Below are 72,089 nucleotides of genomic sequence, written 5' to 3'. Positions count from 1 at the left end.
GTTAAAAAAATGATTTTAATAAGTCTAAATTTCCTTACTGAAACTTGTGTAATGAGATATCCTGTGGAGCCTAGCAGGAAAAAAAATGCCAATTTCAGAGTCATAAGCATTTCCTACTATATAAAAAAAAGATTCAAATTTACTTTTTGGAGCTAATAGTTCTTTATATTGGGAAATCACTTTATAAAATCATTTAATCAGGCGAATTTAAAGGAAGTGCCCTCTACTGTCCTTGGGAAAGTTTGATTAGTTTGAACATAAACCAAATAAGGAATCTATAAATATGTTAAGTATTCAGTTTCAGAATGAAAAAAAAAAGTTGAAAATATATCATGTACTTAAAATGTTTCAAAATTATACAAAATATACATGCAGTGTTATTTTTGTTAATCTGGATTAAGTTGTTCTGTCCCTGAAAGTATTGTTTTAACTTTTGAGACATGTCAAGTGCTTACAGCAGATTGTGAGTGAATTGCTGCAGGTAGAGTACATCTTGCTGGCTTCTACTTCTAGAGGAGAAATAACTGTGAGGGACATCAAGCTGGGAATATCCTTGTGCACGTGATATGAAGTACACTGCATAATTTATAATCTTGGAAATTGTATTCTGTCACTGTGATAACTGTCCATGGTGGGTTAAGGAATCAGATATTTCTTTTTTGAGTAGAAAGAATGATTTATTCAGAAAAGAAACAATATGCTTTCTATCTAGCATTGGGCAGGGTGGGAGCAGGGTACACTGGAGGGAATAACAAAAACTTTTTCCTAAAAAAAAAAAAGAAAAAAAAACATTCCTCCTTTGGGACAATAGATTCAATATTCATAAAATTTAAGCATTGAAATTTTTCAGAATGACAGTTAATGGACCTAAGCATGCATCAGAATCATCAAAGAATAAAAATCTGTATATTCAGAAATTTTACAATATAAACAAGGCTTTGTTGTAAGGTCAAAATCATATCATTTTATACTAATATTTATCTTCTTATACTGCATTTTTAATTAGAAATAAAATATAATAGACTGTATATTTAATTTTAGAGTCCAAATTCAGTACCTAATACTTAATATGGGAAAATGTATATTCACTTTATCAAAACTACAAAATTATTAGTCTAGAATAATTCTCAACTATGATAAAACATGAGAAGATTGGTAAACTGTGGGTTTTAAACTATATGGAACTCAAATTCAATCCAAGTTTCCCTTGAAATCTTATTTCTAAATTATACAATTATAAAGACTCTGACAGTTCACACAGTAGTCATATGGTTCTTGGCTAATAGTGATGGTAAATGTGTCTCCAGAGTCACATTATTCTAGTATTGCTATTTTAGAGTATCCAAAATGATGATTAATACTGATGATAAAATCATCTGTATTAGATGGTCTTACACAGTTACTCTAAGAGACATAGAAAATTATTATTCAATAAAAGTCCAAAATGTCATGTCAATGCAATTCTTGATGAAGAAAGGGAGTAATTTTCACTTTATACCTTAATATATTGCTTCTGAATGAATGTCCGATTTTAGGAATAAATAGAGTGAAAGTTTGATATCAAGATACTTAATGAGGGATTAAAATGTAGCCAAATATAGTGATTTTTTTTCAAATGAATCCATCCCCGAAGAAGGCATTCTATGCACTAACAAGATGTGCTCTTGGATTTTGTTCTACACAGCACCATCTTTGGAGTAATAGATCATCTAAACACCTTTTTCTGATGATATTTTAGCCAGATGAATCATCAGCCAGATCAGGGTTCCTAACGATTTATAGTTTCACTAAATCATTAGAATGAGGCACAATGATGATATAATATTCAAAGATGGTTTCATATTGCCAAGAATATAGGAAAAATTTTAAAATTTGTATTCCAAAATCTAGCAATAACAGGAAAAGAACAGTACTCTATATATTAGTACCCTGAGATTTAAGGAAACACTATCTTTAACTGTTTATTTTTATATACACTATATACTGTCTCAGAATTGCAGCATTAGTTACTAATATTTTTTGTTTTCATAATTATTTTTCCAGTCAACATTTATTGGATAATACCTTGAGAAATGATTATTTGAAATGATTAATAATAAATTTGAATAATTATGGTATTTTGGAATTATAAATAAAAATAATAAAAACAGAACCCACAATTCCCACTGCTTATAGATCTAGAAAATATTAATTAGAAGTAGTATTGGAAATCAGAGGTAGTAAAGGCAAAATAGCTGAATTAGTTGATGATTGGCAAGTACTTGTTCATTTGTGTTTCATTGGTATTGCCAGTTTTCATTAAAGAATTCAAAACTGTGAAAGTGTCATTCTGAAATATACAACACAAAAAAAAAGAAAAAAGAAAACTGCAAATTGCAAAGTTTTCCAACTATCATGAGGCTCTGGTCTTGGGGCCACCAGTTAGACAAAAATCAGGAGACAAACAAGCATGTATAGGAATAAGCAGGATGTGAGCACTTGCCTACATGTGAAGCCTGGAGTAGGAGAATGGAACTAGAGTAATGGAAAAATTGGTTGAGACCAAATATGAAGTATGAGGAGACTAAGAAGTTCCTGGAAACTACAGATGCAAAAGTTGTCACATTATTGCATGGTTTTCCTCTCTGAAATCTTGAGGAAGTTATCAGTAAGACTGAGGAAAGTTCTAAGAAAACATCCCTTATAGGTCTAAGGGAGCTGAACAGCTGGAGCAGAAAAGCCATGAACCTCTATTCAGGCCTTTCTTTCCTCTCTCATTGAAAAAATGTGTTACTTTTTAGGTGAAAGGATCATAAAATTACCACAGGTAGAAAGCACTGGTGAAAAATCTGAGTTGGAGAAGGGGGAAATGAAGAAAAGAAAAGGAAAAAAATGAGGAAAAAAAAGATAAAATAGAAACAAAGCTTTGGTAAATAAAGAGGGGAAGAAGGATTGAAAGGAGTGGAGGGGAATGGGAAAAAATAAGAATTAAGATACGTAATGTACAAGTACTTCCATATGATGAATGTGATCATTATGTACATCTAAACTGTATCAATAAACTTAACTAAAAAAAAGGTATGAGTGGGGAACTAGAATGTATGGTGGGAGAGAAGTACTATAGTAGGCAGAAGTTTGTGAAAGTCCTATTCCTGCAAATTGGGGTAAAATTACCTGCCTAAAAGTTAATCAGAAAACAATATTTTCATCCAATCATATGGCTTATAAGCATCAACTATAACTAAGAGTATAATACCAATGAAAAGCTTTTAGACTTCTTCCCTGAGACACAGAAACACACACACAAAATAAAGTAGTAAATTTGAGTCTGGAGCAGATATTGACAAAGATTCTGCATACATTATCTTACCATAAACTCAAGCTATCATTAGTTAAATTTTATACTTACATTTAAATGAACATAATGATAAGAAATCTCTAAATCAAATTAAAACTTGAAATTAACAAAATTCCCAACTAAATGACCAGTAGGAAAAGTGTGCACAATCTACTTACACAAACTGTTTATATCAGTCTGTACAATCTTTCAACAAAAAAACCCACAAGAAATATGAAAAGACAAGGAAAGAAACAGAACACTACCATGAGGCAAAGCAGTTAATAAGATCACATGCAAATACTGTAAAGCATATATTTTTTTGGACATAGATATTAGACCCATATTATTTAAAATATCCTGATGGAAAACATACAATGTTAAATGGATAATTTCACCAAACATATGGAAACTGAAAAAGAATCAAATGAAAATGCTAGAAATAGAAAGCATAGCATCAAAAAGAATTTCTTTACAGATTCCTTGGTGGATTCAACATAACCAAGGAATGAATCAGTGAACTTAAAGACAATTAAATATAAGTTATACAAAACAAAATGAAAGAGAGAACAGAGTGAGAGAGGAAAAAATACTTGAGCATGTAAATTCTGAGACAATATGAAGCAGTCTATTGTATGCCAAACTGGAAATCTAGAAGAAGAAAAGAGAAGTGTATTAGAAGAAATATTACAAAAAATAATTCCTGAAACATTTATCAAAGTAATGGCAAACAACACATAATAGAGCTATAATTTTCGGAGATCACTAAGTATTATGAATTCTAAAACATACATAAGAATGAACAAATCCAAACACACACATATGTAGATAAATCACATATATTAACATTACTGGAAACAAGAGATAAAGAAAAATTCATAAAGTTAGTCAGAGAATGAAGAAAGATTATGTGGAGAGAAAGTAGCATAAGAAATGCTATATACTTCTCAGATACCATACAAATTAGAATGCAGTAGAATGGCATATATATAATTCTAAAACAACAACAACAGAAACAATTCTACACCAAGCAAAATGTCCTCCCAAAAAAAGAGAAATAAAAGCTTAACAGAAAAATAAAAACAATAAATTATTGCTAGCACTTTAAATCTATGACAAATGATAAATGGCTTCTTTAGATATAAAGAATATGTGATAAATATGTGAATACTATATGACTAAATCTGAAATGAATTTATAAATTTAAAAAAATGACTTGAAAAATCAATTGATGATTAATTTACAATATATTACAAGTTATTGATTTAATTTATAAGATATATGGGGCTGGAGATTTAGCTCAGTGGCACCTACTTCACAAGTTATATAGGATAGGAAAAGCTAAAGTTATAAGGAAAGAAAACAAATGCATGGTTCTCAATGATAAGTGGTAGAGACTGGGAGTAGTAGAATTGGACAAGATGACAAAATATTGAATGTGCGCAAATATTTATCATGTCTTGTTTGAAGAACATAAAATCCTATCAATGTATCAAAATTCCTAAATTGGTCATCCATAAACAGTGAATTTTATTGTAAAAGTTTAATAAAAACTAATCAAGATTCAAGGATGAAAACCAAGATCAAGTACATACTTAGTGAATGAGCTCAAGTGAAAAAAATATGTCAATGAATATCATAATCAACTTAAAGGAAAAAAAAGAAAACAACCTAATCTACCTTTGGGAAGCAGTATTTTGACTAAAGTTTATATCGCTATTTACAATATTAAAAGCACATCTATATATACATAAATTCTGTATTCTAGTGAATTTCCTTTTTACAGAAGTATGGGTCAGAAACTCTAAAATTAATGTATACTCATATGCATACCAGATTGAACATATAAGTGAGTATATCATATATAATAAAAATTAGATTTCTCTTTACTGGAGAAACAAGTTACAAATAAGAAAGAAGAGAAGACAAGCATGAACTCTATGTTCTTGGTTTGGAATTGGAAGAAGAAATAAGAATTCATTATTTTATTTTGAAATGCAGAAAAATATTCATTTCCAATTACTTCTAGAACAAACAGTTATAATTTCAATGTGTTAAAATGACACAGATTTAGGGCCGAGGATTTAGTTCAGTGATGCTGCCTCCTGCTTTGCAAGCACAAGATCCCAGGTTTGATCCCTAGTACCAAAAACCTAACACAAAACAGATTTATTACTCTACAGTTCTTAGAACTATTAGTTTAAAAAGGTTGAGTTACCATAAGTGTGTTGGCTGTATAGAGTCTACACAGGATGCTCTTGGAAAATAACTCTTTACTTTTCCAGCAATAGAGGCTTCAGCATTCCTTGGCTTGTGGCCTCTTTTCTCATTTTCAAAGCCAGCAGCAGAGTATTTTCAAATTTTTCTCTAATTTGGACATTTTTTATATCTTTCTCTTTCACTTATATGAGACCTTGTAATTATATTGGGTAAACTCAAATAATCTTCTCTTTCCATTATCCTTAATGTCATCAAATTTGTAAAATCCTGCTTGCCATATAAGGTAGAGTATTCACAGGAGAATGGGTGTTACCACATGGACATTTTAAGGAAACATATTTCCTTGCCTATTACACATAAATATTCAGAAGTAAATGTAAATGTTTCTGTATATGCATGGTTTTATACTCTGTCTATATGATATAATGGTTATATACAGTAGTGTGCACAGTAGCAGTAAAGGCCTCTTATTTCCAACAAAATTCTGTTTTGACTACCAATGTCCCAAGTCGATCTGGAAGACGCTGAATCAACCCGCTGCAGACAGGCAGATCTGCGGACACCCTACCAAGGTCTCGAGTGTCATGGAACATGCCAAATCACCCCGTGCCCCGGCAGCAATCCACTGGACACCCCCCGTCCCGTCCCCCCCCCACTCCTCTGGCCTCTTCTCTGTACAGCCACCTGGCTCCACACTGCAAAGACGCAGAGGACACCAGACCACCAGAACACTGTACTGGGTAAGTTGGAGTCATCTTCACATCCCATCAGGACTGGGTTTATCTTCAGGGGAAGGGCAGCTGGAATCTGCAATACAACTCTGCAGAGTTCAATCCTACAGGAGGACAGGGAGCTCAACTTGGGACTTCCAGCCAGAAATCTTCCTGAATCTCATGGGTCTGCGACTAGCTTGATGAGACTCATTGACTTACATCTCCACACTGCTACCCACATTGTCTATTGTGACAGCAGAGACATACCCTGAAAGAGGCCCTTCATCTTCATTGGTTTTTTTTATTCCCAAAATTAGTATTATTCTTTTGTTTTTTTCTCTTTTCTTTTCTTTTGCTCCTCTTGTCTTTAATTTTTTTTCCTACTCTTTGCAAATATTTATTTTTCTCGCCTTTTTTTTCTTTTCTTGTCTTCTTTCTTTTATCTTTCCTTTCTCTCTCTCTTACACTCAGTCTCTTGCTCTCCCACATTGTTCATCTTCCCTTTTTGTTCGTTTTGGTCCTCATTCAGAGTTCTTCTTTGTTTTACTATTATTCTCGTTTTCCTTCTCACCTGTGTACTCTGGCCACACTGCTAACCTTCCCCTATCCTTCTTCCCATCTGTCCCTCCCTCCCCAACCCCTTTGAACTCCCCATCCCAAAGGGTAAAGTTGTTATATTGAAGAGTTCATTCACTATATGTTGGGTTGGTCCTAGATCTTGATTTATGTCACACAGCTAAAGGTGATAGATTAATGACTACCACTAAATGTCATTTTCAAAGATGTACTTGATGCAATAGTGTTGCTGATTGTATAACTTGGGCCAAGGTGTTGTGATTGATCTAGTCAATGAACCTTCCTAGTATAAGGAAAATGAGATAGCCTTAGAGTCATTAGAGACTCAAAACCTAAAGACCAGCTATATGTGGAAGACATCTCTGAGAAGCAATCATTCCATAAGGGTTCTAATTACAAGCAACAAAGATACCTACAGTAAGCAATTTCAAACTATCCACCCTGGAGTTAAACCAAGGACAGTACCAAAAACAAAAATGAGAAGACACTTAAGCAAGGCACAAACTCAGACTTCCATCCCCCAAGGGTAAATCCTGGGGAAAATGAGATGGAAAAGTCCCATAATCAACCACCTGCATACCCTGAACTGATAGCACAGGAAGTAACAAAACAGATGAATGAGGCTCTAGAAAAATTCAAAGCAGAAATAACCTCCCACATATCTACAGAGATGGTGAGCAGAATGAAAGACATGATTAGAGAATCTAGAACAGAAAGAGATAAAAAAAAATAGATGAGCTCAGAAACATGCTGGAAACCATGAATACCCAGCATAAGAAAGAAATGCAAACAATGATTGCTCAACATAAGAAAGAAATGGAATCCATGAAACAGATTCAAATAGATATTCAGGAGATCAAAAACTCCATTGAAAGTATCCACAGCAGATTAAGGGAATCTGAAGATAGATATCAGATATAGAAGACAGGATCACGGTTAGAGACTATGAAAATAGAGATTTCTTAAAAATAGCAAGGGATCAGGAGAAATCAATCCAACAACTACTAGACAATGCAAAGAAGAATAACATAAGACTGATAGGAGTCCATGAAAAAACAGGAGAAAGCACAATTGACATAAAAAACTGTTCACAGAAGTAATAGTGGAAAACTTCCCAGACAGAGGTAGAGAATTAGACATACAGATAAGTGAGACATTTAGAACTCCAACTAGCCATGATCAAAAAAAATCTACATCTAGACATATAATAGTCAAGATCCCAGAAACCCAACAGAAAAACAAAATCCTACAAGCAGTTAGAGAAAAGAAACAAATCACCTACAAAGGAAAGCCCATCAGAATCACAGCAGACTTCTCAACACAAACCCTCAAATCATGGAGAGCCTGGAGTGAAGTATTTCAAGACCTAAAAGAAAATAACTTCCAACCTAGACTGTTGTATCCTGAAAAATCATCTTTCAAAATCGATGGGGAAATTAGGTATTTCCAAGACAAAGAACATCTGAGAAATTTCATGAACACCAAACCAGCACTACAAGCAATTCTAAACAATATCCTAAAAAAAGCAATGAAGGCCACAACTCCATGAGGCCCAACAGAGGGAAGCTACCAGGCAAGGTAAGACACTAAAGGGAAAGGGGGAAAAAATAAGAAATAAAAGAGCCAACAAAAGTAAAACATCATGACAAGGATAAATCAATATCTATCAATTATAACCCTCAATGTTAATGGCCTCAATGCACCAATCATAAGAAATACACTGACAGAATGGATTAAAAAGGAAAATGCAACAATATGCTGTATACTAGAAACCCACCTAACTCAAAAAGAAACTCATAGACTGAAAGTAAAAGATGGAAAACAGCTCTCCATGCCACAGGAACCCAGAAGAAAGCAGGGGTAGCAATTTTATTTTCAGACAAAGTAGATTTCAAACCAAAACTAATTAAGAGAGACAAAGATGGTCACTACATCCTTGTGAAGGGAGCAATCCAAGAGGAAGATATGACAATCCTAAATATATATGCACCAAATACAAATGCCCCCAACTATACAAAATAAATATTAATAGACATGAAAAACCAAATAAACACTAACATAATTGTAGTGGGGGACCTCAATATCCCACTATCACAAATAGACAGATCATCTAGACAAAAAGTTAACAAAGAAATTTTAGAACTGAACCAAGCTATTGAACAAATGGACTTAATAGATGTTTATAGAGCATTCCATCCCACAAAATTGGAATACACATTATTTTTGGCTACACATGGGTCATTCTCCAGAATAGACCACATGCTAGCTCATAGGACATATCTAAGTAAATGTAAAAGAAGAGAAGTTACCCCCTGTATATTATCAGACCATAGTGCCATAAAATTGGAGATCAATAACATAAGAAACTGCAAAACCCCAACAAACACATGGAAACTGAATAACACCCTCTTGAACAATCAATGGGTCAAAGAAGAACTTAAACAGTTTCTACAAGTAAATGAAAATTCCAGTACAACATACAGGAATCTATGGGACACAATGAAAGCAGTTCTACATGGGAAATTCACAGCAGTGAATGCCCATATTAGGAAAACAGAGAAAACTCAGGTAAATAACCTAATGCAGAAGGTCAAGCTCCTAGAAAAAGAAGAGCATAACGAATCCAAAGCTCATACAAGAGAGGAAATTATAAAGATCAGAGCAGAAATCAATGCAATGGAGACTAAGAGAACAACACAAAAAATCAATGAATCAAAGAGTTGGTTTTTTGAAAGAATATATAAAATTGACAAACCTTTAGCCAATCTTATCAAAAAAAGGAATGAAAAGGCACAAATACATGCAATTAAGAATGAAAAAGGTGAAGAACCTCTACTCCAATAAAATGGAAAACACACAAGAAATGGACAGATTCTTTAATACATATGAATTGCCAAAGTTAAATGAAGAAGATATAGAAATTCTAAACACCCCTATTACAATGAGTGAAATTGAAAATGTAATAAAATATTTACCAACAAAGAAAACCCGGGTCTGGATGCCTTCACTGTTGAATTTTACAAGACATTTAAAGAAGAACTATTGCCATTACTCTTTAAACTCATCAAGAAAATTGAAAGGGAAGGAATACTTCCAAATTCATTCCTGGAAGCAAGTGTTACTTTGATTCCAAAACCAGGGAGAGACTCAACTCAAAAAGAGAAGTACAGGCCAATCTCACTAATGAACATAGATGCAAAAATCCTCAACAAGATACTGGCAAACAGAATACAGAGGGTCATCAAGAAGATCATACACCCTGACCAAGTCAGTTTTATCCCAGGGATGCAAGGATGTTTCAACATACGTAAATCAATAAATGTAATACACCATATTAACAGAGTCAAGGACAAAAACCATGTGATCATCTCAATATATGCAGAAAAACCATTCAACAATATCCAGCACCCATTCATGATAAAAAACCCTACAGAAAATTGGAATAGAAGGTCTTTGTCTTAACCTGCTTAAGGCTATCTATGAAAACCAACAGCCAACATCATACTAAATGGTCAAAAACTGAAAACGTTCATGTTAAAATCAGGAACAAGACAAGGATGCCCATTATCATCACTCCTATTCAATACAGTTCTGGAAACATTAGCCACAGCAATTAGACAAGAGAAAGACATAAAAGGAATAGACATAGGAAAGGAAGAAGTTAAACTGTCATTATTTGCTCATGATATAATACTTTACATAGAAGACCCAAAAAACTCCGCAAGAAGACTTCTAGACTTAATTAGCAGATTCAGTAGAGTAGCTGGATACAAGGTTAACACTCAAAAGAAGTAACAATAGCCTTCTTGTACACAAATAACAGACTCACTGAGAGAGAAATTAGGGAAAAATTCCTTTTACAATAGCATCCAAAAAAATGAAATATCTAGGAATCAATCTAACAAAGGAAGCAAAAGACTTCTACACTGAAAACTACAACACTCTGAAAAAAGAGATCAAAGAGGAAACAAAGAAAATGGAAAGACATCCCTTGCTTTTGGGTAGGAAGAACCAATATAGTGAAAATGGCCATACTTCCAAAACTGCTATATAAATTCAATGCAATGACAATTGAAATTCCAACAATATACTTCACAGAACTAGAGAAAACAATCCATAAATTCATTTGGAACCAGAAAAGACCTAGAATAGCTAAAGCAATTCTAAGCAACAGAGACATGGCTTGGGGGTATCACAATCCCCAAATTGAAACTATACTACAAAGCTACTATGATAAAATCAGCATGGTACTGGCAGAGGAACAGATTTGAGGATCAGTGGAATAGATTAGAAGATTCAGAAACAACTCCAGACATGCTCAACCACCTCATCTTTGACAAAGCAGCCAACCACCATCATTGAAGGAAAGATAGCCTATTTAATAAATGGTGTTGGAAAAACTGGATTTTAACCTGCCAAAGATTGAAACTAGACCCATACCTATCACCATGCACTAAACTAAGATCAAAGTGGATTAAAGATATAAATATCAGGACCAAAATACTAAACTTGCTGTAAGATAAGTTAGATAGAACTCTTAATGACATTGGCATAGGAAAAGACTTTATGAATAAATCCTCAGTAGCACGGGAACTAGCACCAAGAATCAACAACTGGGATCTCATCTTATTAAAAAGCTTCTGCACTACAAAAGAAAGCACCAACAGAGTTAAGAGACAACCTACAATGTGGGAAGAAATTTATAGCAGCTGTACCTCAGACAAAGGACTACTATCTAGAACACATAAAGAATTGAAAAAAATCAGACCCCCCCAAATTCAAAGACCCAATTCAAAAATGGGCATCGGAAATGAACAGACATTTCTCTGACAAAGAAGTAAAAGCAGCAAACAAATATATGAAAAAATGTTCAAGATCACTCGTCATTCGAGAAATGCAGATGAAAACAACCCTGAGATTCCACCTCACCCTAAAAAGAATGGCTGCTATCAAGAAATCAACAAATAAAAAATGCTGGGAGGGTTGTGGGGAGAAAGGAACCCTTCTCCATTGCTGGTGGGAGGACAGACTGGTGCAACCACTGTGGAAATCAGGATGGAGATACCTCAAAGAAATAGGACTAGAGATCCCATTTGACCTTGCTATTCCCCTTCTGGGTATCTTCCCAAAAGAATTAAAAGAATCATACCACAGTGATATATGTGCACCCATGTTCATAGCGGCACAGTTTGTAATAGCTAAACCTTGGAAGTAGCCCAAGTGCCCATCAACTGGAAACTGAATAAAGAAAATGTGGGTTTTTTATAAAAAGGAGTACTGCTCAGCCATAAAGAATGAAAAACTAGAGTCATTTGTACCTAAATGGATGCATATCGAGGCCATACTCTTGAGTGAAATAAATAGGACACACGTGTAAATACCTAATAGTTTCTCTATTGTGAGAAACTGATAGTGTAAACAAGAGTTAAAATGATTGAAATGAATAATTGATAATTTGAAATAGGAAAAAAGGTCCAAAAAAGAAGGAGTGAAGGGAGGGGAAGGGGAAAGGAAAAGAGGGAAAGGAAAAACTATGAGAAAAGAAAAAGAAATGGCAACAAATTTTATGTAAATAGGGAAGGGTGGAGGGGTGAAGAGCACACAGGTAATGGGGAAAAAAATAAGAACCAAGATATATCATGTACAGGTACAAACACCCATTGATAAATGTAAACAAATTATATACCTAAAATGTACTAATAAAATGTACCAATAAAATTAATTTAAAAATAAAACAAAAACAAAAAAAAACCCCTCTGTTTTGAAATATACTTCTTCACTGAAAAAATATAGGCTCTTTGAAGAAGCTGTTGATTTCAGAGATACAACACTGAAAATATGAAATAGGGCTACAGCTTTATGTGGTACCACAAAATTAAAAGAATCTAAATAATAGGGCCATATTAAACAGGTATAGATGTCAAGCTGGAAAGCAAATCCAGTGGTGAAGATCATTTAAGCAACAAAATTTTAAGCAATGAAATAAATGATAGTATTTATTTTATTATAATGATTGCATAATAACATAAAATAAAATACATGTTGGTGTGTCTACACTTAATAGAATTGCCAGATAAAACATTAATTTGAGATAAACAATAGAAAATTTTATTTGAGTATGTTTTAAATGCCTGAGCTGTACTTATCCAGTACTAAAGTCATTTTCCTTGTTTTGCTGAAATTAAAATTTGACAGCTGTGCTGTATTTTTGTTTGTAATATATGGTATCCACAATACTAATAAGAACAAATAGATAAACAGATGCTTATAGATATGGAGATAGATACATAGATACACATAGATGGAATTTTATGATGTAATAATTTTAGTTATTGAATGCTGAAGGGACATGGGAAATATAAATTCATCATTAGAATACCAAAGTAATATTTGTCACAGAGAAGATCTTCTGATAGCTGTTAAAATTACCAGGTTAAAATTTGTGCGTAATTACACAATGTAGTCTCAAAATATCTCCCCCAATGGACTTATTAATTACAAAAGAAAAATAATGATAAATCTAGGTCTATTTGTCTCCTCAAAAATATGCCCAACTCCTAACTCCACATTCATGTGAATTTGACCTTATAGGAAACAGTTTTATAGATGTTATTAGGTATCTTGAGATGAAATCATCCTACATTTAGGAAGGGCTTTAAACCTATTTACTAATCTTTTTCTAAGAAGAGGGATATTTGAGACATGGACACTGAGGAAAGCCATGCAAAGATGGAGGTGGAATCTGTGTATTCACTGGTCAGGACACAGGATGGTTTGCCAACCATTGCCAGAAATGAGAGGAGAGTTATGAATATGTTCTCCCTTAAAGCCTCCAGAAGGTACTGACATTACTCTCATTTTGATTTCAAACTCCTGGTCTCAGAAACTACAAGAGGATGAACTTCTGTGGTTTAGACCAGCAAAGTTGTGGAAATCTATTGTAGAAGCTCTAAGAACCTACTACACCAAATGATCAAGATTAACCTAATGCACCAAATAATCAAGGTTAAGATTTTCTTGACATATTGCATAACCTCAATCTAATAATGAGAAACAATATAGTCTAAGGGCCATTTTACGAAATTGTCACCCAACATATTAGAATTATTAAGAACATGAAAAAACTTATATACCAGCATAAATGGAAAGAATCAGAAGATACAGGAAGACTAACTACAATGTGGTACCCTGGTTTGTATCCTAGAAAAAATGGGACATTAGTGAAAAAACTCACAAAATCTTGATAAAATCAGTACGGTGACTAATATTATTATGACAGTGTCAATTTGTTTATTTTGCTAATGATTCTATGAATATGTAGGTTATCAACTTTAGAGAAAGATAGATTATAGATATGAAAGTATGATATCTTTATCTCTCATAAGTGCAATTTTTTAAAAATAAAAACTAAACAGGGCCAGGGATTTAGCTCAGTAGTTCTGCCTCTTGCCTTGCAAGCAGAAGGTCCTGCATTTGATCCCCTGTATCCCGCCCTCGCCCCACAAAAAAAAAAAAAAAAAAAAAAAAAAAAAAAAAAAAACACCTTAAATAAAGTTTTTTAAAAACTAAACAAAAATTACATTAATGAGGTATACCTAAACAGTAATTTGGGCCATGCTGTTTGAAGCAAGATTATTCTTTGCTTTTTACTAGAGTATATGATGGGAAATCTGAATGGAATGGGCTGAGTGCCATTTTGCCCAACATTCTTTTATTGAAGCTTTAAACCCTATACCTCAGAATTTACTGAACATGGAAATAGGGTTTTCAAAGAGGTTACTAAAACAAGAGGGAATTAGGGTGATTCCTGATGAAATCTGACCAGGAGAAGGACCCAGGTTGTGTGCACACCAAGAAGAGTCTGTTAGAGAACATGGTGTGAAGGAAGCCGCCTACCAGCCCAAGAGAAAGGCCTACAGAGAAATAAACCTATCTACATCTGGATCATGGACTTCAGTTTCTACAAATGTGAGCTAATAATTTCTTTTTAAAAAAAAAATCACCTAGTCAGTAGTATTTTGCAATGACAGCTTTAGCAACCACAGAGAGCATTACTGTACCTCCTCCCCTTAGTGGCTGGGGTGGGGGACTATGAGGGCTTTGAAAAGTGAGCATTTCCAACTTTTAAATTATTTACCTAAATATGAGGAATAACACTTAATTATGATTATCAGAAAAATGCAATTAATGACATTGGTTTTCTTTGTGACAACTAAATATTTGCTGAACATAAAATAAGGCATTGGAGCACACAGCTTGAGAGGAGGTGAATGTTTAGAAGAGACATTATAAGAAACAGAAATCAAGGTAGACAAGAAAGAAAAGATAATCCCAATTAACTCCATGGCAATATAACACCTGAAAGTAGTTAATATGCTTGAGTGAAAGCCCACTTATAAATACCTGTTCTGCCATTTGTAATTCATATTTCTTTTTTATCCTTTTGTAAAACTGAAACTAAATATATAATATACTATTTATGATAGTTTAGACAATGAAAGTTTTCAGTTATTTGGCATTGAGTTTCCTAATTAGTGTCAGTTAAACTTAAAATATACACAATTCACACTAAATAATATCAATTAAATAATTTTCATAAAAAGGCAAAATTATAGCTATCATTTTGAAAAAGAGTACAAGTTGAAGACTGTATTTAACTCATGAGGGAACCAAGTAAATATTACAATGGCCTCAAAAGAGAATGCACAATTCAGAAGCAATTATAGATCAGGAATATTGAAGTGAATATCTAATTTCCACAATGTAAAAGGAAGACAATTTAAACTCTGCCAGACATGATAAAATTTTTATGCCCATCAATGACATGTAAGTTTTGAATAATATTAAAATCTCTTAGATGAAATGAAAGTCTATAATCAGATATCCTGAGCCAATGTCTTCGAAACAGTGCATATACTTTTATTTTTGAAACAGTGCATATAATTATGTAAGATGTTGATATATTTACATATTCAATAAATATTTAGTAATTTAAGTGTATACTACATGATAGTGCTGTGCCTAAAAATGCATGACTTAGTTTAAACATATTTAATTATAAAACATGATAGCGATCACCTGAGCCTGAAGAGATTTATAATTGTTTTTCTAACTAGAGGTCTTGTGTCAGTTTTGTTAGAAGCTGACTAGTCAGGGTGGTGGTTGCTAAGTTTAAGGTGGTTGTAATAATTTCTTAAAATAAGATATCAATCCCATTTCCTGCATCAGTTGACTAACAAAAGATTTCTCTGTAGCATGCAATAAAGGGTGATAGCATTTTACTCACAAGGGAACTTCTTTCGAAACTGAGTCAGGCCTCTCCAACTCTATCACTTTACTAACTAAGTTTACATCATGTTCTAAATCTTTGTTTTGTTTCAATACTGATGACCAGGAGTACATTCTATCTTATGAAACTACTCTTTGCCATTCATCGGAACCAATTTCTCACCCATTAAAGTTTTATGGGGGATGGCAACAAATTAGTAACATTTTCAGACACCATTTTTATTCTGTATTTCTAACTCATTAGCAGTTATTTCCTATACTGAAATCTTGAACTCTACAAAGTCTTCCATGAGGATTGGAATCAATTTCTTCAAACCATTGTAAATGTTATTTTGGTCCATTCCTACAAATCACAAATGAACTTCATGGCAAATAGGATGGTGAATCCCTCCCATAAGATTTTTCAATTAACTTTACTCAGATCCATACACTATCTGTGGCAGTTATTTCCTTACAAAAGTGTTTGTTTGAATGCTTGTTTGTTTTTAAGATGGGATCTTGCTAACTCACTAAGTTGCCCAAATAGGGCTTGAACTTGTGATCCTCTTCCCTCCGCCTCCCGGAAAGCTAGAATTACATGCATCCACAACAATGCCTACCTACAAAATGCATTTCTTAAATAAAAAGACTTGAAAGTTGAAATTGCTCCTTCATCTACACAGAATTGCTTTCATGTTACCCAGCATGACAAGATTAATCTCACTGTATATCTCCATCAGAGCTCTTGGGAAAACTGGTGAACGGTCATGATCAGTATTATTTTGAAAGAAACACTTTTTCTAAGTTGTAGGTTTCAACAGTGAATTTAAAATATTCAGTAAGCCATGTTATATGCAGGTGTGCTGTTTTGCAAGCTTTACAGTTCCAATTCAAGAACCCAGGTTGAGTATGTTTATTATAATTCTTAAGGACTCTAGGATAAGGGAAACACACACATTGGTTTAATTTCAAATCACTAACTACATTAGCCTCTCACAAAAAGAGTCTGCTTGTCCTTTGAAGCGTTGTAGTCAGGTCTTGACTTTCTCTTCACCTATTGAAGTCCTAGACAACTTCTTCAAATAGAAAGCTGCTTTGTGCATAGCTGTTGTTTAGTGTGGTCACCTGCATCAATGGTCTTAGATCCTCTGGGTAATTGGTTCCATCTCTCCATCTGCACCTGCTGCTTCACTTTGCACTTTCACATTGCAGAGACAGCCTCTTTCCTTAAGCCCCAAGAACCAACCACTCCTTGCTCAAGGACTTCTTTTGAAGCTTCTGTGCCACTCTCAGCCTTCACAGAATTAGAGTTAGGGCCTTGCTCTGGGTTAGGTTTTGGCTTAGGTAATATTGTGCCTGCTTTGATATATTCTCTATCCTGATCACTAAAGCTTTTTCCACGTAGGCACTAAGGCACTGTGTTCACTGGAGTAGCACTTTAAACTTCCTTTTTTGTTTACATTCACAACTCGAATAACTATTTGATGTAAGGTTTTAGCTTATCTCAGCGTACCTCGCCAAACTCAATCATTTCCAGCTTTTGATTTTAAAGTGAGATATGTACTACTTTTCCTGTGAACACTTAGAGGCAACTGTAAGGTTAATTGATCTCTTTTCAGTCCTGTGGTGCCTGAGGGAGAGAGACTTGAGGAAAGAAAGAAAAGTGGAGAAAAGGCTGGTCAGTGGAGGAAGAAAAAACACACCACATTTATGGGGTTCACAGTATTACATGGGATCAGTGTGTGCTGCCTCTGAACAATAAAACATCAAAGATCACTTTCCACAGATCACAATAACAGATAATGATAAAGTTTAAAATATTGTGAGAATTTTCAAAACGTGATCCAGAGTCATGAAGCAAGCATGTGTTCTTAGGGATTAAAAAAAGTGCCAATAGACTTATATGATGTAATGTTTCCAAAAATTTTTAATTCATGAAAAAAATACAGTATCTGCGAAGTACAATAAAATAAACCACAATACAGTGAGGTAGACTTAAAAAAATCTGTACTTGAAAACTTTATTCAATTAGAGAATCAATATGAATTCTTGGTTTACGAATAATATTCATAAACTCCTATTATATAATGGCACATATATATGTAACAATGCTAAGTTTTAAAATGCTGATGTGAATTATTGATATCCTTTTCTCACTTTAAAACCCAAAAAGGACATTTTTATTTATCCCAGCTGACTTAAAAATGGATAAAAATGTAGAAAAAAGGATCACATGGAAATTTGTATAAATTGCAAAAACTAACCTCAGATTATTTAGATTTGAGAGTTGAGTAAAGAAGTCAATGATTGGAATTCTTATAACAGCTTTCAGTTGATTTTAATGTATTTTTAAGTGTAGTAACTATTTTTAAAATGTCATCAGTTCTTTTTATCAGATGTACCATCCTATTAACTTCTTTATAATTTGATGAAAATAGTTCTGTGTAAAATATTCTTATGTGAATTGTGAAGGGGAAAATAAAAAATGTATAAGTTATTCCTAGATTTTCCAGTTTCAGAAAAAGCACTACAATCTAAAATCCAACATTTATGTTCCTGGAATAGAAGAGTGTCTTCAGACAGTGCTTTCTCCTATTTTGAGTGTGCATTACCAACTGATTTTTCCCTAGTCTCTTTCCAATTGCCTTAGGATATTGGTGATATGACTTTCATACCGTATTGTGGTTTTTGAGTTTTTTTCATCAGTTGTAGCAGGCAGCAATTTACTTTGCTGTTCAAGGCCCCTTAAGATTCATTCATGTGCTTAACTGAAAATGAAGTGGTTTATTTCTTCTTTCCAACAGCAGTCAGCCTTCCTGTATTTAAAACATTTGTCAACATACATCTCTTTTTTGTTCTTTTTTTCTTTGCTTGCAAAGTAATCATTTATTTTTTAGAAAACAAATGTCCACTGGTATTACATGTGTCATTGCTGAAGTCATTGCCACAGATAAAAATTTTCTATCTGTGATTTTATTCAAATAATACTTACTTTTAAAATGCAATAGGTGATGTTGAACAAAGGAAAAAAGTGCACCTGTAGATTTTTCCTGATTGATTACATGTATTCAGGACAGCATGATTATTAAGGGGAATGAACCAATTTTTAAAACTAATTTTATAACCATTTTGGGTTTTTTTTGTTGTCCCATTATCTGGCTCGTGTGAAATATGTAAAATAAAATAGGACAAGAAACACAGCAAAACTAAATGAGCATGAGCAGTGCAGAAAGTAATAATAGGTAAGTATTGTCTGAAAATACGTTATAGGAGTATTACTAACATCAAAGATGCTATTAAAAATTCAAATAGCCAAAATTTATAATAAAAATTCATCATAATTACATATACATAGAAAACTTTACCACCTCTAACAGTCTCAGAGTAGGGAGTATTGTAGTTAAAATTTAAATAAGAACAAAGTTCCAAATAGGGCCATACTGGCACAGTGTATTACAGGAACTCAAATGAGATTCCATTAAATGGCTGTTACTCCATACATGCAAGTGGTTCACATGAAATCCTCCCCTGAAACGTAAGAATTATCTGGTAAAAATTGAACAGTTATCACGGAAAGATAGAACTGTCATTTTCAAATGGCTTTTCTGATTGAATTTAGTACCCTTTAAAATTGGAAGCAAAACGGATTCTGAAGGAGGTAAGGGCAGATCTAAGTTTGAATACCAACTTTGAATGTAGGTGAAGTACTTAGGCTAAACAAACCTCATATCCCTTATTTACACTGTGGGATTAACATCTACCTCAAGCTGCACTGAGGTTTATGTGTTTTACATTTAAAAATCAGTTCCTTTCCATAAAAAAATGTAGTTTTTGTTGAAATATATTTTTAAATGTATGGGACAAAGCAAAGAGACTGTGACTAAAAAGAATAACACAAACACATACACACAGAAAATTGTTTTGTTACAAGAGCGAATGTGTACATTATTAAATAGATTTTTATAATTCTTTGTTAAAATTTCTGGCGTACTTTTTTCTGTGCTAACATAGCAAATTACAATAAATTAAATAGGTAAATAACAAATTTATTATTTTACAGTTCAGAAGTCAAAAGCCTGGTAGGTCTAGGTTTCACTGGACTAACATCAATGTAGTGGTGGAACAGATGCCTTTCTGGAGGCCTCACAGGAGATTTCTGACTGCTCTTGAAGTTTGTTGGCCAAATTCAAGTCCTAGCAGCGGTAGGACTGCCATTACCATTTCTGGATTGGTATAAATTGAAGGCTCCTCCTACCTTCTACAGGATGCTCACATTTCATGGTTTCTGGTTCTTGTCCCTAAATCTTCAGAGCCAGCAAGATGGTTGGAGCAGTTAAGTCTTTCTCTCATTACATTTCCCTGGTCCACTCTTATACATGTCTTGTCCATTTTTATTTGTATTTTTAATTTTTTTGTAACTATACACATTTTGTCTTTTTATTAGTATTTGTTTTCCTTTTTCCATTTGTAAAAACTCATGTGATTATATTGGGCTTCTCTAGAAAATCCAGGATCAAAATAGTTTCCCTATGTTAAAATTAGCTGATAAGCAAATTCCATTTATAACTTTATTTCCCTTTGCCATCTCACTTATATTCACATGGTCTGGGAGACAAGAATGTGAACTTTGGCCAGGACATTATACAGTCTATACACCCAGAGAACCCACATTTGTTCCATCATGTTTAGCCATCATCTCCCTTGCCAATTTTACTCATTCATCTGTATTCTCTCTCTCTAAATAAAAACTAACATCCCAAGCTGTGAATCACTTTTCGTTTCTCACACATTCGTAACTACTAAATTCAGTTCTGTAATGAGTCTTACATGTTATCTCAGCAGTATTTCTTGAATTCATCCTCCACTTACCATCCTCAAATTTACTGCTTTGGAATAAACTCATAGTCTCAATATTTTTAAGAAATTGTCTACACAATATCCATTTTATTCTGTCTAATGTATTTGTTATATAGTTTCATTTCCTAGTTAAAATATTTCACTGGTTTACCATTCTCATAGAGAATGGCATTACTGTATTTTATCACCAATTTTATTTTATCAGCAATTAACTTCCACTTTTTCTGTTATTTTTTGCCTGGCTCTTTCTTGTTTAACATCCAACTGTTATTTCATCACCATTTATTTTGAGGAGCATTCATTCTTCAATTCTAGATGAAATATACTTCCTCATCCCTTCATATATGTCTCACAACATTTATCACATTGCTTTTATTATCAGTTTTCTAATTTTCTTAACAAATTTCTCCTAATGATTTGTTAAGCTCCAAGGGAACAAAGTTATTCTTTTTACCTTTAATGAGTCCTTAAATTCAGTTTAAAGCATGACAACTAATATATAGTGAATCAGTGTGTGCCAAATGAGTGATTAATAGTAAATCGTAACTATCCTGTCTAGTCTCACAGAGTCCTTGAAGTGAGAGACATTATGCTAAGTGAAATAAGCCAGATAAAGATAGGAAAATATTACAGAATATCATTTACCTATGGAATCAAAGCAGAGAAAAAAAATGAAATATATAGAAATAGAGAATTGAGAAATTTATTTAGAAGTTACAAAGTAGCAGACATATAGAATTAACCAGTCTAGGGATCTAATGTACAACATGAGGGATTAACTTAATAAAACTGAGTCATGTTTTGGATTCCTGCAAAATGGGTAGATTTTAGCTGCTCTTGGCACAAAAAGAAGAAAGTAGTTGTTAACTATGATACATGATGGCTGCTAACATGTTTTGCAATAGTAAATACTTTATGTATGTGTCCCATGGCATCATGTTTTATACATTAAATATTTATAATAAAATGCATTAAATAAATAGATGAGGCATGATGCAATTATTTGTGAAATGCCTACTATACACATTTATAGTTTTATATTTTAAAAAATTCTGAAACAAAGATTTATAATATATATTAGCGATTGACTTACTGTCTTCTTTGATGGTAGCTCTACACTTTAATCAAAATTAAAGACTTTAGAAGCTGTATTTAGATATTTCATAACTCCCAATCTCTGCACAATGTGTAGTGGTATTAAATTACAAAGAAAAAATGGGTGTCTATCTTGGTTAACTTATTCTAACATATATCCCGGTCACAAGCCTCCATCAATACTAAAGCTTTGGCCTTGTGTGGGAATCCTGACATGTGTGCTGACAATTCATCCCTACTAATTTAATGGCTGAATGAAGACTATTTTATAAATCAGTGGATACTTCTTTTTCTGTATTTTAACAATTGCTGCATGTAAGTGTTGCCCACAGGAGTAAAATAGAACTAGGGTGCCAATACAGATAGCATAAGAGACTTGTGTTATTTAAGTTTTGGTCAAAGCCGAGCAAGAAGTTTAGTTGTGTAATAATCTCATATTTGCATAGTCAGTAGACAACCAAGCAAAAAATACTATTTTAACTTATTTTGGAATTCATGAGTTTCTCATTAGGGTCGTATTCAAACTAGATGAAAGGTACTCCTGAAGACTGTCTTTGTAAATATACAAGGGAATATCAGGCAATACAGTATTTTTATGTAAAAAAAAATGCAGTGCAAGACACATTGCCAATAATTTTCTAAAATACTCTCTTGTTTGAACATACTTATCTCATCATTACTGACACCATTAGAAGCAATTATGGAAGTCTCTTTTGTGAATATTTTTACAAGGTATAATAAAAATATGACGAATGCTGCTGGTGAGCGTAATCCAACAAAAAGGCAGGCTCCTAAATCCTTACTTTGTGTCCTCATCTACCTTACTCCTGGAATCTGGCATTGTGTGACTTTTGGCTTTTCCCCAATGTCATCATGACAGAGAAGATGAATGCTTTGAATCGATTCAGGACAGCCAGAAGGCCATGACAGCACAATTAAAGATGATTATGAAAGAGTGAAAGAGGACCTCCAGAACTGCTTCAGAAAGGGTTAAGAATGAGGGTTAAGTGTATTCAAAATGAAAAGAAGTATGTGAGAGGCAGAGGGTGACCAGCAATATGTCTTTTATTTTAATAATTTTTAAAGTATTCACTGTATTTGATAATCATACCTACATTAACTTTTTACAAAATAAATACACCCCCTAAACCTTCCAATATTTGAATTTAAAAACACAATTTCAAAACATTCTCATATTCATTAATCATGAAATTGCAGTTTGCTTAAAAAAGATGAGAAAATTATAATATTTTTCAAAAAGTCTTTCAATAATATTTGGATCAATGGCACGCTATACAATGCTGAGGATGGGAACTTTTCAAATTATTTTTTTGAGAAGTTTTTAAATACTGACTTTATTATCAAACGAAGACTGAACAGAATGCAGAATTCATAAATATACAGAATCAAGTTCATTACCAAAATGAATAATTGGATACCCTACTTCCTGTTCTCAGCATCTCTCTGGGGTCCTCGGAAAAATAGTTCGCATAGAGGAAATTGCAATGTTAATGACAAATTTGGGGACAATCTGTTCAGAATAAGCAGGAATTCATAATGAAATACAGCCTTGCTCAGGCCTCTCCTCCCACTTCCCTTCTGGATTTAGTTGTCATCTTGCACTAGAGCAGCAGCATCCTCTCCCCGCTGCCTCCTGCCAATCTCATGAGCACAGCACCAAGCAGGACACCTTCTGGCTGGGGAGGGAGAAAGCCTCCCCTCGGCCACCATTAACTGTGTGTTCCCCAAATTACATGCATTTATTCCATCCTAAATGTGGACTTTAGAGCTCCTTCACAATTTAACTTTGGGCAACCTAAGCATTGAATTTCACATCCAGAATTTATGTTCGTGGATTAATGACAAGGGGAGGATCAGGGTTATTTTGTTTCTAATATTTATTTCTCCAAATTGGTGACTGATTCTGTCCAGAGAAACTGAAAGAATACATACGAGGGAGTGAAAATAAGAACTGTCGTTTTCAAAGGTTTCCAGAACTTGATACAGTGACCCTGAACTTGAGAAGGAAGCATAGTGCTAAGTTTAAGGGTGGGCCCCAGAGAATTTCCTTTGGGACCCCATCCTCAGCACATTAGAGTAATGAGAGACAAAGACATTAAGAATTTCTAACTTTTTAATTTTAGCCAGATTGAGCATCCTACAATCTGAATCTGAATCTCAGAAATTAAGAGAAATACATGATTCTTACAAATTGGGTCAATCTTATTTTCTAGTGAAATTCTGTTTGGTTCTGGCATTATCCTAAATCTGGAATGAAGGAGAGATAGCACCAGTGGGGACCTGTCCCAAGGCCTGAATCTTCAGCCCATTAAGTCTCTTTGCTGGGTGCTTCCTGGGCTCAAGTCCCTGCTCTGCCACCTTCTAGGAGAGGAAGAGGGACATGGTTCTTCCTCCCTGTCCCTCAGTCTGCTCAACTGTATGATAGAGACAACAATATATACAGGGGATAATAGTAGACATTTCATATTATTGTCCTGGGGGTTTAGAATGAATGAGACACAAAGAATAACTATGGTGGTAGCAAGCTCTAACATTTGATGAGCACTTAATAAGTGCCAATGACTAGGCTAAGCATTTTTCACAAATTATTTTAATCCTCAAATAATCTTTTAAAGTAAATATTATTAATGCCTCTATTTTTTAAACGTCTTGTAGTATTCAGCAGTGAACCCATAAGGACCTGGGCTTTTCTTCAAATTATTTTTATTACAATAAATCCTAAAGTGTTCTACAATTTTAATCCCTAATATTTCTCTAAATTGATTTACTATGTTCATTAAAAGTAAGAAATAATTTTAACATAAAAAAGTTAAACTTTATTTAGAAATAGAGAGTATTAAAAACTAAAACTTTAAAACACTAAAAATTAATAAAAATGAGAAATCATTTATGCTGTCAGATATTAAATTATTCATTGTAATTATTATTTTCCTCAAATTTAGATAGTAGTGGTGCAAGAAAAAATATATCAATCAGTAGAATTGAATAAAAACTTCTAAAACTAACATGAGAATAAAAATATTTAAGGTAGCATAAAGATAATTTCAAAATACTTCAGCAAAAAGAATAATTCAATAAGTGTTACCAGAAAACTGGGGAGAACATAAATGTATTTATTTATTTATTTTTATCAATAGTATATATTTGTGATACATAGTAATTACATTCATCTTAGAGAATATATATACATATGAGTATATGATTAAGATGATTATATGATTAATATTAGTATATATATAGTTCTCTTTTTTTGGTACCAGGGATCAAACTCAGAACCTTGCGCTTGCAAGGCAGGGGGCAGAACCACTGAGCTAACTCCCCGGCCCTAATATATATATATATATATATATTTCTATTTTGTCTCTTCTTTTCTCCCCTTATTGCCAGGTCGCTTTCCCATCTTCACAAATTCTACTCTCCCCATTGAGAGCAGAAGTTTAAACACTATCTCACAGCATATAAATAAAGCCTATTCAGAACAGTGAAATAAAGGCAGAAAGAATGAAGAACAAAAGGAAAGAGGAACAAAAATAAGGAGAGGAAAGAAGAATTAAAAGAATGAAAGAAAGAAAGCAGTAAGGAAGGGAGGGAAAATATGTAAAAGTAGATAAATATGAGTACAAAATATAGTACATGTATATATAATATAGTATGTGTTTGTAATATAAAAGTGTTTTGGGGTTTTTTTGGTACTGGGGATCAAACTCGGGACCTTGCATTTTGCGAGGGAGGCAGCGGAACTACTGAGCTAAATCCCCAACTATAGTATAAAAGTAAAGATAAGTTTAAAATGATTATAGTATGCTCAGAAAATTTAAGTTTCTATGAACAATCAAGATAATAAATTATATAACCCTTATATAATTTCAGGAAATTGTTTTTCTACATATGAGAGCAATTACACAATTTTTTCATGAGTACTGACCCTCCTAAGTGGTCAGTAAAATTATAAATCTTGAGCTACCATTAGAGGAGAGAAACTAAATACATTTCCTAAATACTCAAAAAGCAACAGAACTCTCAAAGACTATCAGCATCAGGAGTTACATAATGCTGATGTGGAGGTGCATATCTGGGATTCCAGCTAACTGAGGGGCTGAGGGATGAGGACAGCAAATTCAAGTTCAACCTGGGGATGTTAGCAACACCCTGTTTCAATACAATAATAAAGGGCTAGCTCAGTGTGAAGGAACTGGGTTCAATCCCCAAGGAGGGAGTCACAGAAAACAAGGAAAAGAAGAGAACAGAGAGGGAGGAGGAGAAGAAAAAGGAGAAGAAGCATAGGAGGAGGGGGGCAGAGGTGTTGGAAGAGGAGAGTGGGAAGGAAAGAAGGAAGCAAGGAAGGAAGGAAGGAAGAAAGAAAGGAAGGAGGAATGAAAAGAGAGAGGGAGGGAGAGTCATGTCAAAGAATACAGGAGGCAATTTAAAATGGCCAAAGATAAAGGTGAGATTAGTTAGACATAAGCATTAGTATATCTGCAGTGTTTCTAAATTTCAGTATATCATATATTTTAATCTGTGGTACCATTATAATACTAAAGAAAATGAAATAAAATAATTTGTCATTTATAAAGAATTCTAAGAAATCAATTCATTATTTTGAATTTGGATATATATAATAAGAATTTATTCTATACTTTCTATAAAAATTCTAGCTCAGAACAATGAAATAACTGTTACAAAGAAATTTCTCTGTATAGATCCATTCCAAAAACGAAGAAAGTATTGAATTAGAATATCACTAATTTACAATGAATATTAAATTAATGAATCTTAGCAACGATTATCAACAACTGTTAATATTCTACCAAAAATGTATATCTTGTTATGAAAATACACAATTTCAGCTGTGAAGTCTCTTCCTGCAAAATTTTTAAAATTATTCATGCCAGAATAACATGGAAAGTATGGTGCTGAGCTGCAGTGAAACTGCATTATGTGAAACTGTAAAGCAAAGAATCTGGCATCTGTGAAAATAAAATGCAAGGAAAAATAAAAGAGATATAAATGAAACTAGTAAGTAAAATGTCTACATAAGGTAATTACAAAGTAAAAATTTTATTTGGATGCTGAGTTGAAAAAGAACATGAAACATGTAAGACTGTTGTGGTGTATATCTATATATGTCCCCAAAGCTCCATGTCCTCATAGGTGGGGCTTTTGGGAGGTGATTGGATCATCAGGGCATGATCCTGAGCAGTGGATTCGTACGCTGAGGACAACAGCTAACTGCAATTTGGGAGGTGAAGCCTGGTCAGAGACGTGAGTCCTTGAGGGTATGCCCCGGAAAGATCTATCTACTTCCTTCCTTCCTCATTATTTCTCTGCTTCCCACTACTGTGCCATGAGCTGTTTCTCTTTGGGCCTGCTCCTTTGCCACATCGCTCTGCCTTGCAATCAGCAAACTATGGTCTGAAACCTTTACAAACTGTAAGCCAAATAAAACTCTCCTTTAATTTGAGGGCACCAGGTATTATGTCTCAATGAAGAGAAAAGCAACTAAGAGACCATCAGAAAGAGTTGAACATCAACTGAACATTTGATAATGTGGATTATTTCTTAAGTAGGGGATAATATTTTATGTATACACACTGAAATAAATGTAGAAGAAATAATAAAATATCTGTATTTTGACTTAAAATGGGTAGTTTGGGACATATGTGAAGGTATTAATCAAGTTTGGACATGTAATGTTGATTCTTCAATTCAATAATATATGTAAAGAGTTTTATTCTGTTTTCTCCGTTTTTATATGTTTTCTATTATTAATGTTAAAAAATATTTTGTTTCAGAAGAAATATTAACATTTCATTGTATTGAGATAAAAAAATGTAAGTTCTTTAATCTTTCAAATTACCTGATTAATTATTTTAGTTATTCAATAATTTATTGTTAAACAAATCATAAAAAGACTAATTCTGTTACAGAACTATCATTCAGAAAAAAGTTCTGTAACAGTACATCTATGTATAAGTACACCTCCTCAGTTAACTGGCAGGTTCAAAAATGAAAACATATCGCAAAAGTAATACAAATACCAAAAACATTATGAAACTGATGCTGAATAAAACATATAGAAAACTTCCTCCCCTCCACAGTTATTTCCGTGGAACATCTGAGACATAAGGTGATTAAATCAAAGGAAAAAAATTGCATATTTTACAAGCATCTTTACCTCAGTAAGGAAGGTGAAGTTGCCACAAGATACTGCTGCAAAAGCCAATGTTGTGTTATGCAATATGATTTATGTCATATCTGAAGTCTTGTCGTGCTAAATCTAAAGCTATCTGTAGTATCAAATCTTAATCAGTACTTTTACATCTGAAATATTAAAATGTTTCTCAGTTACTCTAGATGAACGGTTAGCAATCATGAGAGATTTTATGCTCTTTCTCTCAGGGGGGTTTCGACGACGTCTGCGGACATTTTCAATTATCAAAATTGGAACATAAGGGGCTGAGGATTTAGCTCAGTGGCACCGTGCCTGCCTTGCAAGCGCAAGGCTCTGAATTCAATCTCCAGTACGAAAAAAAAAAGGAACAGTGGTATTGACATGGAGTTGGTAGAAACCAGGGATATAGTTTAACATTCTCTTATGCCCATGGAAGTCTCCTACAGTGAGGAATTATCCAATTCATGACAATGCTCCCTTAGTTTAGAAATTATGCTTTAGCTATAGCAGTATTTTCCTTAGTAAATTCTTAACTTTTCTCAGTTACAAATAAAAATTTTATTTTCGTACATTCATTTATATGCTTATTTCCTCACACTAGAATATTTTACTTTTGATAATGTCACTTTTTATTTAAAACTATAAATGATAGATTTGTCAAATTGCATGTGCTTTTTAATTTTTTTCTTCACTGGATAATTATAGTTATGATGGTACAACGTACATTAGGCTTAAGTTAACAATTATGAAGTTTGCCCTAACATTAGAAGAAGGAAACAAAAATTGTTTGGAGCAACAATATATGCTGATTGATATGGAAAATAAGAAATATATACTTAGGGTACAACTTTAGTTCAATGGGAACATCTTTGGATGGTGGGGAAATACCTTTATATAAACAATAATTGTCAAACTGTAATAATGTTTAACTTAAAAAATTTGAATATTCTAATCATACAAAAGTAATAGAATATTATGCATTGTGTTAAGAAGACTCAAAGTTTTGTTGATTTCATGACCCTTCACTTTGCTGATAGGAGTTCCAAAAATTGTTTAAAAAGTTAAAAAGTACAACATTTAACTATAGTACTAAAAAAAATGGAAACACAAATGAACAATGAACTAAAAAAATAAATTTCTCTTCTCGTGTCAGCTGACCCATCTTTTTCCACAAATAAAAATGACAACAGACTGTTATGTCACTGTATTTAAAAGCAAAACAACCTAAATCGAAGTAAAGGTCCATCGCTGTGTTTTAGATTCAACCACACAGTGTTCATCTTGAACCATGGCCCCTCCAAAAACCATCTTCCCTCCAGCCACAATGCCAAGCAAAGATCATCAATAACTAATCTATATCTTCTGTTCATGTTGCAATCTGTCAGTAAGTACAGCTGAAAACTAAGGATTTCAAGCTAATAATAATATACTTAACACTACCTGACCAATATTAAAATATATTTTAAATACCAGCTTACCCAAGCAGCAATAAGCAAAGAATGAGGAGAAAAGGGTTTTTTAAATGTAGTTTCAGGGTATTTCAGGCACTCCTATCCACTTCAAGGGTATCTGGAGCTCTTGACAATTTCTAGAACACTTCAAGAGAGCAAGCATAATCTCATCAGGATTAAGTTCTCATCAGGATTAGTGAGTATAATAGATATGTCTCAAATAAGAGTTATGCCAATCACAGTGCTTCCCTAAAGTATTCGTAAGAAGATGGTTTCTAACTCACTCATATTCCTCCTCCTTTTCTTGTCCACAGCCTGCCTGTGCTAGTCCAGTGTGGTAGGTTGTCAAAAGACCAAAGCAGAAACCTAGAGGTGGCTTTGGAGACATAGGACTTATGGAGACTTGCTAGCAGGGAAGGATTCACAAGAAGAGTCATACTGTCCAACAACACTGCTCAGAAGGTCAATTTGAAGCAAGCTGGACAAATAATGCTTATTTTCTGCACAGTGCTTTACTCTACACCTGGTTAAAATGGGGTGAGAAATTTTGTAGATTAAACTACATAGCAGTGACATCATTAGTTTGTTGAGTTCTGATGTCTCATCAGCATTTTAAGGATCAACTTCCATGGTGCAAAAAAATAGTTTCTATGAAAACACTAGTTTACCCTCGTTCTCAATATGCATGAGATGAAGTCAGTATTCCTTAATATAATACTTTGCTCTGGTCTCTTATTTGCTTCTATTGTCCCTTTGAGTTGGCTAAAACTTTGGGAATGGAAAGAGGTATTTCACAGACCTGGTGTTTTACTATCTTCCTTTTCTCAAGGATGATTTATTCATCCTCTTCTTTCTCCTTGTCTTCTTACACCTTACCCTAGGCAACTTGAGCCAAATTCTTTGTTCTGTCAAACTCTCTATTAGACTTACATTTATCAACATTCATCTCATATTACTACTTCAGTTTGCTGGTACACTGATTTAAGGCTGCCTTTCACCTTAATTTACATTATTCCACATTTTAGCCAGCTTTTTTGCCATGTGTGATCATTGTTATATGTCAACTTGACTTCGATGTGAACCCCTTAGCAAATTAGTAAACTCTGGATGTTTCTGTGCATGACGGACATGCAGGTCAGCAAACTGAGAGGCGAAGACCCACCACAGGTACAGGAAAGAAGAAGAAAGTGTTTCCCTTTTTTTGGAGGAGCTGCAGCCTTCACCATTGCCTTTGGATGTTGGTTTCCAGGTCCTTCAGCTTTTCAGTCCAGACTCCTTAGCCTTCCAGTGCAGATCTTAGACCTTCTGATACATTCACACTGGTACTCTCTATTGAGTTTCCAGGCTTTTGGCTTTAGACTGCCATGACATTCATTACCTCTGCAGCACACAAAAGGCCATTTTGGATTCTTCCACCTGTCATCTGGCAGATAGCAATTCTTTCAGTTCTCATCCTGTAAGCCTAATGAATCCCTTGTATAATCACACATATTTCCTATTAAATCTGTTCCTCTAGAAAACCAATACACCATGTCCTTAAAATGATGCCAACCTTTGTGAGTTTCATCTGATTGGGAAAGAATTCTGAATGGAACAGAAAAAATGCAGACAGTGGCCTTTTGAGGGCGTTTTTCTATTATTTCCCTTAACTAAGCATAACCGTTCATTTCTTCATCATAGTGTACCCTCTTAGTTCCTTTCTCATTGCTGTTGCAAAATACCTGAAAACCAGAAGTTAAAGGAGGAAAGCTTTATTTTAGCTCACAGTTTGTAGTGATTTCAGTCCATAGTCAGCTGGTTCCAAGGCATGGCAGTATAGCTAAGACATGGAAATGAGTGCTCAAGATGGGAGGGAGGCCATGCCCACAGTGACCCACCTCCTCCCACCAGGCCTAACCTCCCAGCATCACACCCAGCTATAAACCCATTAATGGATTAATCTAGTCCAAAGCTCATGATCCAGTCACTGCCCTAAAGCCCCATCTATGAGCACATGATGCTTCAGGGGGACATCTCGATATAGGCCATAGTAGGTATTTTAGCCTGTTTTGACAGTTCATCAGATATGCATTTCTCTTTCCCTGACATTGTCTTCCAATTTTCAGAGAACTTATTGGGAAATTCTAAAGCACTGACAGGGATTTCTATGTCTTTCTCTTTTATGTTCTTTTCTGATGTCTTCAGGAAGGACAGATAAACAGGTAGCTTGCCTTTTGGTTTCTGGGGTCATCTAGAACCATGCCTATTGTCCTGTTCATTGGTCTGGGTTGTGTAGTGCACCTCCCATTGCTCAGCATTCCCAGAATCCACAAAGTTTCTGCACAACAGCTGCTGGGAAAGATGTTCACAGAAGGCACAGTGTCATAGCACATTATGCATTTTACAAAGAGCACTATATTAAACATACTAGCATGCAACCCCATCATCAACAAATTATAATTGGAAGGAAAACATATTTGAGAAACATATTATTAAATGTATTATATAAGTTGAAAAATTGAGTTTTTGAAAGAATGCTTCAAAAAACTAGATGTCACTAGCCTTATCCTCCGATTTGAGCTAGAGTGTAATAGAAACAAAATAAATTAATCCTGTGTTATTTGTATATCATAAAAGCTGACTTTCTTTAATCTGACTAAAGAAATGATCTCAGTTAAAGTTTGTAAATTTTTATACCATATATTTTATTCTTACTCACAATACATATCCCATTTCTATAATGTTATCATCATAAAATTCATTATGTTTTTGCATTTTAAATAAAATATACTCAGGCAAATTTAGAAGTGGAATTCTAATATTTAATTTTCAACAGTTTTTAAATTTTGATTCTTAAGGAAAATTTAATAGAACATCCTTGAGTTTTAATGTGATGAAAATATTTTTAAAAATCAAATATTTATAAATTATATTCTTCACCAACATGGAAGACTCAGAGGCTTTTTTTCAATTTTTATTTTTATTAATAGATACTTGCTGTACATAATGATTATATTCATCACTGGGGGTGAAACATGTACATAACACATATTAAATTTTTTATCCCCTTTTCCCTCCCCCTCCCTTCATCTCTTGGTCCCCTTCCCATTTGCAAAAGAACAATCTCCCTATTTCCTATTTTCTATCTTTTATTTTGCTCTTTTTTTATATTTTAGGTTTCTCATATAAGAAAAACCATGATGCTTAAACTAAATAATTATAAATTCTCAGATTGTAATTGGCTTGACAATATCAAATAACTGAATAGTCATTTATTTAAATCTTAATTTACAAGCATATACTAGTGAATTATTAAATGTATATTTGAAAATGAATCTAATCAGATAATAATCTCTATTTTTTTTACCAAAAAATCATTGTTATCAAGTAACATTTATGTAAAAGAGAAAATGTGAATAATAGAAATCAAAGATTTTTATTTTTTCTTGTACTGGGGGTCGAACTCAGAACCTTGCCCTTGCCAGGCAGGAATAGTGCTGCTGAAATACATTCCTGGCCCAGAAATCAAAAATTTTGAAAAGATTCTAATTACACCAGTAATATAGCTACAAATCCCCAAATGCAGATGACTAATTAGACATTTAAAATGAATACATTTTTTTTCTATTGTGTGACATTAATTATAAAGAATGAGTAGAGAAGGCATTTGACAAAATCCAGCACCAATTTGTGATAAAAACTCTACAGAAAATTGGAATAGAAGGTCTTTATCTCAAACTGATTAAGGCTATCTATGAAAAACCAACAGCCAACATCATACTAAATGGTAAAAACTGAAAACTATCACGCTCGCTAAAATCAGGAACAAGACAAGGTTGCCCACTATCACCACCCCTGTTCAATATTGTTCTGGAAACATTAGCCATAGCAATGACAAGAGAAAGAAATAAAAGGAATAAAGATAGGAAAGGAAGAAGTGAAACTGTCATTATTTGCTGACCATATGATGCTTTACATAGAAGACCCAAAAAACACGGTCAAAAGCCTTCTAGACCTAATTGACAGATTCAGTCGAGTAGCTGGGTATAAGGTCAACACTCAAAAAACAATAACCTTCTTATATGCAAATAGCAGACCCATCGAGAGAGAAATTCAGGAAATAATTCCTTTTATAACAGTATCTAAAAAAATGAAATATCTAGGAGTCAACCTAACAAAGGAAGCAAAAACCTCTACACTGAAAATTACAGCATTCTGAAGAAGGAGATTGAAGAGGATATAACAAAATGGAAAGATACCCCTTGTTCCTGGGTAGGAATAATCAATATAGTGAAAATGACCATACTTCCAAAACTACTATATAGATTTAATGCAATACCGATTGAAATTCCAACAATATACTTCACAGAACTAGAGAAAACAATCCAAAAAATCATTTGGAAGCAGAAGAAACCTAGAATAGCTAAAGCAATTCTGAGCAATAGAGACATGGCTGGGGGTATCACAATCCCCAACTTGAAATTATACTACAAAGCTACTGTGATAAAAACAGCATGGTACTGGCAAAGAAACAGACCCAAGGATCAGTGGAATATATTAGAAGATGTAGAAACAACTCCAGACTTACTCAGCCACCTTATCTTTGACAAAGGAGCCAATCACCCTCATTGAAGAAAAGATAGCCTGTTCAATAAATGGTGTTGGAAAAACTAGATTTCAACCTGCCAAAGATTAAAACTAGACCCATACATATCACCATGCACTAAACTAAGATCAAAGTGGATTAAAGAGCTAAATATCAAAACAGAAACAGTAAACTTGATGGAAGATAAGTTAGGTAGAACTCTCAATGATATTGGCATAGGAAGAGACTTTATGAACAAAACTTTGGTAGTACGGGAACTAACACAAAGAATCAACAACTGGGATCTCATCTTATTAAAAAGCTTCTGCACTGCAAGAGAAACTACCAACAGAGCTAAGAGACAGCCTACAATATGGGAAAAATTTTTAGCAGCTGTACCTCAGACAAAGGTCTACTATCTATAATATATAAAGAATTGAAAAAAATCAGATCCCCCAAATTCAAAGACCCAATTCAAAAATAGGCATCTGAAATGAACAGACATTTCTCAGGCAAAGAAGTAAAAACAGCAAATAAATATATGAAAAAATGTTCAACATCACTCATCATTGGAGAGATGCAGATGAAAACAACACTGAGATTCCACCTCACCCCAGAAAGAATGGCTGCTATCACAAAATCAACCAATAACAAATGCTGGTGGGGGTGTAGAGAGAAAGGAACCCTTCTCCATTGTTTTTTGGGGTGCAGACTGTGCAACCACTGTGGAAGTCAGTATGGAGATACCTCAAAGAACTAGGGCTAGACGTCCCATTTGACCCAGCTATTCCCCTACTGGATATCTTCCCCAAAGAATTAAAAGAATCATACCACAGCGATATATATGCATTTGTTTATAGTGGCACAGTTTGCAATAGCTAAGGTTTGGAAACAGCCCAAGTGCCCGTCAACTGGAAACTGGATAAAGAAGATGTGATGTTTTTATAAAATGGAATACTACTCAGCCATAACAAACGAGAAACTAGAGTCATTTATAGCTAAATGGATGCATATCGAGGCCATACTCTTAAGTGAAATAAATAAGACACACATGTGTAAATATCAAATAGTATCTCTAGTGTGAGAAACTGAAAGTGTAGATAAGGATGAAAATGATTAAAATGAATAATTGATAATTTGAAATAGGAAAAGGTCCAAAGGTGGAGGAGTGGCGGGAGGGGAAAGGAAAGGGAAGAAAGGAAAGGAAAAATTATGAGAAAGAAAAAAAATGGAAACAAATTCTATGTAAATAGGGAAGGGTGGTGGGGGTGAAGGGTGCATAGGTAATGGGGAAAAAAAAAAGAACTAAAATACATCATGTTCAGGTACAAACACCCAATGATAAATGTAAATGTATTGTATACCTAAAATGTACCAATTAATATATAAATAAAAAAAAGAATGAGTGACCATTGAAGAGTCTTCAAACCATTCCTATTTAATATTTCTGAATCTACCTACAATCAATAGAAAATTATTCTATCCAGGCATAAAATATTTCACATTTGCAGTTTTCTGTGTTTCCAAAGGTGTTTCTCAAAATAAGACAAAAATATTTTATTCACAAAATCTAGAATTGCCATTAGTCTCCTAGGAAAACATGACTATAACTTCTGCTGAGAAAAATTTTAAAACTATGTAATTGTTATTAAAGACAACATTCATATAGAACCTTAAACTCAGATATAAATCAACATGGATAAAGTTCATGTTGTATAGTAATTGCATCAAACAATTACTTAAATGCTGTTTTTAAGCCAGGCAAAAGTTTTTGGCTATCATTTGCATAATCATTCTGAGCCTTGTAACAATAGTCAGAAGTGAGAGTGGCCCATAGGAGAGGGAAGGCTAAATCTCTTCAGTACAAAAGGAGTTCTGAGGAAGATACTCCAGGCTGAGTATGATGACTCCATTGTGTTACTAGAACCCAATAGTTTTATTTATTTGCTTTAATATCCCTACTTCTTATTTTCAAGCTAGCCTCCTGTTCCACAGGGGTGGAATGTAGGTTATAGGGAAAGGAGACATTACCAGAACCTCTGCAGTGTGTCCTGGTCTCCTGTGACCCATGACAGAACAAGGTGAATGAAAGAATATAGGCAAGAAATGAGACAGAGAGAAGGCTGAGTTCTGGGCCTGATCAATGCTGTTCTGGGCAGAAAAGACAAAAGCACCAGAGCTTGCCACTATTTATTGGAGAGTAACAGATGATTCAGAGGGTGCCGATAATTCTAAATTGACAAGGATCTTATAAATGGAGGAAGTATCACATGTCTTGGAGAGTGGTGGTAATCCCATGACCATGAGGATCTTATGCTGATGAGGATCTTAGGTCAATGAGAAGCTTATGCTGATTAGGATGGTAAGGTGAGCAAAGATGTTCTTACAACAGTAGGTGGGATGAGTTAATCTCATAAGGAATTTGTCCCTTCCCAGGTGAAACCCTTCTCTTACTACTCAGTTCTCAAGGAAGCAGGATGTCTTTAACTGATGTAATCTTGCCCTTGAGTGTCACAACATCACAGGACCATGGAGGCCTCAGCTGTGACTGGCGGCAAAAATGGAATTGTTTCAGCATGTCATATTATAGCTGGGCTATAGGCAAGAAGATTGGGCCTAATCATAATTTAATTATGAAATGATTTTTCCCAAAATTTATGTAGAACAGCTCCTAACAGCAGAAAAATCAAATGTTATATCTGAACTCCATAAGAGAAGCAGAAGAAAAGAAGGATAATTCTGAGGATCTTGAACAGCATTCCTGGAAACTCCTCTTAGCAGCTCTTACTTCCATCATTGTCCAGCTGCACATTCAGAACAGTTCATGTGGACTTTTACTGTGTATCTTACTGATTTGTTTCATTTTCTCTTACTTCCCAGTTGAAAGTAATAGCTAAGGAGTAGGAAAACAATCATATGTTTCTCTACTCTGAAAAGGACATCATTGTACCAAATATCTTCATTTTCAATGATATCAAGCACTCATTAAATGGCCTTAAGTACTCCATTTGTGGCTGTTATTATTTGGTATGAAATGTCCATATATTTGTGCTCAAATTCTTAAGAAAAGCTGTTAACATAATAGAAATGCCAATATAAAGGCAACATTTTAACTCTTGTTACCATTACACAGTAGATTGAAGTAAATAAATGCTTTCTTTTTGCATTTTCTTCTTTGATTTTTTTAAATGTGTCAATAGTTATAAGGTCGTGGGAATCTCTTTGGTGGATACATATCTCCTGTACAATAAAACTATTAGACTTAGCCTAAATGCTTACATAAACATTGCTGGTAACTATATCTGCAATAGAATTTGGCTATGCATAAAGAAAATTTCTTTAGAAAAGTATCATTTGGGGGAAGTGAATTTCTTATTATGAGGAATGAATGTTATATAGAGAAAGTCATGGGGACAAATTAGGTAGAAGGGAATCATATGAAGAGATAGTGTGCAACAGCATCAGTCCCTTCTCACCATTGGAGCTCCATCCTCTTCTCCTGCTCAATGTAGCTCTACCTCTCACTTTCCTCAGGCAGGTCTTTCTCTTCATGGCCCTTTTCATTCACAGTTGTTACATCTGAAATGATGGCTTACTTTTTCTCAGCTTATTTATTTCTCATAGTTGTTAAAGAAAGAAACAATTACTTTGACTCATCTATCTATTTAGACAATAAATTTGGTAGTATTAGGAATTCATGATGAATTATATTTATGTTAAAGTCTGGATGAGTAGCAGAAGATGAATATCATATGTTGTCGCCTGTAGAAAAGGATGCTGCTGTTGAAATTGGGGTACAAGATGCTTATCAGATGTCAGTACCTAAGAAGAAAAGGCGTTGGAACTGAGAAGAACCATGATGGAAAGCCATCATAGCCTTAGAAAAACTAGTAGGTAGCACAGGAGGATGAACTGTACACTCAGCTAATAGCTGTACTCTAATATTTGATTCAATCACTGCACAAGGAATTCTCAAGAAAGAGTTGGCCTTAGGAAAATAACTTTTCTCCTGAGGGAAATTCTAAAAATCTGAGAAGCAGAAGCTGCCTCTAACTATACTTTCCATCACTCATCAATAAGTATGTTTGAAGAGACATTAGGAAAGTACATCTCTATGACTATCACAGTCCATCCAGAAAAAAAATCACCCAGAATTCCAATGAGCTTCTTTTCCTCAAAGGAAATTTGGAAAAAGAAGCTAAAGGTACAAACTTCAGCCACTGCTATTTATTTGAAATCAGGCTACAATTCATAACATCTCTCTCTTTAAATATTCATTCTATATTTTCCTTTCCTTTTAGTAACCACCTCTTATGAGATCAAGGATTCACCCTAGGGGCATGACAGATCTTCGTTCATGATATACGTTTGAGCTACTGGACACTCCATCCCTTTTGAACCAGTTTTATTTTACTTGACTATTTTCAGTGACTACTGGGCAAGAGAGTACAAACAGGCACCCAAAAGACTCATCTGGGTTCCACACATACTATTGTTTTTCCTCATTACATAATAACTCCATCTCCTCCTAAATATAAAGGTCAATTCTTTCTGCAAACACACTAATTTCTTCTTCTTTTTGGTCCCTGGGAAGAAGTAGAGCCAGTTGTGTAGGTAGTTGGGAAAAATTCTGATCATCCTGTTCCAGATCCACTAAGAAAAATATATCCTATTGCAAGTAAGAGTAGAATTTGAGTTAAAGAAAGAGTAAAAGAAAAGGAAGAATGGAGGGAGTGAGGGAGAAAAGAAGGAAAGTGAGAGAGAGAGAGGGAGAGAAGAGAATAAGAATGTTTACAGATTCAAATATTATTTATGTGGGATACAAAGTGAAATAATCTTTAAGAATAGGGCAGATTAGTGTATTTAACGGTTATATTTCAGAAGTGAGGGAGAATTGCCAATCAAAATAGTTTATATCCAATACAGTTTTGGAGTAGAGGAGGGAAAAAAGTGCCATTAAACTGAGAGTGATTTTGTTAAAGTCCATTTACCCTGAATCTTACAAAAATGTGAATGCACAGGTCATTTAATTTCCAATGAGAATTTACACGTGTCCCAATTTCTACTGCTAGGTTGTAGTCTTCACAGCATCTGGTCTAGTGATGTTTGTCAATATTTGCTATTTTAAATGAATAGGAATGAACAGAAGTCATTTAGGAGTGTGTTCTCTCACTAAAATTTTACCTTTGATTTTTCACATAGTAAAGAAAATATATTTTCACTTTGACAAGTCAGCAAGGGAATATTTCTCAGCAGAAAATGCTAGAATAGAACAAGCTAAACAAGATTCCCAAATAGCAGCCCCAGTTCCTTTCTGATGATGGTGGGTGAAGACTACATTGAAAAGCATGTTTCAATTTTTTTAGCTTCATTAGACAAAATCCAGATGGGTGAAAAATCTCTGCCCTTAGGAACTTGTACAACATTCTAAATTCTCTAAAAGTTATTATTGACACATTTTTTTCTAATTTGTATAATCTTTAAAGTAATTCATTTTACCCTGTACTGCAGCTCATACACCTGTGCCTAATCTTTCAGGAAAGTGCTCTCCTCATGCTTATCTTTAGCTACAATCCTCTGAATCTCCACCCTGGCCAGGGCAGTCAACCTAATCATCTCTTCTTGGGTTAGGCACTACTGAGCCATGTCCACTCAAGAGATTGCTGCTAAATCTCAGCTTGCTTCTCAGCATCACTGAGCAAAGCTGCTCTTACATGTTGGGCAAACTTATCCATCTCAAAGCAGAAGGCTTTGGGTGATAGAATAATCATATTTTTTTTTCCTCTTTAGAGCTTATTACCTGATCTTTGGCAGCCCTGACCTTTATTTCAACTTTAGATATAAACTTTAAATGTTACCGTGCCATTATCATTTGTGTACTTCCTACCATGGAGACTTTATCACTGTGCTTAAACCTCAAATTAGTTATCAATCTATTTTAAACGAAATGATGCAAGACAAATAGTTACTAAGCATATGTTACACAATGATAAAGACTGAGAGATTAATCCAATAATTTTTAACTTGTATATAAAGATGTATTTCTAAGATTCAGATGTCTATTTTCCCTGTTACAATAGTCTTAAAATTAACTTGAATTGTTTCTGGAAAATTAATCTGAAAAGCCAACTCATGATATAAGATGACACTGATTTCCTTTACATGAATACTGATACAAATGGAGGCTTTTCTCTAAGAGAGGCAGTAAATAGTGATTATGATTTGTCCAATAAAAATGTTTATGTAGTTGGAAAGAATATTGTTCTCTAAACTAAGAAAACTGAGTGGGGCATGTTATTTAATCTTCCTAGACTTCAGATTTCTTATCTTTTAGAGGATGGAATTTACTTCAGAGGAACTTTCTGAATCTAAAAATGATAGATTCAATTCTATGGAACATTTTTATATCAGATAATTAACAGTTTATGTTAATTTTCATTAGGCAATGATTGCTGCTTAGTAACTATTTGCATATTAGCAGGAGGTCAAGGATTCTGTGAAATCAGGACTAATTTTTTCCCATAATGCAAAGTCAGTTGTCTTTTTCATACTAAGATGGTTTAAACCATCTTATTATAAATAAAAGCATTAAAAACTATCATTTTGAACTGTAATTCATTCTTGTTATGTGTTTGTTAGTAAAAATAATTTTAGAAATCATATCCTCAAATGTATTTCTAACTTTTTGAAATCTGCTATATGCTAGGTAATCCTGATAAATATATCTGTCTGGGAAACCAATTGGCACAGGAGAATATTTCCTTATGATTGTGACTTAAGGGAAATCAAGAATGGTACAATATAGTGAGTCACTAATCATCATTAATTTAAAAATGTAAAAGTCTGTGTACCTCTCTTCTATTCAGATCTGGAAAAAAGTCTTAACCTTTGAAATTTTCATAGATATTGATGGTCGTGAGAATAACTTGAACTGATTAAGTATAACATGAAGAAAATGCAAGGTCTTTTAATCTGCTTAGGATAAAAGACACGATGATAATCAAAACTTACCATTTTAGGATATTGAGTTTGCAAAAAGAGTTCTAATGTAGGTCTAGAAATCAGAATCTTGTTATCACTTTACAGCAACTATTCCACATATGTGATATTTGCTGTATACCTACCAATGTGCTCATTGTTATTGGTGCATGGGATCTTACTAGACATACACTTCTATTACACGTTTTACATTTTAACACAGGAATATCTATACATTTTAATATTGTTTTCTGATATATTTTCACACTATTTTATATTATATTTTGTATTTACATCACATAATATCAAAAGGTAAGACATCACACCTTTACATTTTCACAGCTCTCTTGAGTAGGGATTATTGACAATACAATACTGAAAAATAAAGATCTAGCATCTTTTTACCCTTTTCAATGTGTCTTTAACTATTAAATAGAAAAAGTTTTATTTAAAGCTTGACTTGGAGATTTAGTGAGCTGCATCCATTTTAAACTGCTGAGTTTACCACATTTTAACAGATGATATTTTATAATTGCTGATAAAATTTGGCAAAATGTGTTATACTGATAGTGCCTGAGGCTTATGACTACTACAAAGAAATGGTATACTGTAAATATAACTAAGGAAATCCTCTTAAAATTAATATTGCTTTTCTTCAATTTTAACCAGTTTCCCATGTATATAACTGTATCAAAGAAGAAAAATAAAGGCTGTTCAAGTATTTTTTTAATCTTATACCTGTATACTCAACACAGAGAAATGGCTTTTCATTAAAAGAAAAATCCAGGCTGAGGCAGGAGGATCACCAGAAGTTAAAGACAGCCTAGGCCATGTAGTCAGCAGAAGACTAGCCTGAACTACATAAAGAGATCTTGTCTCAAAACAACAACAACAACAACAACAAAATACATATACTTGGATGCATCCTTTAAAATATTTTAATGCTTTTACATTATTGATATTTTAATCATTTGATTAAATGAAATATGGTTCTCTCAAGTTCATTTTAATATAAGGAAAATATTTCAATTCCCTCAACAAAACATTTCAAAGAGAAATTAACAATCAGGCCAGAAATGTAAAACAGTAACTCGACATTTAGTCTGATTTTGTAGATCCTAAAGATTTATAAATAATTTGCATTTGTTATGGTACAGAGCACTTCCATAAAGCAAGCCATATGATGCTCTTCTACTAAGGAAAATGCTACTAACAAAGTTATTAATGCACTCTTTCCAGATTTACTGAAGTTTTTCCTGAGATAAACCTCACTTTGTACATAGAAATTGACCTTTATATATGTACACTATATATGCAGATTTACTCTTGATTCTTCTTGACAGGCTGCTAATACAAATCTTCCTTAAGATTAATCAGGCAAAATGTTTAACTTGCCTCTCTCAAGTACATAGGGAATGACATCTAGAAATAGCCGTTAAAAGTTGTCAATAGCATTTATGTGCTATATGTGCATGAATTTCCAAAATTATTTCATTGGCTAATTTAAATTTTTACTTTCAGCTATGCACAAAGTTTGGTACCATATCTTGGAGTAAGAAAATTGAAAAAAAATGTTAAATATATTTAATGGAACATTTTTCCTTAACATGATCTTGAAATCATATACTAATTGGTTGTTTGTTTAATGAGATTTATGTGAAGTCAATGAAAAAGATTATACCAGAGTAATGTACTAGTGAATAGAATTGAATGCTTTCTTAAATACAATTTCTCCTCGATGCTGAAATATTATCAGCAGAAAAAGAAAGTGAACAAATTTTCTTAATGAGAAGATTCTTCCTAGATGAGTAAAGTTCATTTTTCTGAGCTTAATTTAAATGCGAAGCATAAATATTTCTATATTTCTATACTGTTTCAAAGCCACTGTCATTTTTTATCACATGTTGGAGAAATTATCTCAGATTATGACATCAATATATATTCAGTTTGGATCAATACGTTTGCCCCTTTAGATCACAAAAGAATGTTTCTGTTCATGTTCCTATTCAAGCCATTTTATTCCACTGTAAAAGCAGCTTATTTGTCTCATCTTCTGTGGATTGTTTTTCCTTTCTTGTCATTTCCAAAAAACAATATCATTTCTCATCTTAATCAATCCCAGATCTTACTTCTTGTTGTGTGCATTTCTATAGTCCTATTTGTTCTGAAATTGTAGGATACGTCTGTAAATTAGATTTTCACTGTATATTTTATAATTCTACATTTAGATATATTTTCAAGCTACAAACAATAAACCACATTTCTTTGATGATTTTACTTAAGTGAATTAGAATGAGTGAAATTATCCAAGCATCTGGAAGTCTGACACACCTGAAAAATTTTATTAATGATTAAAAGTTTCATCTCAGTTTATTAAATAAGAATCACTTACCTGCAACTACAAAGCAATCATCAGTAAAGCTGACAGGATTTCATCATCCATAACAAGTCCTCATTTTTCCCTTGAAATGGAACAAAATATTTTAAGGGAAAAGGAAGTCTACCTTTAAGAACTGATCCAAAAGAAGAGAAGAGTAATAAGTTAATGAAAATTATTCATTTCAGAAATTCACTTTTTGAGTTGGAATAAAGTATTTTAAAAAGGTATTGTTTCATGAATTAAATGATATGTTTATTTATTTATGCAAGAGCTTTCCATTTTAATGTTTGTCAACTTTCTAAAAGATTGGAAAGGAATCTGTGAACACAATCCCCAAAAGACTATGGTAATAGAGTGTCCATAGATAGCAGAATATTGACTTGATACATTTTGTATGCTATTATAGTTGGCTAAGCAATGCAACATTAATATTTATTAACAGAAACTATATAAAGTTATTATGTCCCCTATGCTGCCCACCTGAGCCCACTACTGTGCACTATTTCCTTCCTTATAGAAACTTCTGCTAGTATGATGATCACTCTTCAGAATGAGCAAACAGGTATACAATTAAAAAGGGAAATACATTGGTTATAATACAGTTATATTAACAAACACTGAAATAAAAGGGTACTAGACAATCAGACCTTTCTTTTCCCATATTGTAAGGAGCTCAAAGTTAGGCAATTCCAGAGTAATAATTTAGTGATATTAACATGAACCCAAGTCTTTTATCATCCCTCTGCTCTGTGCTTCTCAATACATTAACAAAATTTTCTCTGGTGGCAACACTGTTTCTGCTTCAAATCTGAAGATCATATCCTCACAAACTAGCAACCAAGAGAGAGAGATATGAGAAGAGATTGTTGTTCCTACTTTACTTCATAGTACAATGGAAAATCATCCCTCGTAATTTCTACTGACTTCTTTATGTCATCAGTGAAAATTGGGCCATATACCCAGGCACTGTCATAAATTAATCAGCCACCAGAATTTTTTAACCCACTCAGGGTTTATCTCCTAAAATTAGGGAAGAGACATACATACACTTAGCATGAGTCTGTCGACCTAAAACCTGAACAAATTTGAGAAAAGCATGATTATTTCACAAAGCACAAACCACTTGATCAGAAGAGCAAAGTGGTCTTAATTAAATTCTTATGGCTAAACTTATATGCAAAAGGAAAATACACCTGGCTGGAGAGTTGATGAACATTATAGTGGAGGTACAGTGGACCCTTGACTTAAGAACTCAATTCATTTGTGAGGGGTGGTTGTAACTCAAGTTGGTCAATTGGAGGCTCAAGCTCCTCTAAAAAACCTTCAAAGTCTCCTTCCTGTATAATCTTACACCACACATTCTTCCAGGCAGATCTCAGTGTCCTTAGAGAGAGGTTGGCCTGGGATTTCTAAATTAACCCCATAGAGAGTTCCTTCCAGAACTCATTAAGGGTTAAATATGTATCTGAAAGCACAAGCAGCCAGCATTTAGGTCATAACCCAAGACTTTTTCATAAGTTAAAACTTAAATTCCAGTCATAACACAAGTTGTTCATATGCCACGGTGGTCATAACACAAGGGTCTACTGGAATAGTGATTTTCAAGTGCATGTTATGATGCTGAAACTATTCTCAGACTATCATGGTTTTTTTTTAAATGGCTTTGAAGCATCATAGGTTGTCCTGTTAGAGCAAAGTGAGACAGCTCAGCATTTCAGTAAAATGTTACAACTCTGTGCTACAGCCAAGTGTTACCGCCAAGTGTTATGGCTATCTAAAGGTCTCTGGTGGTGAAGAAGTTCAGCAGCACTTGGAGAGATGGAGGGATTCTTTATTACGCCGGCAAACTCAGAGGAATTCATATTCTGAAATCTGAATAGCAATGCTAGCAGCCTTATGTGGAGATTTTCGGGAGGGGGGTTACCTACCAGAAAAGCATACTTATTCAGGCAGATGAGTAGAGTTAACAGAATATTTTTGAAATATTAGTTATAAACATCATGCAGCACAAACAGTTACAACAATGTTTGGAGAGAACATTTTGATTCATTGGCTGGAACATTGTGCAGTACAAACAATTATATTGCTTGAACAAAACATCCTATGTCAAAAACTGCTTGGCAACAGACAAAAACCTGCCCTGTTGTGCATTATTTCTTTATCAATCCCACTTAAGAGAATAGTATGCATCCACAGGGAAGGAGGGAATTTAAAACTGTGAGTACCGCTGTTATCACATGATTGTCCCAGAATAAAAGGAACCTACACAGATCATTGCACTCACTCCCATTCTACTTTGCTCTGTCTAGCCTTTTCCTTTCTCAAGGCTTGAAAGCAGGCTACTTCCACAGGCTGACACCATTAACCTGGTTCTGACCAACATTTAGAGTTCATTTCCTTTATTATATGGTCCCATCTTTCAGAGTATTTATTGTAGTAAAATAAAAATAATATGAAATTTACCATTGGAACCATTTTAAGTGCATGCATTTCAGTAACATTAAGCATTCACATAGTTGTTCAATGATCACCATCATCTGTCTCCATGATACTTATTGTCTTGAAAAACTGTAACTCTATACTCACTAAATAGTAACTGCCCATTTCCTATTCCCCTCAGCCCGAGAAAGCACTATTTTGCATCCTGAGTCTGAATTTGATTGCTTGGATATTTTGTGTAAGTGCAATCATACAATAATTGTTCCTTTATAATTTCATTTCACTTAGCATGTTTTTTTATGATTTAACCAGGCAGTACATGTGTCACAATGTCCTTCCTTTTGTAGTTTCAATAATATTCCTCTGTGTGTGTGTATTGTGATGTTTTATTTATCCATTCATTCAAAAATAAATATTGGAGTTGCATCCACATTTAAGCTAATGGGAATAATTCTATAATGAATTTACCCTTGTAGATACTGTGGACTGAACTGTATCCCTACAAAAATTCATATGTTGAACCTTTCTCCTGAAATGTAATTTTTTTCATCATGGGCTTTTAGGAGTCAATAAAAGTTAAAGAAGGCCATAAGGATCCTGCAATATATAGGATTTGTGATTGAATAAGAAAAAAATATCTCAGTATTGCTCTCCTCATTTTCTCTCTCTCACTTTACCCTGACATAGGGAAGAAAAGCCCTATGAAGATACTGGGGGAATGTAAAAGTCTGAAAAGAAACCTTTTAAGAACCAAATTGCCAGCACATTGATCTTGGATTTCCCATCCTATAGTACTGTGAGGAAAAGTGATTGTGTGCTTGATGCTGCACACTCTGTGCTTGTCATGGGACCCCAAAATGACTAATAGAACAAATACCTAGTCAAGTCCCTACTTTCAATTCTTTTCAGTATATACCAAAGAAAAATAAAATAGCTGGATGATCTGATAATTATATTTTTATTTTATTTTTTTGAAGAGGAGTCATATTATTTTTGTTTTATTTTTTGGTATAGGAGATCGAACTCGGGACCTTGTGCTTGTGAGGCAGGCGGTGGAACCACTGAGCTAAATCCCCAGTCCAATCATACTATTTTGAATTCCCATCAGCAGTGCGCAAACACACCGAGGTATTAGTTTCTTCATTTTCTCACTGATATTTGTTATTTTGTTTCATTTTATTGTGGGGTTTTTTTTCTCATTTGAGGTTTTTTGGTTACTGTTGTTTTGTTTTGTATAATCATTTCTAATGGGTGTGAAGTGATATTTCATCATGGTTTGCTTTGATTTCTCTAATGATTAGTGATGTTAGGCATCTTTCATATGTGATCTTTCACTTTTTAACTCATTTTTTCTTTGTATTCTTTAGATGCCTTAACATATTTTCATTTTCTTCTTCTATTTATATTAAAATTGTTCCTTATTTACCTGAAAAAAGTTCAATTTTTAGTTCAAATCTTTGTAAAATTTTTATGAATACTGTTGTTATATTAATCTCTTTCTGAATGTATTACAATAATTATACAATTATTATTGCAATTTTCACACCTTTATGTAGGTTTTAGTTACACATAAGTTGTTTTCTTCTACATTACACACCTGAGAGAAATAAAATGAGCTGAAATACGAAAACTCAAGGCAAGGCTTTTATTAAGGAACAGAGCTGCCGGGCTGTCTTGAACAATGGAGAGAGCAGCAACCAGGGCCTGGCTGGGTGAGGTTTGTCAGGGCTGGGGGAGTGTGGTGGCGGCAGACGATTGACTGCAACTAGGGACGAGGTTTAAATTCATTAATGGATTTGATCCTTCAGCCGGGAAAGACCAGTGGCGGGAGAAATTAGTGGCAGGGAAAAGTAGGTCTTTGTTCTCCCTGGAGTGACTCATTTCCTGCAGGCCGGGCCATTTTAGGATGCGAGGCTGTCAAGACCGTTTTATCTAGCAGACAACTCTATCAAGACCTTTGTTCATATTCATCTTATTTTATCCAGGATCTATAAATGCTAAATGAATTCATACAAAAAAGAACCATTTATTTAAAATATTGTATTAATTTTTGTATATTTAGGATACTTTTATATGAAATATATAAAAAATATAAATTCTATTCCTTTTTAGGTCTATCTAAATATATAGGCAGATGAAGTAAGGTCAAAGTACATGGTGAATATTTACATTTTTAAAATTACAGTAAAAAACATATTGCCAATAATCCCTTTGATAAAGCTCCCTCTTATTTCACACACTTTCTCATCATTCTTGGCACTTAGGGAAGCAGTTATGGAAATCTTTCATAAGTGCCTTTATGAGGCGTAATAAAAAGTATGGAGAATTCTGCTGTCAAGTGCCACCAACAAAAAAGCAGAGTGCTCAAAATAGTGTGTCTTTACTCACCTTATTCACCAGATCTAGCATTCTACAACTTCTGGTTCTTGCCCAAAACACAATAATCATGAAAAGTAAATGTTTTGAATTGATTCAGGACATCAAGGCAACCATGACAGCACAACTATAGATATTTATGTAAAAGGACTTCCAGAACTGCTTCAGAGAGTGGCGAAAATGATGTGGTAAGTGTGTTTGAAGCAATGGAGAATATTATGAGGGGGCTCAAAAACAATCTGTTTTTACTCTGATCTTTTTTTATTTAAATTTTCACCATATTGTTTGATCATATCTTCTACATTGCATGTTGATGTCATCGGTATATGATGACTCAGTGAAAAGAGAGTATTATTAAAGTATACCTTTCATGAATACTTGCACGCATATATCAATAAATAGAAATTTGAATACTATTATATCCACTTGATATTGTACATGATCTAGATATCAAAAGGTGGAAAGCTTTTCTAAGCTTTATTTGAACTGACTTTCTGGTAAAATAAAAATTTGATCAACTGTAATTTTTTTCTTCTGTTACATTCAAGTGGAACAGGCAAGGTCAGAAACTTGATTGTAAAGAACAACTTGTCATATATATGTTCTTGTCACCATGGGCACTGTAAAATATTGCGCACTGCTCTGTGAACCAAAGGGGAGTTACAGTATCATATCACTGATAGCCGTACTGCAAAATCATGCACCACTTTTGGCTCTAATACCACCTAGCAAATTAAATGACAAGTACAATACTCTCAGTACCTAATGTAAGAAAAGAGAGAGTGTCACTACAACAAATAACATAACATTTTCTTATACTTGGCCCCAAAGTGGCACACAACTAAAAATGGTTTTGTAGAAAAGAAACCACATTACTATTTTAAAATGTTAGGACTTGTTTGAAACCTAGTGCACTGGGTTCCTATAAAGTGTGGAAGAGCAGACATTAAACTCAAAAGAAAGAAATAATATTATATTTCCATTATTTTCCCTCTTCAACTATAGACAAGTCTTCAAATAACTAATTTATATTATAAATGATACTAACAAAGACTTCATGATTAAATATTTAGCATATTGCATAATGTCAGTGAGAAAAATTGGTGAAAATAATTTTTTCTTCCACTTACTTTAGTTAGTAAAGGACAATACAGATATACAAGAGATCAGCTTCCATGTGTAGTGAAAAGTCAAGAACATTGAAATAGCCAATCATCATTTAGCATAAGTGCAATAGTATATTCCATGGTAAAACAGTAAAATATATATAACACTTATGCAGAAAATTTTTCAGTTACATTTTGTCTAAGGTCCCAAGACACTAAGTAACATTATGGGTCCAAGTCTTATATCAGACCCTCTAGAATGGACTTATAAAGTAGCTGATTGGAAAATTATTAAATTCCTTGGTCACTACTCAGTTTAACCCTGCAGAGGAGACTAGAAAGGCCAAGAGAAGAATGAGATGCAATTCTTTTGAAAAACAGTCATGGTTATTTGGCATATATTTTAAAGGCACAGTCTGGCCAAAGAAACCCATACCAATATATTGTAGAGGCAGATGAGGAAGAGTGTAAAGTTGTTTTATGTCCTTTCAAAGATGGCCAGCTGGAAGAGAAATGAGCATTCATCTGTCAAATGTCGAGGTCTTTTTGTTTGCCCAAAGGCTATGGGGAATGGATTTCAAAGAAAGAGGTGGTGCATGAGGAAACCAAAATGTCCTCCACAAAAGGTCTTTCTCCGTGTCTAACAATGAAGTGTCAAATCCAGTTTATAACTGGACAGTCAAGTTAGAATTCACTGGCTCATTGCTTCTGACTTTCCATCTGCCTTCCTCATGCCATATTTGATACTGTTTATATCAGAAACTGCAATTAAAAAGCTAGGAAGAAGGCTCTGAGAAGTTTTAAAGAGAATAATCTGATAATTTTTCCCTACCTGCCTCAAACTGGGAAAAACATTAAATCTGGAATGAAGGTCTGAGTGTGGATCATACTGAATTGGACATTACTATTTTACATATACTGACTTTATTTTAAATTGACAGAATACTTTTCTGAATGATACGGATGAATTATGCTCCATGATAAGACCATTTCCAGGCCTAGGGAAAGAACCAGCCATCCAGCGAATGGCTAAATGGATAATGAAGACCTGGACTATGCAGGTTTATTGCTTCTCAAAAGATGTTGTTTTCAAGCCCATTTCTTATTTAGGCTGTTGACTATAGCAATATCTCCAATTTCTTGTTGCATTTCATACTGATATTTCCAAATTCTAAGTTTAAGGACATATTTTTCTTAGTACTTTAGTTATAAAATTGTGTCTCCTCTAAATTGAAAGATAACTTACTTTTCCTATATTTGCATGAAAAATTCTAACAAAAATTCCTCAAGGACTGAAAATATCAAAATGTCAGAAGAATGAAGTTGTTTTTAAGTTTAGCATACATCTAATTAATATGAACTGAAACTGCTTTATCCAAAAGTTGCTTGAAACAGTACTTGCATGTTTCTTTTTTATATAAACAGATTCATCTTTGATTGTCTCTCATTTTTATGGTTATCTTTTGTCTCTATTTTAATTTAATGTTATATATTATTATTTTTCATATATAGAATGATTCAGGTTTTCTAAGTAAAAAATTATATAAATAGATTTACCATCTTCATTATTCCACTGTAGTTGTTTTCTCTTTTTCCAAAATTATGGTAACCACATTGCCAGTGATTAGGAGATGATTTGAGGTTTAGAATGAACTTGCTGAGGCCTCTGTAGACTTGCGCTTCTTTCTCTTGGGTTTTCACTCATGGTCTTGATTCTCTTGGTGGCTTAATAAATGATGCTGGGTTCCATAAAGAGTGTCCTTTGCTATCCAGGCTCGGATAGCACTGACCACCATTTTCTCCTCTCAGGGCTGCAGTGAGCAGAGCAGCTCTGGCTTCAAGCCCTTGCCCTGTCCTCAGAGGTACTTTCAACTCTGGTAGGGCCTGAAAGCTCTGGATGGAGAAAAAACAGAATGCTTTTAATTTAGTTTCTTAAATCTCATCTCTTCAGGAGACAATGAAGGCAGGTACAAGTGTCCCACCCAGTTCTTTTCTTGTTACTCAAAAAGCTCCGAATTCTTAGAGGAAAAATGAGCTGCTGTCTGGCTAATGATGTTACCCTTTCTAATAAAAAAGGATTTCTTCAATATCAGTAAATTTCTGAATAAAACAGTAGAATTGTTATATGAATGTTATATGTTTATTTTAAACCAAATGAACTAAGCTAAAATTCACTGTTTCAAAACTTTGAAGCACAAAGTCTTTTTGATAAATTACTAGAATCCTGATAAATTGTATCCATATTTAAGTGAAATGTTTTCATTATTATGTTTAATTGCATTTTTAATGTTTACTTCTGCATTAGAAAACCCTTAGCACTCTATTCCTTTAATACAGGATCAAGGTTTCCTTTTTAAAATATATATATATATGTAGATAAAAATTTACTGAAACAGAAGAATTCACCAAATTATAGTATACAGAAGATGAGACTTAGCAAGAATTGTGAAAATGGTGCTCACATACCTGAAGTATGAAAAGCAACCATATGCGTACATAAATTTTGCTTCACCACATTTTCAGTAGAGGCACTTTCACCCCCTCGGTCTGCTCCTGTTGCCTTGTTTCTTAGCTTGGTTGTTGCCATTGCCATCTATACTTCTCAGGGTGGTTTTTCTCTTCTCTTCCCATTATTAAGCACCGTTCCTTGTGCTAGAACGTCATAACCTGTAGTTAATAATACTTATATCACAGGCACATGCAGCTATTTTACAAACTCATTTCCACTTCCTTAATTCTCCCCATCTTTTGTTTAAGCCCATTTATTAAAAGGCTTTGATTTCCAGTCACTTCTATGTAATTTGTGCTGAGCCTCTGTGGCACCCTCATACTATGGTTGGAGTTGCCCTTCTAAAATACAATTCTAATCACATAGCTTTCTACTTTTAAAAGCCTTTCTAGATTTATAAAACAATAAAAAAGTCTATAAAACAGACCCAAATTCTTAGTGTGGCAACGTGTGCCTTTTATATTCTAGACCCAAACTAAATGTTCAAGATCAGCCACTCTCTCCAAATTCTAGTATGGGATACAGGCAGGCTAGGCTTTGTAAAAACTTTTATCATAAAAAAAAATGGATACTTCTGAGGGAATTTGCATTCTCCTTCATTTTATCTATTAAATTCCTCTTCCTGTTTAATATGTAAGTCACTTATAATCCCTTCTTCAAAGGCCTCCAATATTCCTAAAAGCAAATTTCATTATTCGTTTTTTATAGTACCAGTTATTTCTTTGCTGTGTTATTACAGAACATTTTGCATTGCATTGTCAGATTCACATATATTCCTCTTTTTATTATTGAAGACTAAGTCTTATTCATGAGAGGGAGTCTAATATATTGATTCAGATTTAATATTCTCTGGTAAAGAAGGCCTGTATTCAAACTCCTCAAATAAATTGTACTTTTGGTAAATGTCAGAAGAAAGAATGAGTGAGTAAATTAAATCTGCTGAACACCATCCCATGAATCAATCTATTCTTTATTAGAAATATTCCTCTCCTTTCAGAGAACTACCACACTGCACTTTTTGAAGGTTTTATTCACTTTTATCTTTAACATAGTAATCTCACTAAGAGTACAGAGGTTTTAAAAACATGAATTTAAAAAGGGAGTGCACAAATGTTAATTTCATACTGTTTAGTAAATTAGTAGGAGGAACTAGACAATACATATTTACTTCTTTTCCCCAGTCTTTGACCTAAAGAAACATATATATATACCTGCTGTGTGGTAGGTTTATGTTTAGCCATGCTTTATAAAGATTTTATGACATCATTAAAATTGTAATTGTGCATCATCTAATTATGTCATTAACACATACAAATTATGTGATTAGAGCTATTTACATTAAACATGAAATTAAATCATATTATGCTAATAGGCAAATGCAGGATAATTAACTAAAATTAATTTTAAAAGCATAGAAATTAACTCAGATAAACTACCTTCAAATATCATTACATATATAAAAGAAAGCAAATAAACATTGTTTCATTTGTACTAGTTTAGGTCCCAATCCACTTAACTTTTTTACTTCATCTTCCTCTCCTGTCCAAACTCAATGAACAGCAGTTACTTGTTCAAAATAGAGATCCTGCATGTTACTTTTCTGATTAGAAATTGACAGTGACATTCTTTTCTTGTTATAAACAATCTACTCCTTAGAAATAGCAGTGATCATAGCTTTCAACAAGTTCTGTGAGTCTTTCTAATGAATCATCAAACTAAGGGTGGCTGGATAAATCTTTGGCTTTGCAGTTGGCCTGTGAAATGAGGGTGGTCTTGTGCAGGCATTTCCCTCTCCTTGTTACTTGGAACCAATTCCTTGCAGCTGGTGTCAGGAGTCTTGACCAGTCATGGCACTGTGAAATTTCACGTCCTCAAACTTGAGTTCGGCAAACAATGAGTAACATTTTTCATTCAAATATTTTCAATCATTTTTTTCTTTCTTTCTTAGCCCACATCAGAATCTTCTTTAATGTCAATATTCCTAACAATATTTTCAAAGTAATCTTGAACTTCCTACTATACAAAAAATTGTATTTCTATTATACAGAAAATTATATTTCTATAATTTTCCATTATAATATATATATATAATTTTCTATTATATTTTCTGTTCCTTCCAGTCTTTATCCATTTCTAAGTCACATCAATATTTTAAAGTATTTTTTACACCAACACTTCACGTCCACATTACAGGTATGTATTATACTAGCCATTCATATTCCAGTACCATACATTATTCTATTCTGCACCTTTTTCCCGGTTTCTGGATGTATTAAATTTTTTGCAATCTTCATTTTTGGCTTGCAGAAGCATCAATATAATCTCTGCCTTTTTATTTGTGTCCAAATTTCTTATTATTGAATCTTCAGAAAATAGAGACCCATTCTACTTCAGAATTACTTCATGTTAATTTAGATCTGCAATGATCTATTTCTAAATGAGGTCACATTTTTTCCCCATTAAGTTTATTGGTACATTTTAGGTATAAAATACAGTTACATTCATCATTGGGTCTTGTACCACTACATGAGTATCTTGGTTCTTATTTTTTCCCCCATTCCCCTGCCCTCCCTTCACCCCTTCCACCCTTCCCTCTTTGCAAAGACTTTGTTACCATTTTTTTCCTTTTCTCATATTTTTTCTTTTCCCTTTTTTTCCATTCCCCTATCCCTCCCACTTCCCCTAATCCTTTAGACCTTTTTTCCTACTACACAATATCAAGTATACATTTTTTAAATTATAATATCAATAGGAGACATTATCACAGATTTTACAGAATTTAAAAGGATATAGAAAGCATATTATAAAAATCTTTTTTGAAATAAATTTGACAACTTCTAAGAAGTACCTTGGAAGACAAATTAATTAAACTAACTCTGGAAGAAATATAAAATATGAATAGCACCTATTAAAGTATATTCCTAGCTTGAAAAACTACTTATATGACAACAGCAGGATCATATACATTTTAACTGATAAACTATATCAAACAATTAAAGCAGAAAAAAGAAGGAACACTTCTCTCATTTTAGGAACTCAACATTGTGCTAATCCTGAAACTGGATAAAGATAACAGAAGAAAAAAGTATGAACATAGATAGAAATTTGTTTAACAAAACAAACTATTACTAGTCAGATCTGGCAGTATGTAGAAAGTGGTTTTGTTATAGGGATGGCAATGTTGGTTCAGCATTGGAAGATCCACCTCCAAAAGTCATCATTTTAACAGAGGAAAGGAAAAAGCCATGTGATCTTGCCACTAGTTGGAGAAAAAGTATCGGACTAAATTCTACAGCTGTTCATGGTAAAAGCTATCGGGAGACTGGAAGTAGAACAGAACATTCTCCACAGATTAAAGACATGTACTCCATACTTCCAGATAGGACACCTTATATGAATGGAGAAGATACAATGCTTTCTCCTTAAGATGGGGAACAAGGGCAGATATGCTTACTCTTTATCTGTCCATTAAACTTTGAAACCTAGGCCCCACCAAAATAGTCTGGAAATAAAATGACACAATTAGGACAGGATTGGCAAGGTAGAGATAAAATTTTTATATGTAGATGAAATGATCATCTACAGAGAAAATACTAAGAAATCTCTAGGAGCCCCTAGAACTTGTATTTGAATTTAGCAGGATTAGAAAACACAAGGTATATATAAAAATTCAGGTCTGTGTATACTTGCTATAAATGAAGAATTGGATATTGAAATTTAAAAGTTATGTAGGAGTACAAAAGACCTAGAAAAGTTAAAAAAACAAAAAAACAAAAACAGTGTTGGAAGACGTTTAGTACCTAATTTTGAGACTTCTTCTAAAGCTACAGTAATCAAGGCAGTGTTGGTGTAAGGAAAGACATATAGATCATTTGAATAAAACAGAGAATCTAGAAATAGAACCACATATATATGGTCCACTGAGTTTTGAAAGATTATTTAACATTAGGATTTTATAGAATATAAACTCATTCAAGAGCCAAGGAAGAGATAGTGTTTTCAGCAAACGGCACTAGAACACCTGGTATCCGTACATAAAAAATTAACCTCAACCCTTTATTTCCATACATGAAAATAACTTGAAGGGATCTATGAACCTAAATAAGAAAGCCTAAAAGTATAAAACTTTAAGAAGCAATTATAAGGGAAAATATTTATGAATTCAGGGTAGGCAAGAACTACCTAGGATACAAAAAAATGAATTATAAAAAAAATTGATAAATGAGATTTCATCAAAATTTAGAACTTTAAATGACATCATTAAAATGAAAAGTAGTCCTTAAACAGACCATATTTACAATGCATATAACCTATGACCAGAATATATAAAGAATTCTTAGAGCTCATTAATAGACAACCCAATTAAAAAGTAGACATAAGAAGATGATAAATAGCCAGTATAGCACAAGGAAATGTGTGCAACTCTAGAATCAGAAAAATACTAATCAGTACACTAACAAGATTGAATTATACACTCATTAGGGACATGAAGTCTAAAGTTTTAAAACCCTTGTCTTGACTTTTTCTTTTTGTTGGATTCTCCCCCTTTGCATTTCATTTGCCATGCCCAATGGATTCATTCTGCTGGGTTTCCTGGGGTTGTGATCCTCATTGTCTTTTCCTAAGGTATTGACTAAAATTTTTTGGAGTGCTGGTTTGGTAGTCATGAAGTTCCTGAGGTTCTCTTTATCATGAAAGCATCTTATTTCTCCATCAATTTTGAAAGATAATTTTGCAGGGTAGATCAGTCTGGGTTGGAGGCTGTTTTCCTTTAAGACTTGAACTGCATCACTCCAAGCTCCTCTTGCCTTGAAGGTTTGTATTGAGAAGTCTGCTGTGATTCTGATGGGCTTTCCTTTGTATGTGATTTGTTTCTTTTCTCTCATTGCTTGTAGAATTTTGTTCTTCTGTTGGATTTCTGGAATCCTAACTATTATATGCCTATGTGTAGATGTTTTTTGATCAAGGCTAGCTGGAGTCCTATATGCCTCACTTATCTGTATGTCAAGTTCTTTTCCCCTCCTTGGGAAATTTTCTGCCATCACTTCTGTGAACTGTTTTTTTTATGTCATCTGCACTCTCTGCTCTTTCTTCATTGACTTCAGTCAGTCTTATGTTATTCTTCTTTGCCTCGTCTAGCAGCTGCTGGATTGATTTCTCTTGTTCCCTTACAATTTTAAAGCAATTTTTCTTTTCCTGGTCACTAATTGCAATCTTATCTTCTATATCTGAAATTCTATCCTCACATTGGTTCATTCTGCTGCACAGACTTTCAATGGAGTTTTTAATCTCCTGGAAATCTGTTTGCATCTATTTTATGGATTCCATTTATTTCCTATGTTGGGATTCCCTCATGTTCCTCAGCTCCTGTATTTTTTTATCTGTGTCCTCTCTAGATTTATTAATCATGTCTTGCACCATGTGTAAAATCTTTGCTGTTATCTGAGTAATTATTTCTGATTTCATTTTTCCCAGGTCCTCTTTTGTTGCCAGTTCAGGAAGTCCAGGTGTTTGAGTATCAGATTGTTCCATCTCATTTCCCTTTGGGGTTGCTGTAGGTGATCCTGAAGTCTGTTTTTGAAGCTTGTTTATGTGTCTTCTCATTTCCACGGGGGGGGGGTGCTTCTGGCACCCCCGTGGCTCAGCTTTTCTGCCCTAGGAGCGTGGGAGGCGGGGGGGGGGGGTTCTTCCAGGTGCTGGGACCAGCTGAGCGTCTCTGCCCAAAGAGCATGGGGTGGCGGTGGGGGAACTTCCTTTCGGGTGCTGAGACTGGCCCCACTAAGGTCACATTTTGAGGTACTGGGTGTTGATATAAAAATTTTTGTGGAGGGGACATATTTCAATCCATAACATTAACCTTGTATTCTGAGACCTTGCTGACCTTCACTTATTGATTCTAAATTAGAACTTAGGTTGTGTAGATTATCTGTGATTTATGATACTTTGTCAAAACAATAGTGTCTTCCATTAATAGTTTTTTAAACAATTTTATTCATATATGATTTTTATAACATATAATTTATTCATTTAAGGTAAACAGCATGTTTTTAATGCATTCACAAAGTTATGCAAATATCACTATAATCAACTTGAAAATATTTTTATCACCTCTGAAAGAAATCCTTTTCCTTTTCTATATTTTCTAACCTCCTATCCCTAAGCAAAAGTAATCTGTTTTCTATTCTATAGATTTACATGCTCTGCACATTTCATAAAAATGGAGTCAAATAAGACATGGTCTTTTGTGAACGGATTCTTGCACTTACCATATTATTGGGGGGGGATTTGTTTTTGTTTTGCGTTTTAGAGGGGTTGTTTTGTTTGTTTTGGTTTTGGTTTTTTGAAACAGAATCTCACTGTTAAGTTCATACTGTCCTTTAACTCACTATGTAGTCAAGGCTGCCCTTGAATTCTTGGTAATGCTCGTGCTTTAGCCTTCCAAGTGTTGGGATTACAGGAATTTGCTACCATGCCTGGTTTATATAATCTGGCTTTTTAATTGTAATTATCCTAATGAGATTGAAGTGTCATTTCATTATAACTTTGATTTGAAATTCTCTGATGACTAGAAATCATAAGCCATCTATTTATCTTCTTTTGAGAATTATATTTCCAAGACATTTACAAAAGCATTCTGTTTTAATTACTAGAGCTTTGTAGTTTGAGGTTAGGTAGTATAATTTCTCCTACATTTTTCTTTATGTTCAATATTTCCCTTATTAAGTGTGATTGTTTTTTGTTCTATACAATTTTAGGATTACATTTTCTAATTCTGTAAAAATTATTATTGATACTTTGTTGGAGAGTGTACTGTATTTATTGATTGGATGGGGTAGTATAGACATTTTAACAACATTGATTCTTCCAATCCATGAGCATGAAATATTTTTCATTCTGTAGGAAAAGGGGAGTTGTGTATATTCTCAGTTTTATTTATAATTGTTTTATACTTTCATCGTAGAGAATGTTCACTTTGATTTTTTTTCTAGTTTTTTGTAACTATGGAAGAAAGGGATTTCTTTCTTATATTTACTTCAGATAATTCACTATTAGTACATACCAATGCTATTGAATTTTATATGTTGATGTTGTTTCCTGTACTTTGTAAATGTATAGCTCTAAGAGGTTCTAAGTTAAGTCTTTAGCAATTTCTCTAAATACACTCATGTCGCCTTTATAAAAAGTGACAATTTAACTTCGTTTTTTCCAATTTGAATCCCTTTTATTTATTTCTGTCACATGATTACTTTGGCTAGGACTCCCTGCACTATATTGATTAAAAGTGATAAAAGTCACTTTTAAGAACTTTAAAAGGATGCTTTTCTCCAGATCTTAGATGGACATATTTCAGCTTTTCCCAATTTAGCACAGAGTTAGTTTTTGACTTATTATATATAAGCTTTTTTTAAAAAATTCTTTTCTTGGTGCATTTTAGGTATACAATACATTTGCATTTCTCACTGGGAATTGTACCTTTACATGATGCATCTTGGTTCTTATTTTTTCCCCATTCCCAGCCCTCCCTTCACTCCCTCCACCCTTATATAAGCTTTATTATGTTGAGACACACTTCTGCTTATGCATTACTTGGCTTAATATGTGTGGAGAATGTTTAGGTTCATATTTTATCTTGCTATAGCTTTGTTTGAGTTTGTCATCTATGTAAAACTTGCTTCACATAATAAATGGAAAAGTTTTCTTTTTCCTCCTATTTTTGGATACTTTTGCATTTTTAAAACTCTTTATTGAGACTGTATGAGCCAGTAATATGAGAAGAACTTCTGTTAATTAATAAACAGAAAAACAACTATTTAATTAACAGGAAAAAACTATTGTAATATCAATGGTTGTTGTATTATGATTAGATGGTTTCTGTCTTTCATGGAGTTTCATTTTATTAATTTTGAACTTCTTCATGTGGAGTTGTTTGTAAGGCTTCATTTCTTTTACAGTGTTAGCATCTAAAGTAATATCCCTTTATCACTCTTGATGTTAGTACCTTTCGCCTACTCTCTTTCTTAGTCTGGATAAGAGTATTTAACACTTTAATACATGGTTTTAGTAAATTAATTTATTATTTTGTTTTCTATTTCGAGCATTTCTCATCTAATTATATTTCTCTCCAATTTCTTTTGGTCTAATTCTTTTCACTACCTCATAATTATTAAAAAAGGTGGCTACATTATTAATTTGAGAGCCTACTTTACCACATAAACATTTCATGCTCTAAATTTCTCTCAATATTTTTAGTTCCACTCTTCTAAATTTTGACATGATGTATTTCGATTTTTATTCTGTACAAACATTTTCTATAACAATTCAACAGGGTTCTTGGTTATCTAAGGAAGCCCTTCTGTTCATCAGTGTGAGAAGCTTGGAAAAGTTTTCATGTTGTGCACAAACAAGAGTTTATAGGCTATGTTTGAGTGGAAAATTTCTATTTTAATCCAGAAATAAACCAATAAATTTTGAAGACAATGACCTACTCGATTTTTAGTCCACATCCTACTCACAACGATTTGGGCAGCCTCTTGAGAAAAGTATTCATGTAGTATTAGTTAAGTTTGAAAATATTTTCAAATTATGTGCTCCTCCTTTTTCGTATCTAATACTATGAGTTTTGATTTCAAATTCTACACAGATATTATTTGCTTAATTTCAAATATCTTCCAGTGGATTCTATCTCCATGATGGAAAACGTATTAATAGGACAATACAGGACAGCACAGCTATGAACTCATTGTCTTGAGGAATGAAAAAGTGAAAGACACAGAGCATTAAGATATAGATAGTACAACTAAATCAGCTGCATAGTAATAACCAGCATGCTGGGCCAAATTCTCATTAACATTGTTTACACATCCACAAATGGAAACAATACTATCATGAGAACTTATGTAACCTTTGTTTCACCCTCATTTTTATTTACTTATGAAGCTTTATTTTACCTCATTTTACACTTACCTAGTTTTTTGTAACCATGTAAAGAAGGGGAGAGTACACAGTTCAAGACAGACACAGCACCATCATTTCAAATGTTGGTCATTTATATTTAATTCCAACCATTGAATCGTCTCTGTTAAGAGTTGAGGAGGGCTGAGGATTTAGCTCCGTGGTTCTGCCACCTGCCTCACAAGCACAAGGTCCAGAGTTTGATCCCTGGTACCAGAAAAAAAAAAAAAAAGAGTTGAGGAAAAGCACAAGTTGAAAACTGATGTCTCTGTATTGCCTAATTTTCTTTAGTGCATAGAAGTGCACTAAAATTAGACATTTTGTGCATAATTTGGAAATATACCCTAGCAAACAGTCAAAACATAAAGGCAGATTATATTTTGAGTATACAAAAATAGGGGACATACAGTGAACTTTTTTAATAGTCTGTATTTTGTTCAATTTCTTAAGTGTTTCTTAAACTGAGGCAACAAGGTTACAATCTTAATAGGTAAGCCAAGAACGTTAGTTGTGGTCAAATGATTCGCTCATCATCATTAGAGGACATATGCAGGGAATTTGGTTATTGTGTTCCCAGCTGGCAGCTTTTACTAACATCTGGGCTATTAACATTAGAATCAGCAATCTAGAGAATTGTTCCTTCTAACACATCCAGCTAATCCTGGACCTAAATTAGTTCTCCTCCAAACCCACCTGCAGTAAAATCTAACAGTCAAGCAGATTACCCCTTCACAGCGTTGCTGGAATTATGCATAACAGTCTATTAGGATTAAATATTTCAGAAGAATTCAGGCCTGTTTTATAGTCAGTTTACAGTTTCATGTTTTTGGAAAGTGAAGGTCAAAATGCACCCAATCTTCATTAGTCCTCGAAATTTCCGTGAATATTCAGAGATTCTACTTGTAACTTAACTGAAATTGTTACTTGAAATAAGGAATATTTTTCTCATATTTAAATTCATCAAACTTGAGAAGTATCTTATAAATATTTGGACAGTTTTAGAACTGTTTAGGTAAAATACACTCATAGGAGGTTTAACTGACAGTTATTCTACTACTTGAGTTTCTATATTCTGAAGATGGTTTCTACCTTGTTCTTTATTGAGTTGAAGAAAATTTCATAGTGTGAACATAGAAATCTGAAGCTCCTTCTGATTAATCCAATTATACCACTTATCTCACTGTATTTACACATCACAGTTTAACGGCAGATAATTTAAAAATTAAGTTTCTCAAATGGCTTCTTTTTTAAAAAATTCTTTTATTGGTACATTTTAGGTATACAATGCATTTACATTTCTCATTGGGAGCTCGTACCTTTACATGGTCTATCTTGGTTCTTATTTTGTCCCCATCTCCTGCACTCCTTTCACCCCTCCACCCTCAAATGGCTTCTTCGGGTTAATTGATTGTTCCTGCTGAAATGTAAACTCTCAAGGGAGAGATTATTAATACATAGATCCACACATAATTTTAGAATCATGGTGATTATATCACAAACGAGTTGTGTGTGTTTTGTCTCTTAAGCCTTGTGGCTTTGATTGCATTATCATTTTTTTCTGTTTTTGTGCATCTTACAGAGGACATTGGGCACTTTCCCACAGAAAAGATTCTGGTTCAAACACATTTGAATATGGGTAGCTCCAGATTATTTTTGTTATTTCCAATTTATAAATCTTGTGTCTTGATCAAATGTTTCCAATTTCCCACATTTTCTTTCCTCTACAGTTTTGCTCATGCTTTATAAATTTAGAAACATCTATTTTCTATTTCAACTTCCACATTATAGAATCATTAAAGACTTGATCTAAATATTATACTTTTAAGTCTTTCTTGCAATAAGATGTCAGGCCTGAATTCCCTTTTGATAAGTTTGTATCATTTTTCCCATTGTGTGAGATTTTCAGATCTCTCCAGTGTACAACAATATGCTTCAGGAAAGGAGGCTCCTATTAGGATTGTTTTCAGAGAAAAAATTATTTTATTGCTTGATTAATCACTTCGTCTTCTATTATGTCCCCCCCCCATTAGCTGACCCCAACATAAAATTTTTAGGATTTTATCTTAAGCAACAGTTTATATATATTTCTACAGTATACCCTTGGTTTCATAGCAATGTGTCTTTTAATAAGCATTGATTAAATAATCAGAGAAACATGTCTGTTGTAATTGCTGCTCTTGTTTTTAGTACTACAGATATATGCACCTAAATTATAGAACCAGTAGCTCTAGTAACAGAACCCTGAAATCCATATTTTAGCAATTCCCTCTCTTTTTGGCCTCTCTTCTGAATTTTATGTACTTAATCAGACTTCAATATGTCTGTACCTAAAAATTTCAACATATATAGATGCCTTAATAAGAGTAAATCCTTGTTATATAAACCCATATCAAACTCATTTGGCACGAATATATGACTGAAATAAGACATATTTGAATGTGGGTTACAAAGAGTACATTGTACTTTTCCAACCATTGGAAAGATTTTCTTAGGACTGATGCTGTTATTAGGGGTTAAAGGAAAGAAAAAGTTTCCACAATCAAGTAAGTTTACTAAATGCTTCTATCAGTATTCTTTTATAGGAAATGCATGAAACACAAAGCCAATCTTCAGACATGATATTTCTGAAAACATATCCAATGAGAAAGACTATTTTCCCATAGTTCATTTGATACAGAATCCTTTTCTAATGTAACATAAGCTCTGAAATGTTTAATGTACAAGAAATCTTACAAATTAACAGAATATAAAATATTATAAAGATATATGAAAGCAATTCTCAAAGAAAAGCAGTGCTCACTTCGGCAGCACATATACTCAAAGAAAAGCAATAGCTATTCCTAATAATAATAAAGAAACAAAAACATGATAACATTCTTTCTTTTCTACAATCAATAATTTAAAAAAAATAAGGGTAAATGTATTGAGAAAGTTATAAGCGAGGAGTAATGTTGAAAATTGGTATACATTTCTGACAGGTTATTTGGCAGCACTTAACCAGGGTTCAAATATGCATATCATATTATTTGCCAATTCTTTAAGATTTTTCTTAACAATGTTATACTCACATTTCCTCTACTGGTTTGTGTTGTTTTGTTTTATTTTTTGGTACTGGAGATCGAACTCGGGACCTTGAGCTTGCACAGCAGGTGCCAGAACCACTGAGCTAAATCCCCTGCCCCAACTGGTTGCTTATTGAAGTAAAATAAGCAGAAAAGGATATAAATATCCCACAAAACAAGAGTAGCAAGAGGGTACAATTATATCAAGAAACTAATAATTCATTGAATATTTACATCAAGTGAGTATAGAGATGGAAATATATTTTTAGAAAAATTACAAAAGTATGAATGGAAAGTAGTAAACACTGAATAGATCATAATTGTGCATATGATTGTAATATTAAAAGCACATATATGTACAGATGCATATGTGTTATATGTGTGTGTGTGTGTGTATCTACATGGATTCAGAGAGAGAGAGAGAGAGACTTTCCACTGAGAAGTCATATAATTACTGGTATGTTAGCAATCTTTTAACTTATTTACATTTCCAAAATTTCCAAGCCACTGTCTATCCTACAAGCGTTTTGAATAATGATGGTGAACTTTAGAGACAAGTGTCCAAACTGCAACCCAAAACTCATTTATTTATTGTAAAGTATCAACATTGCAATTAAATATGAATACTGAGAATTTAGTTTAGAAAAAGCAACTCCTCCATTAACATCTTTCATCTTTTAAAAGAAATACACAATGTCACACATGCCACAGGTTGTCACCACTGCTTGTGGTTTTTTTCAAGAAAAGCTAAATAATATTTCTTCTATGCTCCAAAGTTTCATTGTTCACTTACTATCTTGTACAAATGTGTTTCCTTGACTGATTTTACCAGTAGATTTTGAGCCTCTGAAGAGCAGGGCTGTGATCATATCATCTCTATATTTTCTGTTAGTATCACAGTGCTCAATTAATAATGGCATTAATCAAAATTTTTGGAATGAATAGATATATCATCAACCAAATTTTAATCAAATTCATAGAAAGAGAACTGAAATTGTTAAACTAAAGTCTAGTTAACAAAAACTACTTCAAAAGTTAAGATAAATGCCACATGTATTTAATGTATCTCTACCTTTTAAATTAAAGCAGTTCATCCAGAACTGGGCATACTGTAAGCCCTCAATTAGTATTGATTGAGATCCCTCAATGAGAGGCATGAATTAGTTGAAAAGGCTTGGAGAATCTTAATACAAATCATGTTTCTAAGTGATAGCCAAAATTTCAATGAATCTGTTAGGGGATAATTCTCCTTACTTACTTCACAAATAAAATTTTAATGGCATATTTTTCTTAATATCAAGATATTGCATACCATAAATAAAATAAAAGGTATATTTTATTTCAAATTTTTTTAATCCTTACATTATAATACTCAGAAAATCATGGTCCACTACTGATATCTGAAAGGGTGCCTGAAAGATGATAATAACCACCAAATGTTGATTTATACAATGAGATATAATTCATGTTGGGAAGAGATCCTAAGATACAAAGCCCAGATCAAAGACATTATTAATACTTTACTAGAAAAGTAAGACAGGCTCTAACTAGAAAACTCTCACATCTTGAAAGAAAAGTGAAAAAAATCTCAAAAACTAGAAATAGAGTCATATTTATGTGGCTCTAAGGACTGAACCTTAATGTCGTCAATATTCAACATAAAAGTCAATTTAAATGATTTCAGGAGCTCTCTTCATCAAATTTTAAGAAATATAACAGTAGTCCCTTGCCTAAAATCTTAAAAATAAAGTTATGTATGGTATATTGTAGTAACACATTTAAATAATGCTAGATATAGTAGCTTTGGTGTAAATCTCAAAGAGTTAGTTGACATGATGTTGCTTGTCTGAGTGAGTGCTACTCTCCCAGAGAAGATAGAAAGAAGGATTAAGATGGATGATGGAATCTCTTAGCCTTTCTTTTTGTAAGGGATATAAGACAACTCAAAGTTAATTTCATGTCCCCCACACACTATGTTGGAATATACATAGTACAGACATATATTAAAATATTATGCACCCTTTATAAATCTGTCTAAAATATCTATAAAGATATGAGAAAATGCTTATAAAATAAAATTCTAAATAAAGCATCATATCTATTTTGTACGTATTTCAAATTTCATCCTCAGCATTAGCAGTCAGCTTCATTGTTATAGTCCCATTATCGTTCATGAATGAAAAAATGTATAAAATTATTCAGAAGATGAAGAGGATAACAAAGAGGAACTGAGATGTAAAATTACTTGATAAGTTCATTCACAAACTTCTCAAATATTGCAGCAAACATCAAGTAGTCCTAATTTAAATGCACATCTCAGCTAAATTACAGATTTTCACCAACGTTGGCATAGTAGTCCCAGCATTTCAGAGGTTTAGCCAAGAGGATCCCTTGACCCTATTAATTTCAGTCCAGCTTGGGCAACACATAGAGACCTTATCTCTAAATAATAATGATGGAAATAATGATGATGATAATAATAATAATCTATCTGTAATGGATTTTAATGTTCTCTAATAAATATATAAATGTAAAAATTATGTTCATTATTGTTTTAACTATTAAATATGTAAAAAAACAGTCCTCAAAATTTCCTCAAAACCAATGTTTAAAGCCTATGTCAAAAAATTTAATACAAGAAAAATAAAAGCATCAGATGGATGGGACATTTGTGCTAGTCTGAGTAGTGCATTTTCTCTCTCTAATGACAAGTTACATAGACATTCCATTTATTGTTCAGTGACTTAGCCTGAAATGACTATCAGCACAAAAATTTACTTGATGATTCAAATGTATGACTTCAACTTAATTGGTTTGAGAGCCTGATGCCTCCCATACACAAAGAGATGCACTGGAGAGGAAACCTTCATAATACAAAGCTTTAAGTGCATTCTTTCATTATGTTGCCTAGAAGGATGACAGGACCAAAAAAGGTTCATTAAACTGCCTATTTTCCCCTTATTTTTCCTTCACTAGTCTTCTGTTAATAAGCCTTTCTTGAAATGTGTTAATATCATTTGTCCAAATTCTACATATTTTATTTAGACATTAAATATTTATTTTTTAATTTATTAAGTTTATTGGTACATTTTAGGTATAAAATATGACGACTTTCATCACTGGGAATTTGTACCTTTACATGATATATCTCGGTTCTTATGTTTTTCCTCATTCCTCTGCCCTCCCCTCCAACCCTCCACCCCTTCCTATTTACAAACATTTTGTTTCCGTTTTTTCTTTTTTTCATATTTATTGCTTTCCCTTCATCTACTCCTCCTCTTTCCCCTTCCCCTTTGGGCCTTATCTTTCTATTTCATATTATCTATTATACATTTTTTTTTTGGTACAGGGGATCAAACTCGGGTCCTTGAGCTTGCGCAGCAGGGGACAAAACCACTGAGCTAAATCCCCAGCCCTATCTATTATACATTTTGATATTTACACTCTCAGTTTCTCACACCAGAGAAACTATTCAATATTTACACGTGTGCCCTATTTATTTCACTTAAGAATATGGCCTCAATGTGCATCCATTTAGCTATAAATGTCTCTAGTTTCTCATTTTTAATGGCTGAGTAGTACCCCATTTTATAGAAACCACATCTTCTCTATCCAGTCTCCAGTCAGTGGACAACTGGGCTGTTTCCAAGTTGTAGCTATTACAAACTGCACTGCTATAAATATGGGTAAAAATATTGATTTATTTTTTACTCAGTTCTCAGGGAACAAGTTCTCCCTCCTCCCACAGACATTTTTATTTTGTTAACTTTTATCAAAGATGATATATTTTAACATTTATAATAAAAAATTTATATTTTAGAACCAAAATATGCACAAAGAAAATTTGATCTAATGAAAGATTGACAATGAGATGTCCCACTGTTTCTGAAGTTGAATAAGTTACTTTCTATAAAATCTCACGAACTCTTTGATAATAGTTCTCTTTTTCTGGTTGTATTTCTCTTAATACAGTTCAAATTTTCATTTCATTTTTATTTGTATATGTTCTGTTATTTTACTTGATTTCATAAATCATTTATTCTCCTGTCCACATATTTTTTCTTAAATTATCAAATTAATTTGCCATCACACTCAAATTATTTGTTATTTCTATTTCTCCTTTGTAAATATAATATAATGTAGTATTAAAAACTTTTAGTCTGGGACTGAACCATAATTGGGTACTGATGTAATTACACTATGTTTAAAGCCACTTAACTGCTGAAGACATTTTAGCCCCATTCATGTGGAAGTCTCTGGTATGCCTTGGGTGCCTTCTTTGCTTACTGTCAGAGATTTCTGTCAGCTAGAATTTTAGAGGGAGCTTATAGCTCAAAGGAAGGGAAAACTGTGTAATCTTTCTGACACAATTGGACTACAAAAATATCTAATTACCTTTTCATCTGTATGTTGCAGATTAAACTTCTAACTGTAATCAATGAATTCTCAGAGTCCCCCAGGAAGATCTGAACTTGAACTGCATGCCTTTGGGTGCTACTGATGGAGCAGAATGAGTGTGCACTGTTTCACTTATGCTCAATGTTGCGTCAAGAATTGGAAATCTTTTACAAATTGGTGCTGCTCCTTATATAGCACTTATAAAATGAAACCATGAAATCTTTGTCTGAACAGGACCAAGAAGATCTGTGTCTTCAACATTTAGGATAAAATAGAAAATAACCCAAGAAATGACATCAGATTTAATTTGATTATTTCTCCAGTCAACAAGAAACTGTCTTCCCTCTGGTCCATTGCCACTTGAGAGAAGATGAGTAATGATACTGAGAACTGAAAAAAGGCCAATTGCTGTTTTTCTGTCTAAGTCAATTATTAAATGATCCACTGCAAGATTGCTTTTTGTTCTCTTGTAGCAGGTGTTTCAGACTCAGATAACAAACCCTATGTTGTAGGCATTATATTTTTAATTTCAGCTAAAAACTGGACTCTTACCCAGCGGTTGGGCAGAAGGGAGAATGTGGTACTTAACTGGTGACTCAGATAAGACAAAGGACATGTGTGAGCCATTCATGACCTAACGTCTAGCTTGTAATAAACAGTCAACTATGTTAGCAATTTTAAGAGAACAATCGACTAAAGTGTACTAGAGATATTGAAATAATTCAGCTACTAAAAGAGTGTGATTATTTGTATAAATTACCAACATTTCTCAATTCATTGGAAAGTATTTAAACTTCAATTTTTTTAATTTTTATTTTTTAATAGTACATGTTTGCAGTACACAGTGACTACATTTCTTGTGAAATTTGGTACAAGAAAGAAATGTCTTTATTTTTTTTTACATTCTGTACCCTTCCCTTCCTCCCCTTCCTTCCATTCTTCATCCCATTTCCATTTGAGGAACATGTCTTCCTACTTCTCATTATCTATTTTTTCTTTCATTTATATCTTGGGTTTCTCACATGGAAGAAACCATGCAATATTTAAACTCAAGTGTCTGGTTTTTTTTCATTTAACATTATTATCTCAAAGTGTATCCATTTTTGACTTTTGGTCTTGTACAAAGAAAGCATCCAGATAAAATTTGTTTCACTCTTCATGCAAGTTTTGAGATACTGGACTTTTTTTCTTATCAGGAGGTCACTAGTATGTTACTAGACTGAGATATTGAATTTTTATGCAAAATTCTTCATTAAATTAAATTATATAAATATTGTATTTTAAAACTCAAAGAGAATTATTCAAAAAATGAAAAATTTGTACATATTATCTCATATTATATCATAGATTTAATGATGGCAATCAATATAATGGTAAGAAAACTCATCTTGGTTACCTTAACACACCTTTTGGATAATATGTATCATCACAAAAAGGAAGGAACAAAATTTTTAAAAATTTGCTTGGAAGGCAAAATACAAAATGACCTCTTTGGTTTGCATGTGGTTTGTCTCTCAATTACTCATGACCAAGAAGCTTAGTCCCAAAATGACAGTGTTAAGAGGTGGTAGATACCATGCGAACTAGTGGGAAGTGGTTAGTTCTTTGAATTATTAGACATTATATAATGAAGTGAACCTGTTAGTGAAGAATGATGTTTTTCATATATCTTTTAGCAAATTTGTGATTTAACTTTATTGTTAAATCTCCAACAGGTTTTCAAAGTGTTTTATGATGATCTAACTTTTTTTTTTCTTCAGAGCAGAAAATTGTTTAGAAAAGAAAATCACTCCTCTGTTCTAAGGAAGTGAGAAATTCTGGGGACAAGTTTATGCATCTATGGAAAAAGTAGATTGATAATATATATGAAATTAGAAACATTGTGCAACATGCATAAAATTCAACAGTTAAACATAAAAAATATTTTTTTGGGTTCTGGGGATCAAACACAGGACCTTGCATGTGCAAGGCAAGCAGTGGAACCACTGAGCTAAATCCCTGACCCCAACATCAAAAATTTTTAAATGTAGAAAGTAGCTCACTTTATTAATATAGAAATGAGTTGGCTTAATTAATATGAAAGATGTCTCTATGTTGAATGAGGATTCTAAAGTGAAATTCAAGCTACTGTTAATAAAAGCACATTCTGTACTTCCTAAAATCAAAGAATTAAATAATATAAGCATGCATTTTTAATTTTATAAATGTTTTTCTTTTTCCTTTTTTTCTTCCACAATGCCTCAAATGAAATTACTTGAAATTTAGAGTCATACAATATTGTATTCTGTAGCTGTTTTAGTATGAAAGTTTTGTGCTTGTTATTATTTTTCTTGTTCTGAGTAATAGTTTATTATCTGATAATTAAAACATTTACTAAGAACTAGATTCAGATGGAAATAGGTATTACTTGAGATTCTTATTTTAATATAGAGAACATAGTTTATATTATATATTTTATATAAAAATACATACATTAAATTTTGATCCCCCTAGAAAACTGATAAAAATCTCTGTGATGGGAGCTTCAAAATTTTTTGTATTTCAGCTCCCACTGCTCCTGGCCCAGAGGTAGGGGGTTCTGAGCCACTGTTCTACAGCTCCTGGTACAGAGGAAGGGGCTTCCTGGCCACATTCGCTCCTGCTGATCCCAACCCAGAGGAAAGGGTTTTTGGTCTGCCTGCTGTATCACCACTCCCGGCCCAGAGGAAGGGCTTTTTGGGCCAACATCCCTACCACCACACCCGGCCCCTGTCCCACCTTTCCCAGCTCAAAGGAGGTGATCAATGCGGGTGCCAACAGCACCCCCTGCCCCCTCAGTCGAAATGAGAAAACACATAAATAAGTCTCAAAACCACACTTCCAGATCACCTACAGCAACCCCAAAGGGAAATGAGATGGAACACTCTGATACTCAACCACCTGGACCCACTGAACTGGCAATAAAAGGGGATCTGGAAAAAATGAGATCAGAAATAATTTCTCATGTAACAGGAGAAATTGTGCTCCTAGTACAAGACATGATTAATAAATCTAGAGAGGAGCTGAGGAACATGATGAAATCCCAACAAAAGAAACAAATGGAATCCATAAAACAGATGCAAATAGATTTCCAGGACATGAAAAACTCCACTGAAAGTCTACACAGCAGAATGAGACAATGTGAGGACAGAATCTCAGATATAGAAGATAAGATTGCAATTAGTGACCAGGAAAAGAAAAATTGCTTCAAAATTATAAGGGAACATGAGAAATCAATCCAGCAGCTGCTAGATGATGCAAAGAAAAATAACATAAGACTGATTGGAGTCAATGAAGAAACAGGAGAGAGTGCAGATGACATAAAAAAAACTCTTCACAGAAGTAATGGCAGAAAATTTCCCAAGCAGGGGAAAAGAGCTTGACATACAGATAAGTGAGGCATCTAGGACTCCAAATAGCCTTGATCAAGGCATATAATTGTTAAGATTCCAGAAACTCAATAGAAGAACAAAGTTCTACAAGCAGTTAGAGAAAAGAAACAAATCACATACAAAGGAAAGCCCATCAGAATCACAGCAGACTTCTCAACACAAACCATCAAGGCAAGAAGAGCTTGGAGTGACATATTCCAAGCCCTAAAAGAAAACAGCCTCCAACC

This window comes from Heterocephalus glaber, unplaced genomic scaffold (assembly GCF_053883595.1).
Source record: "Heterocephalus glaber isolate CG9 unplaced genomic scaffold, H.glaber_assembly_v1.0 deba00000546, whole genome shotgun sequence".
Classification (NCBI taxonomy): domain Eukaryota; kingdom Metazoa; phylum Chordata; class Mammalia; order Rodentia; family Bathyergidae; genus Heterocephalus; species Heterocephalus glaber.
Note: the sequence above shows the minus strand (reverse complement) of the source record.